Source organism: Tamandua tetradactyla, chromosome 4, assembly GCF_023851605.1.
Source record: "Tamandua tetradactyla isolate mTamTet1 chromosome 4, mTamTet1.pri, whole genome shotgun sequence".
In the NCBI taxonomy this organism is placed as follows: Eukaryota; Metazoa; Chordata; class Mammalia; order Pilosa; family Myrmecophagidae; genus Tamandua; species Tamandua tetradactyla.
Window position 1 is genome coordinate 48,658,923 of NC_135330.1, and position 72,089 is coordinate 48,731,011.

A 72,089-nucleotide genomic window follows, 5' to 3' on the forward strand; every position below is an offset into this window, starting at 1 on the left:
CAGAAAAGCTATGTTCTTTAACCCTGATTCATTATTGCTGGGTGGGATCTTTTGATTAAGTTGTTCCCAGGATGATGTGACCCACCCAATTGTGGGTGGAACTTTTTGATTAAGTGGTTTCTATGGAGCTCTGTCTCCACCCACTCAAGGTGGAGTTGCACACTGGTGTCCTTTAAGAGGGAACCATTTTGGAAAAAGCTTCAGAGGCCACACAGCCAGAGACCTTTGGAGATGAAAGAAAATGCCCTTGGGGAAGCCACAGAAGAAACCTGGAGAGAAAACTAGCAGATGGCACCATGTGCCTTCCCAGCTGACAGGGGTGTTTCAGACAGCATCAGCTTTTCTTGATGAAGGTAACCTCATATTGTTGTTTTACTTTGGACATTTTCTTGGCCTTAGAACTGTAAACTTATAATTACTTTTTATAAAAGCCAAACCATTTTTGGTATCTTGCATTCTGGCAACTTTAACAAACTAACCAATTGGCTTACCTAAGGGTTAAAAGAAAAAGAATCAAAGATGATTACAAGAATTTTGGCCTGAGCAACTGAAAAGATAGAGTTGCCACGCCTGGGGTGAGAAAACTGGGGAGAAGAGGCATTTGGCAGAAGAAGGAGAGGATAGAATCAAGAGTTTGGTTTTCACATGCTACATCTGAGATAACTATTTAGACACTTGAGTGGAAAAATAAAGTGAGAGGTCAAAACTGAAAATATAGTCTTGGGAATCATCAGCTTCTACATTATATTTAAAGACCTGGAGTTGGATAAGGTTACATGTGGACTGAGCATATTGGAAAAAAGATAAAAGATACTGAGTCCTGGAATGTTCTAAAATGTAAAGGTTGGGAACATGAAGAACACACAAAGGAGAATGAGGAAAAGTGGGTTCACCAAGCAGAAGAATAATCAAGAATGGTATCCTGGAACCCAAGTGGAGAAAGTGTTTCAAAAAGGGGGCAACAAGCAATACTGGATGAATCCAGTAAGTTGAGAAAAAAGAATTCAGCTTCAGATTTGACAATATATAAGTCAGGCTTCTTGATAAGGGAAGTTTCCATGGAATGTTGAGGAAATAAACCTGATTGGAATAAGTTAAGGAAAAATTGGAAGAGAAGAACCAGAGACAGTACAGACAACTTTTTCAAATAGTCTAATTGTAAATGAAAAAGAGAAATGGTATGGTCATTGGAAGGTAATTGGAGATGTGAGGTTCAAAGGAGGGGTTCCTCAAATACAAGTTGTTTCACCATATTTGGTTCTTGGTGGGTATCCCGCAAAAAGTTCAGGGAGAGGGGGAAGGTAAGAGGAAACAATTCCAGGAAACTTGTCTTTTATTACATGGAAGGGGATGGGATCCACTACACATATAAAGATGATAATTGCTTTAGATAAGATCTTGGTTGTAGTTCTTAAACATATTAATTAGATCAGATTAGCAGCATCTTTGTTTATGTGCCGATAACATTCATTGATTATTCACAGTGTACCAAGCACTGTTTCAATCACTTTACATATGCTTTGTCTCATCCTCACAATAACCCAATAAATTAAACTGAGCCTACATTTTATTCATATGTTTAATCCTGAACAAATATTTAATAGTAGTCTACTGTGTTCTAAACATTAAATTAGCTGTTGGGGAATGAAAAGTGAACAATTAAACTAACAAATAAGAGTTGTAGAATGTTCATGATATACTAATAGCTAATAGCGAATTGCTAATAGCTCTATAATCTCATTTACTTTTCTCACTAACTGTGCCAGTTTGAAAGTATTCCACACCCCAGAAAAGCCATGTTTTAGTTCTGATTCAATCTTGTCAGAGCAGCCAATTCTTTTAATCCTGATTTAATACTGTAGGTTGGAAAGCTTTGATTATATTATCTCCATGAGATGTGACTCACCCAATTGTGGGTGTGACCTTTTGATTAAATGGAGATGTGACTCTACCCATTCCAGGTGAGTCTTGATTAGTTTACTGGAATCCTTTAAAAGAGGGAACATTTTGGAGAGAAAGTCAGAAATGATAAAGCCAACAGTAACTTCAGAGCAGAGCTGACACAGAGGCTGACACTTGGAGAGCACAGACATGGATGTTTAGAGATGGCTGGAACCCAAAAGATATTGCCATGAGATATCAAGCAAGCCAGAACCTGGAGAGAGTTAAGGGAAGCTAAGAGATGAGGGTCAGCCCTAGAGAAGCAAAGTGAGGAACCCCCACAGAAATAGGGTCTGAAAGCAATGGAGCCCAAGAGCAAGGAACCAGCAGATGCCAGTCATATGACTACCCAGCTGACAGACGTGTTCCTGACCCATCAAACTTCCTTGAGTTATGGTATCTTTAACTGGATGATTTAGTTTAGACATTTTTATAGGCTTAAAACTGTAAACTTGTAACTTATTAAATTCTCCTTATAAAAGTCATTCCAATTCTAGTATATTGCATTCTGGCAGCTTGCATACTAAAATACCAACCATGGGTGAAAGCTTGTATTATTGTCCATAATTTATGTATTAAAAATACTGAAGCTTAGAGAAGATAAACACCTGGAAGAACACACCAGTGATTCAAATGCAGACTGACTCCACTATATTACAGGCATGTTCCTAGCCCTCTACACTAAATTAGATCAACCTGCACATCCTCATTGTGGAGATAGCAAATATATGTTGGCAGAAAGTAAATATGAAAAGAATTGCAAAATGTGCAAAGTACAAGAAAACAACTTGGCGCTAAACCAGAGAATGATGGGGAAATCTTTAAATAGCGTAGTCAGGGAAAGCTACTTACAAAGGCAGTGACATTTCTGCTCAGCCCTAAGGGATGAGAGGATCAGATTAGGATGGAGAGGTCTTCCAGGTCTAGGGGAGAGTAGAAAGTACAAAGACCCTGAAGCAAGAAAAAACTTTGTTTACTTAAGGAACCAAAACAGAACAAATTTGGCTGGATCACAATGGAAGAATGTAAGAGTTGTAGAAGTGATAAAGTAGAAGAAGCAAGTAGGGCCCTAATTATGCAGGACCTTGATTCTAGTTTCCTAAGCTGCTGAAAGCAGATACCAGGAAATGGGTTGACCTTTAACAATGGGAATTTATTAGCTTACAGTTTTGAGGCTGAGAAAAATGTCCAAATCAAGGTATCATCAAGGTGACACTTTCTTCCCAAAGACCAGTGATCCTTCAGTCCTCTGTCGCATGGCAAGATGCATGGCTGCCTGTGCTGGTCTCTCCCTATTCTTCTGAGTTTTGTTGCTTTCATCTTCTTGCTTCCATATTTTTGCCCCCCCCCTCTCTGTGTGTGTGTGTGTGTGTGTGTGTGTATTCATCCTAATTATAAAGGCCATCAGTAAGAGAAATAAGACCCATCCTGAATGAGGTGGATTACACCTTGACTGAAGTAGCCTCATCAAAAATCCTGCTTACAATGGATCCACACCCAAATGAAATGAATTAACTTTAGAACATGCCTTTCTAAGGTACATACGGTTTTAAATCACCACAAACTTGAAGGCCCAGAAGAAGATTATAAATTACATTCAAAGTTCAATGAGAAGTTGCTGAAAGTTTTTAAGCAGGAGAGGACCTATCGGATTTATATATAACGATAACTTTTTGGAGTGTGGCAGGTGAATTGGAGATATTGGTGAGGATAGTGCCATAGTGTAAGCAGGGAGACCAGTTAGGAGGCTGTTAAGTAGCCCAGAAGAGAGATAAAGGTGATGAGTGAACATGGAGAGATGTAGCAGGAAGGAAAGAAAGAGGCTCTAGAAAAGCCCTAAAGAAACTCAACCCTTGACACCTGCATAAGGAATGAGAAGCCTGCAGAGAAGACAGAGAAAATCATCCAGGATAGTCAAAGGAAGTCCAGGAAAACTTGGAGGAAACCAGTAGAGAAGAGTACGTCAGGCAAAACAGAACTGGTCAGCTATATCAAATGCTGATGAAAGTTGAGAAAAATGAGAACAGAGAAACTGTATATTGGATTTGACTACAGGGAAGTGATTAAAACTTGACAAGAGATTTTTTGGAGTGATAGTAGAATACAGATTAGAGGGAGTTGAAGAGTACCGGAGATGAAGGAAGAATATGAAATTACTTTTTTTCTAGAAGCTTGGTCGGGAAAGGGAGCTGAGAAATGGGGATGTATGTGTGTTCTAGTGAGGGCTCTTTAAACATAGGAGATATTAAAGCTTATGAGTATGTTGATAGGCTGATCCAGTATAGAGGGGTATCATCTATTGTAGATGATACTGAAAGGCAATCATTACATGTGTGAATACCTAGAGACAGTGAGAGAAAAGGGATCCATATCCCAAATGGAGCATATAGTCATTAGTGTAAGAAAGACATTTCCTCTTTATTATAGAAGTAGAAAACAGTTGTAAATGTAGATTGTTTCCTCCGTTTGATAATGGGAAGGAAGATTAAGGAATTTACTAATAAAAATAAAGCCAAAGCCTGAACCCAGGTCTGTCTATCACAAACCAGCATGGCCATTGATAAAACAAGCTCCTTAACATTGCTTTCAGAAGCTTGGCAAGGTATGTGCAGAATGTGGAGATTCACTATTTTCTAAGAGCAAAAGCAGAGTAGCCATAATTCTGCCTTAGCCAGGCCAGGCATATCTTGCATATACCTCCTTCCTTGGAGCTCTGGGGACCTCACTGTTTAGCAGCAGTCTCCTGACAGGGTCATTGCTCAGGTTTTTAGAAAAGAGCAGAACAAGGAGATGAATTCCATTATTCTGAGTGGGAGAAGGTGCTGTCCCATTAAGTTGTCTTTTGCTTAGTCATTTCATGTGAATAATTCAAATTCAAAATATTTGACAGTCATTCCGTGGTTCAGTACTGGGTTCAAGCTTCTTTTCAGTGATTGTTTTTCAGATCTTGTAAAACGATACATTTCAAACAACTATTTCTCTAAAATGATAGTTAATAGAATGCTTTTGCCCCCTCTCTAGCTCTTTTCCATCTCATCTACCCCTACCATCCCCATTTCTTGACTGGTCTTCATAGTCTACTATGACTAAGCTTTTACTTTATTAAGACTAAGCTATGTCTTCCACCTTTTCCAATTTCTTTCCTTCTCTTTGCCACCTGTATTTTGTAATCATGTTTGAATCACAAAGTAGCTTTCTTCCCATCAAACTTCTTACAACGTGCCTTTTTGATATATACTACAATTTGTTTTACAGAATGGCCCATATCACAGTCAAGAAAGTCTTAAATTTTAAAAAATCCAAGCCAGTCAACCTAATTTTGCTTGAAAAGTCATATAAATATGTTTTTTCCCCCTTAAAACAATTTCCAGAAAGGCATTTTTGTTATTCTAATTTACATCCAACCCTTACTATGAACAATTTTGGCTTATCCTTGGCCATTATCTTTCAGCTCTCAATTTGCTCAGTCAGTTCCACCCACGCCTCAGGCATCTCCTCAGTCATCCTGTCAAAAAATCAATTTGGCACTTCCTCCACTATTAAAGTGGCTTATACAGCAATTCTTTCCTTTTATGGAAGAGAAATGAGGGTGGAAATAAGTGCTCCTCTGTTGATCCCTAACATAGACATAACTGAATTTCTAAAGCAGGTACTGTACCATTTTAGATCATCTACAGGGACTGCTGTACTTTTGTCAACCCTCATTAAAAGGGAAATGTTCATTATAATTCAAGAGTACTCGCTGAGTTGTACATTAGTTTGTTCACCAGAAACATTTGCTTTCAGGCTATGTTTAGCCTAAATGTGTAACTCCTAGCATGACTATAACAAATGCTATTAAAGGAGAGGGTCTGCAAATGCCCAGGGCAGGACCAGAGGCAAAGAGACACAAAAATATACATGAAGATTTTGGAGGTGTAGGAAACTCAGGGCTTAGCTATTAAGGTAGTTTAATTAGAGATAGATTGCTATGAATTTAGTCCATCTGGAAGAGGAAGTTAGAAGGTAATGATATCATCAATATTTGGAAATTATACTTCAAAATTTGTAATTACGGATTGCCCTCTGAAAAAATGTAATTGTGAAATTAAGTTAGAAGTGAAAGTTCTTACTAAAGGTAGCAGTCACATCTTTACAGTTATTAATGTGTAAATAGGAGGCTGAAGATTTTCCATCAATCAAGGAAACAGGATATAGCTCTAGTGGGGATCTCTCAGTACTTAAAACTGTGACATTGATAAGTGTATTTATCTTCTAAAAAGGAGAACAAGAAGAAAAGGGAAGACATCGATACCAGGACATGTGCATCCTGCCACACTTGTGATTCCAGAGGTTCGCCCAAAGGACTTTAAGAGTTCTGGTTCCAGTTGCAAACTGTCTTTATAGACCATTGATTCAAACTAGTGATTTTTAAATATTTATTTATTTATGCATAATTCCAGCCTGAGAGAAAAGCTACAAGAATAGTACAAAGAATTCCTGTATACATTTCACCCAAATGTTTAGTATTTTACATTGCTTTTACATTGTTTTACCCACCCCCCCATATGTGAGTCATTTTTTTCTAAACTCTTAGGGAGTAAGTTACGGGTCTGATACCCCTTTATCCCTAAATACTTCAATGTGTATTTCTTATATAACCATGGTACAATTATCAAAATCTGGAAATGAACATTCATTCAATACTATCATCTCTTTTGCAAATCTAACTCAGATTTCACCAATTGTGCTAGTCATGTCCTTTATAACAAAAGAAAATACCAGATCATGCATTGATTGATTCAATTATGTCTCTTTAGCCCCTTTTACTCAGGAACTGTTCTCAGCCTTTCTTTGCCTTTCATGAAGTGACATTTGAATAATGCACATCAGTTATGTTATAGAATGACTCAATTTTAGTTTGTTAAATGTTTCTTAATGATTAGACAAAGTTTATGGATTTTGGGTAGGAATATCACAGAAGGTCCTCAGTGTAACATTTCAGGAGAAAATATGCCTAATTACTGGTGATTTTAACTTCAACCACTTGGTGAAGATTTCCCACCATAAAAGTTATTATTTTTCTAAATGTTGTGTTAGTTAATTTTTTTAATTAATAAAAAAAAGTTATTATTTTTCCCCTTGTAATTAACAGGATTTTGTTGGGTGCTATTTTGATGCTGTGTAAATATCCTGTTACTACTTAAATTTTCACCCACTAGTGTGAGCATCTACTCAGTAATTCTTGCCTGAATTAATTATGATTAAGGTTGCCAAATGGTGATTTTCACATTTCACCGTTCTTTCACCATCTATTGGTTGGCTTTCTACAGTAAGAAATACCGTTCTCTCCTCTCTATAATTTTGTTTATTTATATAACAATATCAATTCATGAATTCTTACCATACAATGGATGACCATTTTTTTCTGTTATTATTTTGATGCTTAAAGTGAAAAAGATTTGGCCATCCCCAGTGGTTTTGCCGAAATTCAGATTTCTGGCTTCTATTGAAAAATCAGTGCTCTAGCAAATTTGGACTAATAATCCACTGGATCTGAGTAGCCAAGTAACCTCTAGCTGACCTGCCTTCTCTTTTCAGAGCCCTCTTCTGGGTCCTCTTCTCAATCTTACCCATTTCTATTAGTTAACCTGGCATTTATGTTTGTGACTCTGTTTAGATCTTTCATAAACTGGCATAAATTATTTTTATTGTGATTTTATCCTCACCAAAGGAACTCTCTGATTATGATTTCCATGTTGATGTTGATTTGCTATAGGAAGAACATGATGAGCTGACCATACAGATTTTTAGTTTCTTCATTTCCATAATAGTGATTTCTTAGAGTAAATTATTAAACTGATATTCTGGCCTCTCTAAGTCTTGCTTAGATTTTAGTTATTGCTGCTCAGTCTCTCGAGACTGCACAGACCTGGGCACAGACTAGTGCATCTTTGGCCTTCACGGTAGAGGACACGTTTCACAGCAACCAGTCAAGGCACTGCCTGGTGAAGCCCTTCCCAGTCCAGGCAGACTTGCCTTAGACCACACTGGCATCACTCGTATCCCCAAATTTGAGCAGAAACTAAAGAGTGAATACAAGCCAAGGGTAGTTGCTTGAAGGGAAAGGATGTTTTTGGAGGACTAACTTCCATTTGTGAAATGATGACACAGATGGAAGCCAGTGACTTTTTACCCAAGCAAGAAGCCAGGGAAAGACTGGGGAGATAAAACAAGGATTAGAGAAGAGAATCATAGAAGAGAGATTAGAAGCAGTGAAGTGATGAGAAAGCTGTAAGGGGAAAGTGAAAAAAACTAAGAGGTTAAGATAAATGCCAAGCCAACCAAGCAAGTCAAACTGTCCAAGTTTCTTCTAGTGATATAAATTGTATCTCAGTGGCTTACAGTTCAATGTTTTCTTTTTTAACAGCTTGGTTTAGGATAAAGAGACCTTGAACTAGAATTTAATGGATGTGTCCAACTAGAAGTATCATGATATAAAATATTGTTTAAAAGTCTGGTGTCCACTTCATTGTTAATCTGTCCAGTTCAATTGTCTTTTTAAAAATATAAACTATTCAACAATTTAATATATATATAATCATGTCAAACATGATTTTACAAACTCATCAATAATGTTGGAGACATTTTGTACTTTATAATCAAATAGTTTTGCATTGCTAAAGAGAGGAAAGAGAGATCATAAATTTATGGACCTTTCTAACCAGGACATTAGAATTGATTCCTATACTTTGATTTTAAGATAATATTATTAATGTGGAATTTTTAACTTCATTGAAATACTACTAATTCATAGAGTTCCTTAAACATTTTAGAATTATGGTTGTTCCAGAAGTCAAAGTCATTATATGTGGGATGGAGTAGAGACAGCAAAAAAGAGAAAACAGAGAACCCAAGTGAAAGTCACAGAATAGAGTAATTTCATTTATTTATTTTTGGAAATGACAAGGATGTCAAAGATATGTATTCAATAACAGCCTAAACAAAATGGATTAAATTGACTGTAGGCAGAAGCAATAATGATCTTACAGGGAATAAGTTGTGAACAACGGATAAAGAGTAGAGGAAAAGCTAGAAGATGCTGTGAGAAAACACTTATTTAAGAATTGAGAGATCACAGTTCTCAGACTTGGCAGCACATTGGAATCACCTGGGGAGGAGGGGTAAAGAAAAGATCCATAGCCTGGGTCCCACCACCAAGGATTTAGTTCAATAAAATATCTGGGGTATGACCTCTTTCTTTAGTCTTTTAAAATCTATTTAAAAGTCACTTGAACTTACTCATAGGAGTCAAAAGGTGTGAGGGAATTTCAAATAAAACAAATGATCCTTAGGTTTGGCTAATTTATAAAGCAAAAAGCCTCGACAAGAAGATTAATAGGGAAACCCAATTTTATTAAATAGAAAAAATAGGTCTATTAAAACTTTAACTTTTGTGTTGAGACTAATACAAAAAAATGTTTATTTGGTACAAAATTTATATTTTGACTAGTGCATTTCCTAATATAACTTATATGGACAGGTTAATCGAATACTATAAGTACATGGAACCTTGAATAGGGCATGAGATTTTGTAGGTTTGTCCAGTGTGATGCCCCCGTAAAACCCAGAGTCATTTTAATAGTGAATAAAGAAGTATGTGCAAAATGTCCTTGGGGAAATGGTGAGAAAAGGGGAAAATTCAGAATTCCTGATATTCTCGCAAGCAGTGGGGACAACCAAATCAATAGGCTGAGCCCTCAATTTTGGGAGTTGTTCATATGAAACTTATCCCTACAAAGGATAGGCTAAGCCTACTTAAAATTAGGCCCAAGAATCACCCCCAGAGAACCTCTTTTGTTCCTCAGATGTGGCCTCTCTCAGCCAACACATAAAGCAAACTCACTGCCCTCCTCCTCTCTATGTGGGACATGACTCCTAGGGGTGTAAAACCTCCCTGGCAACATGGGACAGAAATCCTAGAATGAGCTGGGACTCAGCATCAAGGGATTGAGAAAATCTTATCAACCAAAAAAGGAGCAAGAAGAAATGAGACAAAATAAAGTGTCAGTGGCTGAGAGATTTCAAACAGAATCAAGAGGTTATCCTGGAGGTTATTCTTATGCATTATATAGCTATCCCCTTTTTAGTTTCAGGTGCATTAGAGAGACTAGAGGGAAGTGCCTGAAACTGTAGAGCTGTGTTCCAGTAGCCATGTTTCTTGAAGATGATTGTATAATGATATAGCTTTCGCAATGTGACTGTGTGATTGTGAAAACCTTGTGTCTGATGCTCCTTTTATCTATGGTATGGACAGATGAGTAAAACATATGGATTAAGAATAAATAAATAATAAAGGGAATAAATGTTAAAATAAATTGAGTAGATTGAAATGCTAGTGATCAATGAAAGGGAGTGATAAGGGGTATAGAAAAAAATAGAGGGAACAAAGGTTAGAATATTTTGGGTAGATGGAAATACTAGCAGCCAATGAGAGGGAAGGGTAAAGGGAATGGTATGTATGAGTTTTTTCATTTTTCTTTTTTTTTTTGTCTGGAGTGATGCAAATGTTCTAAGAAATGATCAGGATGATGACTATACGACTATGTGATGATATTGTGAGTCACAGATTATATACCAAAAACAGAATGTTCATATGTTAAGAATGTTCGTGTTTGTATGTTATGTTTTGTCAATAAAAATATTTTTTAAAAAAATTTTTAAATAGGTCTAAACACTGAGGAATTTCTCATTTTAAGTCGTAGCTTTTCCCCTGAACTATTTTCCATTTTCCTAGTGTAGGCCTTAGAAAAATGCACCATTAGCTATTATTTTCCAACATAGAAATTTTTTCTGAATAGTTGGTCAATAGAAAAAATGAACCAGATCACAATAATTTATCAACAGTTCAAGTGACCTTTATATATTTATAAGCCACTCAAACATGTCCAATATTACCATGAATATTGAGTGACAAAATTACAAAGGAATCCTTTTATGTTGAATTATGTAGCATTATATCATAATTCCCTGGAGCCTGATGCTAAACATATTTAAGCCTCTAAACAATGTAAATGAAAATGGGCAAATAATATGCATATAATACAATTTTACAAACAAACAAATGAATAAAACAAAAACTCTTATTAAGTTCAAATTTTCTTATGAATTTTAGGACAATGTTACAGGAGTCCATCAAACATAGGTTCAGTTCTGAGTAGCTAGAATAATTTCAAATAAATTACCCTAAATGGTACAAACTTTTTCTATTCAAATTACATAGAGTGGAGATATGATTAGATAAATATTATGAGCAAATTACCCCTTTAATTATTTTATATCAATGTTAGCTATATAATTTAAATTTTATTTTGTCACATGCTTTCAGCAGTTAAAACTGAAACACCCTTCTGATATTCTAATAGACTTTAAAACAAAGCATTACATGTTGAGTTATTAATGAGGTGCAGAAAGAGGAATCAAAAATTGATGCTAATCACCCATTAGGTGATTCAGATCCATGTCTCAAGAAGACATGCTGCTTGCTAGAAGCAAGGAATTGAAACTTGTTTTTGTAGGCATAGAGAAGAGTAGAGTCATTAGCACAATAAATTATGATTGAGGACACACTTTTCTTCTTTAGAATGTACTCCTAGTTCTACAATCAGCAAATGGTAGAACACTTGATTAATACCTCCTATCAGTTGTGTAAAGTAATGATTGTAACTACAATAAGCTGATGGAAATTATTTTTTCAACTTTACTTTTACTCATTATTCACAATTTTGAAGGTCTGCATGTATAAGGAGCAGTACTGGACAGAAGTTACCTTTCAAGCAGCCCCATGATCAATTTAGGTGAGGAAATTAGAAACAGAACCTTATGTTATTGGTACAGCTGGGCATTTAGGATTAAGTATGAGTGATTAGAGGGAAATTACATTCAAGAAATCACACCATATAGGCTAAACTAAAATTTAGCGAGAATGAGCTTATTTCATTATCAAATACATTGGAAAACGGGTAATGATTTTAAGTGCTTTGAAATTTTTCATCCAGTAATTCCTCCAAGAATTTCCTACTTTGCCCTATAGGTTCAAAAGTTTGGTGCTTGGATTCTCATTATCACAACTAAGCTACTTCCTGAAAGTGGGTTCAAAAGTCAAACTTCCTCATTCATAGAGCCCACAATTATAGCCTTTCTGGATTCTAGATTCTACCAAGCTTTCTGATAGTTTTGGTGTAATAATTCTAGAGCAGACAAAGGACATGGGTTTTCCCCTTCCTCCAACTGCCCTGAACCCCTCATCTCTCCCTTGCTCTTGCAGTCTGCAGAAATGGAGGGCAAGAGAGAAGGTGGATTCACCAGTTGCTCCCAGAAAACACTTAAGACCTCTCACCAGCTCTGCACCTCATCCTCTCCATGCTTCTCTTTCTCCTAGATAAGAAAAGTAGTATCATCCTTTCTCCCGGGGTGCTATGGGGATAACATAAGATTATATAGATACAGCACTTTAAAAAGTGTTCAATAAATGGTAGTGATGATGAATTATTTTAACTTTTTTTGTTTCTTTGTGTTTGGGATTTTTTTGGGTGCATGGTCCAAGGAATCGAACCCAGGTCTTCCACATGGAAGGCGAGCATTCTACCACTGAACCACCCGTGCACCCTATTTTAATCTATGTTAATTGGTATAAAGATATGGGGGGGGGGAGACCATCCAAAACCCAAAGAAGAGCCTGTTCCAAGAGTCCTGATTTTAATTCACACTCATTAAGTTAGGACAGGGTCCATGTCTGTTTTCTCCCTATATCCCCAGTGAATGTCCATCATATATCTGTAGCCTTCATCAATTGGAAAAGTATTTGTTTAAAGAAAAAAAATAGCTCAAGGAGAAACCATGAAATTAAGGCCCCAGTCCTAGATCTGACTCTGACATTTGGGTAATTAAATACTCCATTTTTTCTTAATGTATCCGCTAATTGGAATTAGTAAAGTTTGCCTCTGCTTATACAGGTGGACAGGCATAAGGACAAGCAAATTTGCATTAGTACAGATAGAAACTAAAACACTCAAACTATAATATATTTTCATTATTTTATGAAGATATTCTAAAGTAAAATAGGTATAGTAAGACCCACCTTTCCTAGGTTTGATTTGAAAATTAGAAATAACACACGTAGATGGTTGCGCAATATAATAGGAGACCATAATATATTATATATATATATATAATATCTATAATAGGAGACCATAAAATTATAGCTAGTATTAGTATTTCTCTGGGACTTTAAAGTAATTTCTACCTCGTGTAAAGGAATATGACAGAACAGCTGTGTAAACAGTGTGCAAGTTCTCTGGAAGTATTAGAAAACGTTGACATCTCAGCTTTCAGGAGTCCATTGTGTTCCTGTTTGCTGAACTAGAACACAGTGTGCGATGGGAATGAGTCAGTTCTGTCCAGCCTTCTTTAGGACATTATAAAATTTGACATAGTGTTAATTAGCAGAAGTCATTGCTCTACCAGGCTCACACTGTGCTTCATTAGAATTGCATTACAGAATAAACAAGACGTTTCTTTTTATCACCACACCTCCAGAGTCATTAGTAGTCTGGAATTCAGCCCACCACTAAGAAACTCCCAAAGGAAATAGCAGATTATCTTTTTACAGGTTTATCACTTTATCAGTCTCATCATACTAACACATGATCTTTTTGAAATTTCACTAGCCTTGTTATATATATATATGAAATATTTTACACATTTGGATCCTCATACTGTCCATGGGAGAGATATAAGTAGGTATTATGATCTCTGCTTTACAGACTGAAAAACCAAGATGCCATGAGGTAAAATGTCTTCCTCAAGGTCAGTGATTAAGACAGGGCTATAATCCAAGTTTCTGGGCCCAACTTCTTTCCACTGCAGTTTGCTATTTTCACCTAACTCCAAAACTCCAGGAAAATAAAGTGCCTCCAGATGATCCACCATTTTTAAAAAATGACCATAAACTTGACATCAAGTCAGATATAATATAGATTAATACTAGGGAGTTTATCTAATTTTAGCGTTAATAATATATAACATGAAAATAACAACATCTCAGAAGAGAAACTTCCATAACCTCTAAAGACATATCTATATCTCAGAGCACCAACCCCACCTAAGTGTAAGGGCATAAAGAAGAGTTTCCTCCCAGGTGGTGAGTCTGGAAACCTGTATTCCAGGTTAACTCTGTCTACCTGTCTTTGTGACTTTGTATACATTCCTTATCTCTCTGAGGTCCCAGTTTTGTCAAATATGTAATAAGGGAATTGGACTAAATAATGTAGCTGGCAGAATGTTGAAATTATCAAATCCATAAGTCAGCAGTTGACTCCGTGGAGGTATTTACCTTCTTAGCAATGTTTTACTACCATAAACATTGATAAGCATAAAGATTAGAGAACTAAAACTAATAAAGTTTACAATATTGTTCTATATAATACAATGCATAAACAACTCTTGTGACTAAACTGCAATAAAATATATGGTTGCACAACAAGCATCTCAAAGCCTAATAAAGTCAGACTTAAAGACTATGACATTTATTTATAAGGCTGATTGACATATCCTTGTCATAACAATTTTCTACTTTTAAAAATATTTTTTTTTTTACTGTGGTTCTTACGTTCTTCCAGTGCGGCCTAGGCAATGAAGAGAAGCCACCTCGCCATGATCTGCCCAGGTTACAAAAAAGACCTTAGTTATATAGAAAAGTCTAGCCAATCTGCCACCTACTTCAGGAAGAGCATCTCAAAGGTAGAGGCGGATCTGCCTCTCCTTCTTTCCATATGGTCCTCAAGATGTATTTTTTTTTTAATAATTACTCTTCCCCCTTCTGAAAATGCTTTTCTAAAACCTATTTAACTTGGTTTTACCTGACCAATATCCCTGTGCTGGTTTGAAAGGAAGTATGCCCCCTAAGAAAAGTCATGTTTTAATATAAATCCCATTTCTTAAAGGTAGAATAATCCCTATTCAATACTGTACATTTGAATCTGTAATGAGATCATTTCCCTGGTTGATGTGATTTAGTTAAGAATGGTTGTTAAACTGGATTAGGGATGACATGTCTCCACCCATTTGAGTGGATCTTGATTAGTTTCTGAAGTCCTATAAAAGAGGAAACATTTTGGAGATTCAGAGAGACTCAGAGAGAGAGCAGAGAATGCTGCAGCACCATGAAGCAGAGAGTCCACCAGCCAGCGACCTTTGGAGATGAAGAAGGAAAACACCTCCCAGGGAGCTTCATGAAACAGGAAGCCAGGAGACCAAGCTAGCAGATGACACCGTATTCGCCATGTGCCTGTCCAGCCGAGAGAGAAGCCCTGACTGTGTTAGCCATGTGCCATCTCACTTGAGAGAGAGACCCTGAACTTCATCGGCCTTCTTGAACCAAGGTATCTTTCCCTGGATGCCTTAAATTGGACATTTCTATAGACTTGTTTTAATTGGGACATTTTCTCGGCCTTAGAACTGTAAACTAGCAATTTATTAAATTCCTCTTTTTAAAAGCCATTCCGTTTCTGGTATATTGCATTCCAGCAGCTAGCAAACTAGAACAATCCCAGAAATGGTCTTATTATTATTACCACTTGAAGTCATCAAAAATTCCTTAAGAAAATTGTTAATGTTCAGCTTTTTTATAGCTTTATAAATATATAGCAGTTTATCTTGAATTTTGATGATGGGCCATTTCAATCCTTTACTCAGCTTAAGAGAGACTAATTCTACTTCAAAGAAGATCATTGAGAATTACCATTAAATGAATAGTTCCTTAATGCTGCTCTAGAGAAAGAAAGATGATTTCAGATGGCAAGAAAATATTTGTTCTTTAGTCTTTTGTTAAGTATTCAAAACATCCATTCATTTTACCACCACACACCATTTTGTATGCAACTTCTAAAGCTGCAGAACCAATAGGATTCAGATGCTACACTAAGGAGTATTCCAGAGGCAACTGTGGTATATTTCCCACAAAACTGTATGATGTAGAGGTTATTCCATAATGTACTAAGTACATGACTTAAGTTTTTTGCAAACAGCCTAATTTAAAAGTTGTCCCACTTTATAAGTAAGTAAACTTCTACTTGTCAGACCACCATTTAGACATTACGGTCATGGCATCCTCGGATAACATGGAAAACATTTTCTTTTCTTAGATATACTCTAACTTGCTGGCTCAGTAACATAAATAATTTATATTGAAATCATAGACTAACAATTCTTCATTTTATTTTGTTTGTTTTTGTAGGGCTTTTTGTTTTTATTTTTTGTTTTAACTTTTCATTGTATAATATAACATATATAATAAGCAAAGAAAGAAAAAAACAATAGTTTTTGAAGCTCTCTTCAACAAGTAGTTACAGGACAGATCCCAAAGTTTGTCATGGGTTACTGCACCATCATCTCAGATTTTTATTTCTAGCCGCTCCAGAACATTGGAGGCTAGAAGGAATAAATATTTCTTTTATCATCACAATCAACATTTTTTTTCTTTTTTTGTGAAAAATAACATAAATACAAAAAAGCAATAAATTTCAAAGCACAGCACAACAATGAGCTGCAGAACAGATGTCAGAGTTTGGAACGGGTTTCATCTTCATTTACTTCTAGCTGCTCCAAGATACTGGAGATTAATGGAGTATCGATATAATGATTCAGCAATCATACTCATTTGCTAAACCCTTACCTTCTCTGTATAACTCTCCCACCACCTTTACCCTTCCTACCACACTCTTTAGGGGTATTTGGGCTATGCCCATTCTAACTTATCCATGTTGGAAAGGACTATTAGTAATATGGGGTAGAGAAATTGAATCAGCTGATAATTCTTCATGATATTTTGAACTTTTCCAGTTATCTTAAAATCAAAAATGGTATTTTATTAATTCAGTTGTCTCCCTTGTGATATTGATATGCTAATCTCAAAGGACTTAAATATGAAGTGAAGGTATCTTTATGCTGCTTTTAAACATACTAGGTGATTTTATGCACTCCTCTCATCTCACCACCTTCTCTAAGCAGATGACTCTTGACCCTATCCTTCTGGTAGAACACTTTTATCTGTCTTCTAAACTCCAGACCTCCATATTTTCAATTGTCTGGTGGACCTGCCCAACTGATATTTCAAATTCAACAAAATCGTAGCTATCTTCCCCCAACCATCCAAGAGCTATTCTCTTTTGTACCCTTAATAGTTCTGTTGGCTACCAAATAAAAAAGAGCATTCAAAACTTCACTGGCTTTCAAACTAAATTGTCATCTCAGTATGTATAGTGCAGTGGTTGAGCACGTGGATTTTGGTGTCAGACTAAGCTCAGTTTGAACCACCACTCTGCCACTACTTGTGTGTTAATGGGAAAGTTAATCAGCCTCTCTAAATCTTAATTTTAGACATCTCTAAGACAATGAGCATAATAGAGTCTATCCTATATGACTGTATGTGGATAAAAAATAACAAATGCCAAGAAATTAGCACTGTCCCTGTATCCAGTTAAGATCATCAGGGGTGCGAAGGTAGTTCAGTGGTAGAATTCTCACCTGCCATGCAGGAGACCTGGGTTCGATTCCTGGTTCATGCACTCCCCCCAAAACAAACAAACAAACAAAATTCAACAAATGGTGCTGCAATAACAGGATGCTCACATGGAAAAATGAAATGTGACCCCACCATGTAGCATAAAAGAAAAAAAAAAGATCATCTTTCCTTTCTATACTATAATAATAGACTCCTTGAGGGTATCTCTGTTTACCATCTTCTTTTACTCGAACCTCCACAACCAACACTGCTCCAAGATGAAGTTCTAATTGCAGTATTCTCTTAAGTAAAAGCCTCCTGGTTGCCAAGGGAAAACCATTCCTTATATTGAAGTACTGAAGTTGCCATCCGTGCAATCCAAGGGCCAACCTTAGTAGCACTGGCTGACGTGCTGAACTGTGAAGTACCCAGCTTTAGATGTGTATTAGAGAATTAAAAGTTTTAGCTGGAATCCACTCAAGCCTATAGGTCTAATTTACACTCTCTAGAAAATACAGAGACAAAAATAATAAACTAAAGAACACTGACAAATCAGACAAATCCAGATAGTACATCATGGGTAACTGGCCTGGTCTATCTATTAACTCAGTGACATGAAAAAAAAAAAAAAGGGAGAAATGGAGGGACTGTTCTCCATTAAAAGAGGTTCAGGGGCTATAACAACAGATGCAGTGAAGATACTAGATTGGAGCCTGATTTTGAATACCAGCTCTGCAAACATTTGAGGGACAATAGGGAAATATTTAATATGGCCTGAATAATAGATAATCTAATAGAACTACTAATAATTTTTTTAATTTTGATAATGTCATTTGTTTACATAGGAAACAGTTCTTACTTTTTTAGAAATGTAAAAAAAATCATTTGGGGGTAAAATCCTGATGCTGACAATTTAAAGTACTTCAGCACTGAAAACAAAAAAGTTAGAAAACATCACAATCTTTAGAACATTACCATTGCCTATAAAACTGGGACATTAAAATAGTAATATAATGCGAGCCACATTTGCGATTAAAAAAATTTGCCACATTTCTGGGCGGGCCGCGGTGGCTCAGCGGGCAAAGTGCTTGCCTGCTATGCCGGAGGACCTCGGTTCGATTCCCGGCCCCAGCCCATGTAACAAAAAACGGAAAAACAAAATACAATAAAACAAGAAAATGTTTAAAAGATGTTTCCCTTTCTTCCTTCCTTCCTTCCTTCTATCCTTCCTTCCTTCTCTCTGTCTTTCCTTTAAAAAAAAAAAATTTAAAAAAAAAAAAAAAAAAAAAAAAAAATTTGCCACATTTAAAAAGTAAAAAGAGACAGTTGAAATTAATTTTAATAATGCATTTTATTTGGCTCAATATATCCAAGATATTATCATTTAAGCATGTAATCAATATTCAAAGTTTAGTGAGCTGGCTTATACACTTTCATATTAAATCCTCAAAGTCCGTTGCATTTTATACAAAGAGCACACCTGCTTGGAATAGATACACTTCAAGTGCTCAATAGCCACATGTGGCTAGGAACCATAGCATTAGACAGTGAAGACTATACAAGACAAATCAGCGAAAGGCAGATTCTTGAACCCTATTGCAGACCTATTAAATCAGAATCCCTATGGTGGAGTCTTTTTCTATTCTATCATGCCAGATGATTCTCACGAATGGGACTAATGACGTTCCAACCATAAGCAGAGATTCCTATAAGAATTTTATTAAGTGGTATAAAATAACTCCACACCTTTGTTTTCATAAATTGAGTGCTCAATGTTGACAAAAACAAATAAAAATAGTCCCTCATTTGTCCTTTGATTCAAGGGCTCATGGTGGATCTTTGACCTTGACCTTGTCATATTGCGTGTAGTACAGTTCACAAGAGTCATCGCTAAACAGAAGAGCAAAAAGCTCACAAGGTTGTGCTGTCATCAGCTACATCTTATACCAGAACTTTTCCATCAACTCAAATAAAAACTCTGCACAAGTTTGTAAACATAATTAACAGCAGTGAATTATATATGTCTAAATGTGGTTAAAGGGGAAACTTTAGGTTATGTCATTAGAATAAAATATTTTTAAAAACCATAAGACTACAATACAGTGAACCCTAATGTAAACCATTGACTATAGTGAATAATACAATTATTATAAAAATGTTCGTTCATCAATTGTAGCAAATGTACCACAGTAATGCAATATGTTAATAATATGGTGATATATAGGAACTCTATATACATGCATGATTTTTCTGTAAATATTCAACTTCTTTAATAAATATACATACACTTATTTAAAAAGCTAACAAAAGCACCAGCTATTGGATAAAATAGCTCTGGTTTCCATGTTTTGTGGATATTAGCTTTTTTTCAGCCCTGGAAAGGTTTGTTCCTAATGCTCTTATAAAAATTAGTCTTGATCAATGTAATGAAACCATCTTCCAAATTATTTCATTATGTTTTGTTACACTGAATTTAATTCCTGTGATGAAGAGCTACGCTGTGAGAGAAATGCCTGAAATTTATCCATGCTTTAATCATGTCCAACTTCTATGAAAAGACTACCAAATAGCTGCCCTAACAATAGAAATGTATTCAAATACCTCTAGGAATCTGAATACTTTAAATATTACACAAATAGCAAGAAAAGTCTTAGTTTTACTAAAAATATTCACTTAATGGTGTTTTAAGCCCTCTTACTATAAAAAAAATTGGTTCTAGAAAAAAACACCCTATTGTGGAACTGAACTGTACAGATAATTAAAAAATTAAATAGTCTTTTGTCTAAATCTGTTACTATAATACAACTAAAATACTTTTGTAAAATTTGGAAAATCATTATCAAAAGGTTACCATAACATTTATGTCCCCCCACCCACCCACCCAGCACAATTCCTCCTTCAAGATCCAGAGAAGGCATCTTTCTTATTTAATGCATCCTATTGTTTCCTTAATTAGAAACTTTGCAATGGTATTATTTTCTTTTAATTTAATGAAACTAAAGTCATTCACAAGATCCCTTAAAATGACCAAGAAAATCATACATTTAAGAGTTTGCAGTAAATGAGCCTGAGGGGATCAGGATAGGTGCTTTATTAAATTATGCAGTCATTTTTTTCCTAAGAAGCTTTTGGGGACTTTCTCAAATGCATCTATGACATGGGAGGAGAAAAGACAAAATTCCTTTTCTTAGATGGCTTGCATTCTTAGTAAAGTTCAGAGAGAATACAGACATAGGTAGCTTTTATAAACTAGGAACGAATACAAGGAAAAAGAAGTAATGACTCATGACAAAATACAGATTTAAGACAGAGAGAAATAAAGAATCAATGGCTGAAGTATAATCTCCAGTGGCAGAAAATGCTGGACTGATACAAATACAACTCTCCTAGCCCACCCTGATCTCCAGTGACAGCATCTTTGTTTAGCAATTCACCAAATTCAGAAGTTTCCTTTCTCTCATAAACACTCAAACAATCATTTGCTTTGTATTCCACTTCTTGTAAAACTGACATTTTAGTAATTACTTTAAATTAATTTGCTAAGCTTAAGGTACCATATGTTCCCAATAATATTTACATTTTAGTTCCACTTCTGTACATCATTATTAAATTTCATTATTGGAGGGCATGCTTATTTGGATTTCCTCAGAAATAAACCCAGAAACAAAGATCAAGTACACATCGTTATTTTGGAAAGATCCTAGGTAACAGTGGTAGAGGATTGGGGAAGTGAGGGGCAGAGAAGTGAGGGCAGTTAAAGAATGAGTTGTCAGACGATTACCACTCAAAGTAAATAATGTTTAATTTGACGGGGAAACTCTGGGGGTCAAGGACAACACACCACAAAGTGGAGCAGGATCTGGGGTATTTATACACCAAGCGCCACTTGAGGGCTGCTCCTGAACGGGTGTTAATTCTCTAACACCTTCAGTCTGCCACACGGTTGACAAACCTGACCCTCAGCAAAAGTTCAGAAAGAACAGAACAGAACAGAGTTGAGATTAAATCGTCTTGTATTTAGATCAAAACTGTTTCAAATTGCTTCTGTTTCAAAAAAGAAATAAACCTACATTAACCGAATTGCTCTAGCAGCTAGCATGTAATTTTTAAAACAATTTCAACTATTTATGTTTTCTATTTCTAAAGGATTTTACCTAATATTCTTAGGAATTGAATCACATAGTCTCCTTTCTACTCATCAAATCTTCAAATTAAAGAGATGCTTGACAAGAGAAAGGAAAATACCTCCTAAGCCCTTTAATTATAGTTTCTATGTAGTTCTAGAAAGCAGCTTGGAACAAATTATTTTTTTTATTATATAATAATTCAGAGACAAAAGTTGTACCAATATATCTAGAGGAATAAGAATTTGAAACAATGTTTCACAAAATCATAGAATAAGTCTCTCATGACATTCTATCTAAGTCAAATACTGAGCAAACATACTGTAGTTCCATAAAAACCCACTTTCTTTTCAGAATTCAAGACTCCATGCTTGATTTAGTTTATTAGTCATATTACAGATGTAAAGAAACAAAATTAAGTAAATAGTATTGATTCACACAATTCCTGGCTTTTACGGTCAGTAGTTTTGTTATTTTCCTGTTTTCAACTTTTTTTTTTTTTTTTTGATGAGTTGCATACTCGAAGTCATTATTGCTTCAGATGAAATTGCTTCAGAGGATTTCCTAAATTAAATTACGCAATGTCTCTTACTCCTTTGATTCTTTTTGGTCATCTCTCAAAGGACAGTCAAACAATCTAATATGGAAAATCTCTCCACATCAATTTACCAAGGCAAGGATCTATTTAGAAATAAAATTCATATTATCTTTTGGGTCAGTTGGTCCTCACTCAAGCAAAATTATGAGAGAGAAATGTTTACTTCTAGTCCTATTCCCGTTTTTTTTGTTGTTGTTGTTTTGTTTCTTAAATAAACTTCTTGAAACAGAGGATCTCCCTACTCATTTCAGAATACCAGAAACCATGCTATACATCTTGAACCCTCATCAAGATGTTAACAGCTGTTAATGGCTTGATATAATCAATTGTCATATTAGAAAGAGCACTGCATTTAGAATCAGAAGGTGCACTCACAATCTCACTTCACCACTTGCTGCCTTATCTTGACACGATATTTCAAAACTTTCTGAACCCGTTTCAACAGTGTAGTTAAACATTATTAAATACTTATTATGTACTATTACCCTTGGGACTAGGGATACAAAAATAATTCAAAAAGACATCGTCAATGCTCTCAGGTAGTTTTCCAATAGTGGTTGAAACATACAAGTAAAAAGAAAAGAGATCATTTCAATGCAATGTCATATATAGAGATATTTTCTTCAGTGAGGAAATGGAAATCTAATTGACCTTCAAGGATTTTTTCCCAAAAATTGTTGAGCTTTGACAAACTCTTACCTTGTCAGAAAAGGTAAGCTCCTTTTACTTTTATGTACTCTTTTTACTTGGCTCATTAACCTTATTTGTCCTACTTTAAGATATGTGAAGTAGTTATGAAAGGAAATGCACACTAAAACATCCTTAGAGATTTTCCTGCTACTTTAGGAAAAATTTACAAGCTCTCTATTAATGAAGTCATTCACTGCCAAATTGGGTATATGTTGGAAGTAACTGGATGAGAAGATCTTGTCCAAGCATTGAAAACAAACTGAAGGGACACCTGGTTCCTTGCTTAGTTACAGGTGAGGAAATGGAGATTGGCAAGGTCCAATGGCTTGTCCAGAGCTACACAGCTAGTGAGTGTAGCAATATTCAAAGCCAGATCTCCTGAATCTTAGTCACTATTTTGACAAAGTCTTGGAGAATATCTACTGCATGCAAATCATTGCACAAAGCATTGCAGAGGATTCCAGCTTGCATGAGACAGGGTCTCTGCTCCTCCTTCAACGTGCTGCCAAATGTCAGCTGCATTTTATGGTGGAGATGAAGAATTAGCTGGGAGACACTTTCTCCATCTGAAGAGAGGAAATGAAAAAAATAAAGAAGTCTGAATTAATATGAAATACACAAGGTGACATGAGTCCTTGGGGTTATGCAAGTCATGTACCGTCACACATTGGTCAAAGCAAATGAATAATCACACCCTGATCAGAGTAGTAGCCAGGTTGAGTCAGGATAAGTGACCTGAACAGCATCTTTGATCTTAATCTTAGAGATAAAGAAGAGAGAAAAGCAGCAGAGAAACAGCTTTCCAAGCAAAAAAATAAATAAACCTAGAAAAGCCATTGTATGCTTCTTTGTACTTTCCAAGGAATGTGTATTTCCATAAATTAAGATGCGTAATCCACATGTGCATGTTATGAATTTTGTCTGGTGCAGTAGATGCTAAGGACCACAAATCCTATGAGTAAAAACAAAGTGGTCTGAAGTCAAAGAATCCTTGACAGCATCACCCAGTCAGGATGGCCCATCATCATGCCCGTGGCATGCGGATGTCCACGCACTGGAGAAACTTGTTCCTCCCCAGGCTCCCAACAGGATAAAATCGTCCCATCAACAAATAATTAGGTTTCATCGTGTAGGCCTCTATTTCCATGCATTGCCTTTACAGAACCTAGCAAATGGAACTACATTTAAAAATAGTATCAAAATTAACTCTCCTATTGGAAAAAAAGATATGAAAAGAATATAATAATCTCTGTGAATGCTTTGTTAACATGCTTATTGAATTTTTCCTCGATAATTCACTGGGTTCAGCTATCAGATAGAGTTGTTGTGAGTGTCTAAGGAATAGCTACGCCTTACCAACCAGAAATCCAAACTGAAAGATGTGTTTACTGTTCCTGGTATTTCTGGTTATTAGAATCACTGTAAAAAACTTCCCCTCTAATTTCAGGAGACAAAGAAAAGACCTCTGCAGTCCTTTTTAGTATAGGGACATGTCCATACCAGACTGCTGATGTGCCATTGGTTTCTTCAGAAACTATTAGTTTTGGAGTTGCCATTTTGCTTCCTTTTCTCCCTACATCTTATTTTGGAAATGAGGATTGAGCACTTCACCAGCACAAATTGCCAAATTTCATTATGATAAAATGCAACAAAAATAGCAAAACACCGGTGCTGGTTTGAAAGGAAGTATGCCCCCTAAAAAATCCATGTTTTAATCAAAATCCCATTTCATAAAGGTAGAATAATCCCTATTCAATACTGTATATTTGAAACTAATGAGATCATCTCCCTGGTTGATGTGATTTAGTCAAGAATGGTTGTTAATCTGGATTAGGGGATGACATGTCTCCACCCATTTGAGTGGGTCTTGCTTAGTTTCTGAAGTCCTATAAAAGAGGAAACATTTTGGAGAATGAGAAATTCAGAGAGAGCGACACTATGAAGCAGAGTCCACCAGCCAGCAACCTTTGGAGATGGAGAAGGAAGACGCCTCCCGGGGAGCTTCATGAAACAGGAAGCCAGGAGAGAAAGCTAGCAGATGACGCCGTGCTTGCCATGTGCCCTTCCGGCCGAGAGAGAAACTGTGACTGTGTTCGCCATGTGCCCTTCCAGATGAGAGAGAAACCCTGAATTTCATCAGCCTTCTTGAACCAAGGTATCTTTCCCCGGATGCCTTTGATTGGACATTTCTATAGACTTGTTTTAATTGGGACATTTTCTCGGCCTTAGAACTGTAAGCTAGCAACTCATTAAATTCCCCTTGTTGAAAGCCATTCTGTTTCTGGTATTGCATTCCTGCAGCTAGCAAACCAGAACAACACCCTAGCCAGAGCCTTGATGAATGCCAGTAAATGTACATGGGTGCCTTAAAACATAGGGGAAGCTGAATACCATCTGAAGTGTGAGAAAATAGCCCAGCAGAGATGTTATGCTCACGTGTGTGCTATGTCTTATGTAAATTCCTCCTTTTGCAGTCACTGCCAGGCAGGGTATTAATATACCTGTCCGCTCCTCTAAGGAAACTTGTACTTGAAGGAGGAAAATAAGCATAATTTGGCTTTGTAGAAATACTCAGAGTGAATCCTTCCATTACACAAATGGAAAGATTGTAATAATATTAATTTGTTTTTTTAAAACCCTCTGATTAATGCCTTCATTGTCCCTTTGAGCAACAAAAGGTGAAAGGGAGGCTATTTTAGGCCTCTTTGTGGAGGGAAAAATCATGTACCTGCAGTAAGGTAACGCCAGGCTTCTAAGCTGCAGCCAAAGTCAGCTCCAATTGTAGAGGTCTTTCTAGGTAACTAATGCCCAGGAAAAGGGTTGTAGAAATGGGGTTACAGTTAAGGCTACAAAAGTTCAGTGCAGTTCTATGAGGCTCATCAAATTCAGTGAATATATTTGGGCTGTAAATTCTATACCAACAGGTTGTAGCAACATTTCCATCTATTCATGCAAATCTCTGATGAAATCAAAGAACAAGTGCACATTCTTTGTTCATTTTTTGGATTTGGAAGACTTTTATGACTTTAATTTTTTGTTCAAGCTGGAGCTTTAGGGGAACTTCCTATAAGTTCAGCTGTTGGTCAAGCTCCAGCTGAAACAAGCTGAACTGGGCTCTCTTTCCTAATACGTTTAGTTCCTCAGATTAGATACATTATGTGCATGCAGAAACTGTGAGAAAAGGGTACGAGTGGTTAACCACAAAGCAGATTGGGTAAATTACCATAATGGAAGGTTACTAAGCAGCATTCAGAGGTGCCTGAACCCTACCATCCCCTATATCTGGCTCTTCTCTCTACTTTGTGACAAGGATACTGCAAAGAACTCAGGCTACAACAGGAGCAACCAGCCAGGTCTGAATGCCTTCTTTAATGTTCTAGGCAAATCCAGCGTGTGGAGGAGACAGGAGCTTTTCTGATCACCCAGTGCTACTCTTGCCTCAACAACTTATAGTGCTCATGTAAAACCCCCCTAATATTAATTACAGTTTTTATTCAACCTGAAATGTGGGGATAGCATAATGCAAAGGAGCCAGACAGACTAGATTTGAATTCTGAATATTACCATTTTCTTTCTAGCTGTGCAGCTTCAAGAAAGATACTTAAACTTTCAGAGTTTCCATTTTCTCACTTGCAATTCAATTCAGTTCAGCAAAATTCCGTAAGTTTTTATGAAATAACACACATTGTGACAGACAAAGGGGAATATAAACCACAGAATCATCTGGTCTAGGCTTGGCAAGTTGGAAGGAGGCACAGAAGTGGCATAGGTGACTGCAGAACTCTCATAGCATATTCAGAGAGTTTGGTGGCGAGTTCCCTGGGTACCTTGACTTTCTAAGGCCAGGACAGTTTTGCTGCTGAAAACCCACAAAGGGCCATGAGGCAACAATTCATGTGTCATTTTTCCCAGCCCTGGGGAGACTTAGTCCTCCAGCTGCCTCTGTCCCTGAGCAGCTCACGGAGCTAACCCACACACCCAAGAGGAAGTTTGCCAGAAGCTCCTCCTAAGTTTGGAAAAACTCAGACCTGTTTCCCTCCTCTCTTTTCAGTCGATGAAAGGAGAGAAGGAACCTGAGGGAGAGGGAACTTGGCACGTGTTTTGGTTTCTTGGTCTGCTCAGGCAAATAACATGTAATGAGTCAGGTTAAACAATGGGAATTTAATTGCTTTCTGTTTTAACTCTAAAACAAAGTCCAAATCAAAGCATCATCAAGGCAATGCTTTATCCCCAAAGACTGTGACCTTCTAGGGCTGGGTGCTGGCAATCCTTGATCCTTAGCTTGTCACATGGCAAGGCACATGTGGCCTCTTCTGTCCTCTCCCTTCTCTTCCAGGTTCTGATGATCTCAGCTTCTTACTTCCTGTGGTTTTCTCTTTGTCTGAATTTCACTTCATTTATAAAGGATTCCAGTAATACGATTAAGACCCACCCTGACTGAGATAGGCCACATCTTCTTAACTGAAGTAACCTCATCAAAAGCTCCTACTTACCATGGATTCAGACGTGCAGGAATGGATTAGATTTAAGAGCATGTTTTTCTAGGGTACAAGCACCACAGCAAGTAAACACTGGGGAGCCATAGAACAATCTTCCTTTTAGTAAGCTAAGCAGGGAAGCCCAGCGAAATTTCCCAGAAAGAGAAAGACGAGTGGGAAGAAGAGCATATTATACAGGCAGGTAAGGGCCCCCTGTTTGATGCTTCTGCCAATAGCCCACTGTGGGACACTGAGGCACCATCTTCTTATTTGCCGAAACAAATTGTTGAACCAGATTATTGCTCCCCAAACAATGTCACTTCCTTGCCTGCCACCACCTCCCAACAAACAATCACTCTAACATGTGTTCCTTCCAAACGGAGCACTGAGAAGTCTGTATGTAGAGGCCCTGCGGTTTTGCCTGTTGGAGAGGAGACCATTGACAGCGAAATCATTACCAGCCCTGCCAGAAACACAGACAGCTATACTCTGGCATGAGAAAAAAAAATTTTCTCCTGCTCTTTCTTCCTGCTAAAATGGAACAAGAAATTCCATGGCCCAAAACTTTGACAAGAAAAAAACCATATTCCTTTGGAATTAGGCCCCTCTCCCTTCGCCCGGCCTGTCACAGGGACCTTGTCACATGCTCAGTTCTATGGGGATGGACCAGAAGACCCCCTGGAGAGTCTGGGGGCCACATACACAATGGAGTTGGGGCAGTTATGATGGCCTCATCCAGGACTCTGCTGATAGAAAGTCATTTCTGAGATAGTAAATTACCTCGAAGCAGGCAATACAGATATTCTGTGGAGTGACTGGGATCCTGGCAATGTTTTCATTGTCCTCTTGGGTGTTATGTGATCGCAGGACTTTTTAAGTAAAGAAGCCAAGGCCTGAATGGAGGGAGGGTTGTTCCACCCACACCTGAGAGCCCTGGACCGGAAAACATCATGAGAATCAGAGGCAAGGAGCAAACAGGTAGTGGCCAGGCACTCACCTGGGTCCAAACCCTGGTTTGGCCTCTGTAGGCTTTTGGACAAATTATTTTGACCCTTTGTGCCTTGATTTCCCCATCTAGAATTCCTACCTCCCAGGATTGTTGGGAGGGCAACAACTGTTAAGGCTCTTCACAAATATCCTGGTATTTTTCTCCTTCTCTACACGTAAGGATAGTACGCCCCACCCATCTTCCTAAAAAGGAAGTGTGGCCACGTGACTTGGTTTGCTTATAAAATGTAAGCAAAAGCAGCAGAATGTGTCACTTCTGCGCAGAAGATTTAGAATTTTTTTTTTTTTTTTTTTTTTTTTTTTTTTGCAACTTTCTGGTCTCTCTTTCTCTCATGTAGAAATCGGGAAGTTTTCAGATAGTGACTGCTCTGTCAGCCTGAGACCTGACTCCCAGCTGACTTGGTTATGTAACATGAAATTTATTATTTTTGTCCACAGACATTTTGGGGATATTATACAGCAGCATAACCTAGTCCAAGCATTCTTAACAGAGGCAATATTGTCCCTCCTTGGGGAGGGTGTGTATGAAACAATATGCATTGTTCTGTGATCTTCTAAACACCACATAATATACACAGGAACACAGACACCCGATATGTTTGTGGTATTAAAATTTCATGGGAGGAGGTATCAGCAGGGGGCAGGGACACACAACCTGAACTACGGGTGCTCTTTCAGCCTGCAGTGTCTTATATTCATTCTTAAGGAACCGAGAACTTAATATTTCAAAATGTCAAAAAGACCACCTTATGCCCCACTGCCACACCAGCTCCTGCAACACAAATGCCCAGCACACCAGGGTTTGTGAGATATGATCCATACAATTATCTTACCCACAACCACTACAGGCTGGGGACAGCCCTGGACCCCCACAGCCGGTCACAGACAGCATCCTCTGGTGTTATGATTCCAGAACCCCCAAAGCCTCCATATAAGTGGCTGACGCCCTACATGAGGTACAGTAGAAGATTTGGTACCAAGTAAAGGCTTCTAACCCTGACCTAAACTTGTGGGATAATGGCAAGATTATTGTTGGCATGTGGAGAGATGGAGAGAAACAATATTTAAATGAATGCAAAGCAGAAAAGATAGAGTACAATGAATTTATGAAGGCCTATCATAATTCCCTCACATACCTTGCTTACATAAATACAAAAAGTCATGCCAAAGCTGCTTAAGAGGAGGAAAGTCGACAGAGAAAGTCTCTCACATAGGAAGAAGAACCTTGCATGAGCATTCAGCCTGCTGAAGATCCAGATGAATATCATGGTGGCTTTTCAGTGAAGCATACAGCCAGTGCCCATTTCCAGAGAAACCACCGTCTCATTAGTGAGATCCTTAGTGAGAGCGTGGTGCCAGATGTTCGGGCATTTGTCACACCAGTTAGGATGTAGGTCCTTCAACGACTGGTCCAGTCCTTCATGGTTAACCAGTGAAAACAGAAGCTGAACTTCAAATAGAAGAGTGACACCAGGAAAAGGCAAGAAAATTCCTGGAAAACAGATTCATTTAACAATGAACTTTAAAATGTTGTGTGGTTTGAAGGTCAAAAGTGGATATGGAGAAAATTGCAGCTGAAATTGCACAGGCAAATTCACAAAAGGCAGGAAAGGGAGAAAGAGGCAGTAGAACGAGCTGAACACAGTCAGACAGTGCTGTTCCTGAAGAAGAGCAGACCTAACTAATAAATTCAAAGGAAAGAAGGAAAATGAGAGAAATGCAGCGGAGACAGGGGAGCCACACCTTGAAGAAACAACAGAAAGCTGGCAGAATGGTGAAGAAGGCACATCTACTGAGGATAAGCAACGTGCAGGAAGGGGTCGACAATATGGCAGAAGAAGGAACCAGTGCAACAAGCAACAGTGCAACGGGGGGCAAGGGAGCCACCAACCGAGCCCATGCCTGAAGAGGAGAAGAGGAGAATAAGTGTTGCCTTGTTTTATGTGTTCTAAACACTTTTTTAAATGAAATAATGTTTTTGGAGTTTTAATGGTATTACGTGGTTTGTATATTAATTTTTTTTTTGTTCCTATCACACCACCAAAGGCTTTTGGGTCATGTAACCTCACGGGCTTAGCAGCGCAGTCACCTTCCCTAAGCAGTTGGGAAGACTGCTCTTCTCTTTGAATCCTCTTTCTAGTCGCCAACTGCTGAAATGCTCAGAATTTAGATTAGCTGAGAAAATGTCCACATTTTTTAGAGAATTATCTCTTGATGTTGCAGAACTCTTCCCATTGCCTTCCGACAGCTCAATCCGGGTCTTACCAAAGCCTGGCTTTAAACCTTTCCAACCCCCATCGACAGCATCCTAGAAGTCCCCTGTGTTCAGCAGTTTGCAAGCTGCTGAAATGCGATATACCAGACCTGGAGTAACTTTTACAAAAGGGGAATGTAATAAGTTACAAGTTTACAATTCTAAGGAAGTGAAAGTGTCCAAGTTAAGGCGCCAACAAGAGGTTACCCTCACTCAAGAAAGTGGCATCTGCTGGTCCCTTGCTCCTGGGATCTGTTGCTTTCAGTCTGTTCCGGTGGAGGTTTCTCACTTCACCTCTCCAGGGCTGGCTTTCATCTCTTGGCGTCCCTTGGCTCTCTCAAGGTTCTGGTTTGCTTACCATCTCATAGCAACATCTGCTGGGCTTCAAGCATCTCCAAACATCCGTGTCTCCGTTCTCCACGTATCCGTACCTCTATCATCTCTGCTATGACATTCCTGTCGGCTCTGAGGCTTCTGTCATTTCCCTAGGCTCTGTCCTTTCTGTTATTTCTCTTGTTTCTGTCACCTCTGTCACTTCTGATGCTTCTCGGAAATGTTTCCTCTTTTAAAGTCTCTCGTAATCTAATCAAGAACCACCTGGAATGGGTGGAGCACATCTCCATCTAATCAAAACTAGATGGGTTAAAAAAAAAAAAAAAAGGAAAGAAATTTTTTAAAAGTAGATGGGTATGTCACATCTCCATGGAGACAATCTAATCAAAACTTTCCACCCTACAATGTTGAATTAGGATTAGAAGAAATGGCTGCCTCCGCAGGACTGAATCAGGATTTTAAAAATGGAATACGTTCAAGCCAGCACATCCCCGTTCCTGTTAAATTCTGCAAAGAGTAGCTACTTGAAAAAGTAATCATGTGTAAGTATTTGTTCATTCCCCTTTTTCTATTTTTAATAGAAATGTAAGGTGCCAAGAGTTGTGTTAAGAAATTGAGTGTAGCCCTCAACTATATTTGGATTGGACTCATCCTGAAATGGTTGCTTTCACCATAGTTACACTTATTACTAGTTTATACGCAGTTTAAAGTAAGCACAGTACATATATTTTATCTATACTGTTTTTCGTTATAATTAACATAGGGTACATACTGGTAAATTCCTCTTTATTTTACAAAAAATATATACTTTTTTTCACCAAGTTTTCCAAAGACAGAATAGATCACAAAACTTAAGGATTTGAATAGTTTTGTAATGGAATAAATAGTTTAGAAATGATTAGTCCATTACAGAAGAAAAACAACTGAGAATTAAGTTCATCCACTTAAAATTTTTTTATAATAATCAAAACACTCAAAACCTCAAGGCTCAGGGTCACACAGTCAAAGCCTAAATTTTTGGTAAACTCTTAGTAAAGTCTTGGAGACTAAAAGCAAGACAGTTTTTGACATGTATTCTTCCAAAAACTAGGATATATTTTTACTGAAAAGTGGTATATCTAATGGTATATGTTTTTAAAAGTCCAAATGTAATAAAAATGAAAAATATATATCATGGAGGGAGTGACATTATCAACATAACAATGTAAGACTTCCCCTCAGAATCAACTAATAAAAGGACAAATCCCACTTGCTTGGAAATCAGGAGGACAAGAGAGACTGGAGACAGATTCCACAAATGTTGAATCAAAACAATAGCAAAACAATTTCCAAAAGCAGGCAGGAGATTTTTATCCGAGACCTGCCTGTCTGGACTCTTCCTTCTCATTCCATCCTGTGCAATTTAGGAATCACACAGAGGCAGCGTGGCCTGGGTCCTCCTGCCAAAGATGCAGACCACAGAGCCACTCATGGTAGCAAATTGTAACCCCAGGCATATCCAGGCACAAGGACTTAAGTCCACAGAGACCCAAAGCTGAATACAAATAGCTGTGGAGTGAGACATACAAAAGTGCCTCCAGGGAAAGAAAACAGAAAGAGAGAGAGAGAGAAAGAACATGTCAGAAATGTCAGAAAATGCACAAATTTAATCTAGTTTTCTGGACCACCTAAATGCAAAATGGATCTTTCTGAGTTGATCCCATCTGGCTCCCAGGATGGGATATCCAATCAGAGTAGAAACTGGAGACAGAAAAGCCTGTCTCTTTCTCTCTCTGTCTCTCTCTGTCTCTTCCTCTCTCTCTCTGTCTCTCTCTCTGTCTCTCTGTCTCTCTGTCTCTCTCTGTCTCTCTCTGTCTCTCTCTCTCTCTCTCTCTCTCTCTCTCTCTCTCTCTCTCTCTCTGTCTCACTCTCTCTCTCTCTCTCTCACACACACACACAAAGCAGAAAACTGAACTGCTGTAAGACAGAACAGGACCCAGAACTGAAAAGTGTAACAAAGAGGGAACACTGAGTATGCAAAAGAATTTAAACAAATTATAAGTGCTAGTAAGAAAATACTGTGCAAAAAACAAACAGAACAGATCAAAATTCCTGGAGAAGAAACAGAGGAAGAGAAGTTTTCTCCTCTAGGTAAAGCAATTGCACATGAAAGGGCAACATTAAAAATTATACCATATCCAAAGCAAGAATCAGGTGCAAAAGAAATAAGAAAGTATGAACGATTAAATATGGGCTGCTCAAAAGGTCCAGAACAAGTTGAACCAAGTATCAAAAAAGAGCTTAATATGAAACCAGTCAACAATAAACCCCTAGGCAAGAGGGAGATACTGACCTTCAGAGTTGACACATCAAAATAATCAAATGCCCAGTCATCAGCAAAAAATGACAAGCCATACCAAGAAAGGAAGAAATGCCTCAGTCAAGACGACATATTAAAATTTCAGGGCAGATAACAGAATTTTTTTTTTCTGTTCTACATATACAACCAGTAATTCACAATATCATCACATAGTTGCATATACATCATCATGATCATTTCTTAGAACATTTGCATCAATTCAGAAAAAGAAATAAAAAGACAACAGAGAAAAATTCATGCATACCATACTCCTTACCCCTCCCCTTCACCGATCACCAGCATTTCAATCTACTAAATTTATTTTAACATTTGTTCTCCCTATTATTTATTTATTTTTAACCCATATGTTTTACTTATCCATCAATAAGGTAGACAAAAAGGAGTATCAGACACAAGTCTCTCACAACCACACAGTCACACTGTGACAGCCATATCATCATACAATTATCTTCAAGAAACATGGCCACCAGAGCACAGCTCCAAATTTTCAGGCAGTTCCCTCCAGCTTCTCCATTACAACTTGACTAACAAGGTGACATCTATTTAATGCATAAGAATAACCTCCACAATAACCTTTCGACTCTGTTTGGAATCTCTTAGCCACTGCCATTTTATTTTGTCTCATTTTGCTCTTCCCCCTTTTGGTCAAGAAGATTTTCTCAATCCCTTGATGCTGAGTTCCAGCTCATTTTAGGATTTCTGTACCACATTGCCAGGAAGGTCCACACCCCTGGGAGTCATGTCCCATGTAGAGAGGGGGAGGGCAGTGAGTTTGCTTGCTCTGTTGGCCGAGAGAGAGGCCACAGCAGATATGGAATTTGGAACAACTAATCAGGGTTCAAACAAATCTACTAAATCAATTGGAGATGAAGGAAAATATGGATAGAAATAAATTAATGGTGGATGTAGAGCTATAGGATATTAGGAAAACAATGCATGGCATAAACAATTCAAAAGTTTAGAAAGAAACAAAACAGAAATTATGGGGATGGAAGGCATAGTTAAAATATTCTAGAGGCATAGAACTGCAGAGATTAAAAATATGCTAAAGGCATATAACAGCAGATTTGAACAGGCAGAAGGAAGAATCAGTGAATTAGAAGATAGGACAATCTAAACCATAGAGTCAGAAAACAGAGAAAAGAAGAGAAAAAATTAAGCAGTGCCTCAGGGACTTAGGTGACAGCAGGAAGCATACAAACATATGCATTGTGGGTGTCCCAGGAGGAGATAAGAAAGGAAAAAGGAGAAGAAAGATTCTTTGAGGAAATAATGGCTGAAAACTAATCAACTCTTACTAAAGACATAAATATGTATGTCCAAGAAGCCCAACATCATACAAAAAGAATAAACCCTAATAGATGTACACCAAGAGATATACTAATCACAATGTCAAGTGCCAGTGATAAGGAGATAATTCTGAAAGCAACAGGAGAAAATCAATTTATCCCATACAAGGGATCCTCAATAAGACTAAGTGCCGATTTCTCATCAGAAGCACGGAGGTCAGAAGGCAGTGGTGTGAATACTTAAGGTCCTGAAAGAGAAAAACTGTTAGCCAAAAATTCTCTATCTGGCAAAATCATCCTTCAAAAATGAAGAAGAGTTTAAAATATTTACAGTATCAAAAATTGAGAGAGTTCATCAACAAGAGACTTGCCCTACAAGAATTGCTACATGGGGGTCAGTGAAATGGTGGCTCAGTGGCAAAATTCTCACCTGCCATGATGGAGACCTGGGTTTGATTTCCGGTGCCTGCCTATTACCCCCCCCCCCCATAAAGGTAAGAATTGCTAAAGGGAGTTCTTCAGGTTGAAAGGAAAATACAAGAGAGTGGCTTGAATTAGTGTAAAGTAGTGAAGATCTTTAGTAAAGGTAACTAAAAGGGAAAACATAAAATACAGTATTACTGTATCCTCAATATATAACTTTACTTATTATTCCTGTAAGAATACAATTGAAGAAGAAACAGCTTTATTTCCTGATAATGACCTTGAAAATATGAAGAGGTAATGTGGAACAAAAACAATATAAAGAGGGGAAATAAAGGGATATGGGATAAGAGAACGTGTATGCTATTGACCATAAATTGGTATCTTTACAAATGAGTAGGTTATAGGTGTGGGTTGTATATACAAACCCCAGGGTAATCACAAAGTAAGTGTTTTAAAAATATGCAGTAACAGAAATAAGAAAGGGATAAGTCAGATACATCACAAAGATCACTATACAGAAAAGGAGACTGCAATAAAGAAAAAGAAAGATAAAAGATATCACTTATAAAAACCAAAGGACAAAATGGTCACAATGAGTACTGCCTCCACAGTAATAATGCTGAATGTTAATGAGTTAAATTCCCCAATCAAAAAGTACAGATAGGCAAAACAGATAAAAATGCAAAATCCAGCCATATGTTCTTTACAAGAGACCCATCTTAGACCCAAAGACACAAATAGGTTGAATGAAAGGATGGAAAAAGATAATGCATGTAAACAGTTACCATAAAAGAGGTGGGGTAGCTATACTAATATCAGACAAGATAGACTTTAATTCAAAAGCTGTTACAAAGTAAGATACCATATACTAATAAAAGTGTCAATCCACCAAGAAGAAATAAGAATCATAAATATTTGTGCATTTATACATGGTACCCCAAAATACGAGGTAAAACCTGGCAAAATTAAGAGGAGAAATAGACACCTCTACAATAATAGTTGGGTAATTCAATAGATCATTCTCATCAATTGATAGAACATCAATTGATGTGATACACAGGCCATCAATAGGAAAACAGAATTCCTGGATAATATGATAAGTGAACCAGAATTAACAGATATATACAGAGCATTGCACCACAGTACAGCAGGCTAGACATTCTTCCCAAGTAGCTATGGATCATTCTCCAAGGTAGACCACAAGTTGGGTCAGAAAACAGCTTTCAGTAATTTTTAAAAGTTTGGAAATGGGCAGGCCACGGTGGCTCAGTAGGCAGAGTTTACGCCTGCCATGCTGAAGACCCAGGTTCAATTCCCGGTGCCTGCCTATGCAAAGGAAATGTTTGGAGTTATATGAAGCACCTTCTCTGATCATAATGGAATGTAGCTAGAAATTAACAACAAGCAGAAAATCAGAAAATTCACAAATAGATGGAGGTTAAACAACACACTCTTAAACAATCAGTAGGTCAAAGAAAAAATTACAAGAAAAATCAGTAAACATCTTCAGGCTAATGAAAACAATAACATAACATATCAAAACTTATGGGATGTAATGAAGGCAGTGCTGAGAGGAAAATTTATATAATAAATACCCTAAAAAAGAAGGAAAAACTAAAATCAAATATCATACCTGAAGGAACTAGAAAAAGAACAACAAGCTAAACCCAAAGCAAGAGAAGGAAAGAAATAGCAAAGATTAAAACAGAAATGAATGAAATTGAGAAATTAAAAAAAAAATAGAGAACATTAACAAAACCAAAAGTTGGTTCTTTGAAAAGATCAATAAAATTGTCAAACCTTTAGCTATACTGACAAAGAAAAAAAAGAAGACACAAATAAATAAAATCAGAAATAAGTCAGAAGATATTACTACTGACCCCTCAGAAATAAAAAGGATCATAAGAAGATACTATAAACAACTGTATGTCAACAAAGTAGACAACCTAAATGAAATAGACAAATTCCTAGAAACCCACAAACAACCAGCATTGACTCTAGAAGAAATAGAAGAAGAAACCCTACTTAACTCATTCTATGAAGTCAACATTACCCTAATACCAAAGCGAAATAAAGAAACAAGAAGAAAATAAAATTACGGAATAGTGTCTCTTAAGAAAATAGATCCAAAAATCCTCAGCAGAACATTAACAAACGGAATCCAACAGCACATTAAAAGAATTGTACACCATGATCAAATGGGTTCTATCCCAAATATGCAAGGGTGGTGCAGTATAATAAAATCAATAAATTTAATACACACATTAACAAAACAAAAGGAAAAATACATAGTCATTTCAAACAATGCAGAAAAGACGTTTGGACAAAATACAGCAACATTTCTTGATAAAAACACTTAGAAAAATAGGAACAGAAGGAAACTTCCTTAACATGACAAAGGGCATATATGAAAAACACAACACTAACATCATACTCAATGGTGACTGAATGCTTTCCCTCTGAGATCTAGAACATGACAAGGATACCCACTCTCACCTCTGTTATTCAGTATTGTACTGGAAGTTCATGCCAGAGCAATCAGGCAAGAAAAGGAATAAAAGCCTTCAAAATTGGAAAGGAATAAATGAAACTTTCATTATTTTCAGGAGATATGGGAAAAGTCTACAACAATGCTTCTACAGCTAATAAACGAATTCAGCAAGTGGAAGGGTACAAGATCAATGCCCCAAAATCAGTGTGTTTCTGTACACTGTGTGTGTGTGTCTCTATACACTAGTAATGCACAATCTGAGGAGGAAATCAAGAAAAATATTCCCTTTGCAATAGCAAATAAAAAAAGGTCAAATATCTACGAATAAATTTGACCAATGATGTTGTGGTGGATTGAAGCTGTTTGTACCTCAGAAAAACATGTTCTTAAACATAATCCATTCCTTTGGGTGTAACTCATTGTAAATAGCATGTTTGGTGAGGTTACTTCAGTTAAGGTATGACCCACCTCCCTAGAATGGGAGTTAGTCCTATTTCTGTAATCCTTTCTAAACATAATGAGTATAGAGAAAGAGAGAGAGCCATGGAAGCAAGAAGCTGAAAGCAATGGAACCCAGAGGAGAAGGAAGAGACCAAAAAATGCTGCCATTTGTTTTGTCATGTGGCAGAGGGGCCAAGGATCATTGGCAGCTGATCTTTGAGAAGAATGCATTGCCCTGATGATGCCTTGTTTGGACAATTTCTCAACCACAAGCTGTAAACTAATAAATTCCCATTGTTTAAGACAAACCATTTCATGGTATCTGCTTTAAGCAACCTAGGAAACCAAAATACATGTAAAGGATATATACACAAAAGCTACAAAATTTTGATAAAATAAGCCAAAGAACAGCTAAATAAATAGAAAGACATTCCATGCTTATGTATGGGAAGATTAAACATTGTTAAGATGTCAACCCTGCCCAAATGATTTACAGAATCAATGCAATCTTAATCAAAATTCAAACAGCCTACTTCTCAGAAAAATCAAACATCAAATTTATTTGGAAGGATAATGGGCTCCAAATAGCCAAAGCTATCTTGAAAAAAAAAAAGAACAGAGTTGAAGGACCCACATTTCCTGACTTCAAAGCACATTACAAAGCTACAGTGGTCAAAACAGCCTGGTGCTGGCACAAAGGTAGATATATAGATGAATAGAATTGAATTGAAAATTCAAAAATAGACCCTACATCTATGGCCATTTGATTTTTGACAAGGTTGGCAAGTCCACTCAGTTAGGAAAGAATAGTTTCTTCAACAAACGGTCCTGGGAGAACTACATATCCTTAATACAAAATAATGAAGAAGAAGAAAAGGAAGAGACTGTGGTGTCAGTAGCTCAGATTTGGGCTCTGGGAAGCCCCTGGATACAGTGGCAGTGGCCTTCATGCCAGGAGATTGGCATCAGCCTGCCTCAGCTTGCAGCAAGTTGCCTATCTTCTCCCAGCACCTTGGAGAGGAGTCAGGCTGCCTGGTGAAGCTCTGTCCTTCTGTTTCGTAGGCGAGCAGATGGGAGTAGGCAATTCAAGTTACTATGAATCTGCTAAATCATGAAAACAGCTGTGGATCCAGCCAGACAGAAAGTGACTGTTGTGCTGCCATAGCCAGCATCTCTAGCCCTAAGGCCAAAGATAATTGTGCGAGTGGAACTGCCAGAGCAGGGAACTCTCCAGCTCCTTAATAGAAGAGATCCAGGGATATGATGTGGAGTTTGACCCACCCAAGGAAAGTACGCATGTCCCATCTGCTTGATGGCATTACAAGAAGCAGTGCAGGGCGGGCCGCGGTGGCTCAGCGGGCAAAGTGCTTGCCTGCCATGCCGGAGGACCTCGGTTCGATTCCCGGCCCCAGCCCATGTAAAAAACAAACAAACAAACAAAATACAATAAAACAAGAAAATGTTTAAAGATGTTTCATTTCCTTCCTTCTATCCTTCCTTCCTTCTCTCTGTCTTTCCTTCCCTTCCTCCCTCTCTCTTTAAAAAAAAAAAAGAAGCAGTGCAAATACCATGTGGCCATAGGTTCTGCAAAGCTTACATCATCAAATTAATAATGATGCAGGTCACAAATGCCTGGTTGACAATGTACTACTGCTGTAAAATCGACTTTTTCCTTCCAATTTTGCAAAACAAGAGATTCTTTCTCTGACTGTGAAGTGCCCAAGTGAAGGCTGTTTACACAAAATGAAACTGAGGCATCTAGAACACAAAGCCTAAATGAAGACTGTTTGCACATAATGAAATTGAGGCATTCTAGAAGAACACAAAGCACGTAGGAGCAAATTCCATGCACATTCAGTACTTTTGGTTGCTATGAAAACATGCAGAAGAATCACTTGGTACATCACTTACAGGAGGATGCCCAGTCACACATGAGAATATTGTCCCAGGATCTTCAAAAAATAAACCTGGCTTTAACCCCTATACCTCAACGTGAGATGCTTTCATATTTTGCCTCTCTGTCTGGAGTTCCCTTTGGGTAGGACCCAGAGCTCTAGAATTTCCAAGTAACCATCCAGCAGTTATAGGGTCAACTTGTAAGCAAGACTAGCAAATCTGGGAACTAATTGCTAAAAATACTCAGAGCGTGTATGTAGGTGAGGTCAAAAAACTGTTAGAACCTTTGAGGGAAAAGTTGCTGAAACAGAAGCCCAGCAGTGCAATGGGATTTACACCTGGAAGATTGGCAACTTTGGGACGCACCTGAAATTTCAAGAGAAACCTGTTGTCATTCATACCCCTGGATTCCACACTGTCAAACCCAGCTACAAGCTGTGCATGCACCTGCATCTTCAGTTACCAGCTGCTCAACACTGTGCAAACTATATAACCCTCTTTGTCCACACAACGCAAGGTGGTTATGATAGCCATCTCTCTTGGCCCCTCCAGGACACAACATGTCTTACAATTCTTGATCGCTCTGAAGAAACTAGAAGGCAAAACCATGAAGAGATAGTGATGTCAAACCAGGGCTTCTTGCCTTCCAGCAACCCACAATCCCACGGAACCCTAAATGTTTCAGCCATGTGAGTTTTATGCGTCTGGAAGTCCTAAGACAAAGAACCTTCATTAAGGATGATTCTTTACTAGTACACTGTGAGGTCTCTACCCACTTTGCTGTGGTAGCCATCGGAGAGAGAGCTTTCAGCCACAAAGTGCCATTGAAGGGGTATAGCATCCCCTGACTTCTCCATAAAACTGTATGTAGCAAGCAGTACCTTTTTTTGCCCTGTTCTCATTAATAATGTACAAACAAACAAACAAACAAAAAACAGTGGGAAAGACATAATTTTCACCAGTGAATGCTTTTAAAGAGGTCACTCATCACTTCTTCCTATAATGAGTATCCCAGGAATATCAGAAATAGCTTTTTCTGTGGAACCTACATGCTTCATTCTTTCTCAGAAATACATCAGGAGTGCCTTTGTCATGTTGAAGCTATTTTGTCAATTAGTATACTCTTTGTTGTACTTTCATGGCTTTTGGCTCAGTGTGTTTTAGTGTGCAATACAATGAGGCCTATTGTAAACAATGAACCATAGTTAATAGTACAACTATAAAATGTTCTTTCATGAATTATAGCAAATGTACCACACTAATGCAAAGTGTTAATAAAAGGGTAGTATGTGGGAGCTTTGTATTTTATGTGTATTAAGCATGATATTTCTGTAAACCTACAATTTCTCTAACAAAAAATATATTATCAATAAAAAATTTCATTGGGGAGGAGGACTTGTGAGGGCTCAGGGAAAAAAAATATCTGAAAAGGTTCCTTAAGGGTGCAATATGAAAAAAAAGATTATTAAGAAACACTGATGCCCATTTTGATTGCTAGATTAGTATATGGATAAGAATCTGGCATAGAGTACGTTGCTTATTTTTTCCTAAAAGAGATTTAGAGAAGTTCAATATATAATATACCATATACTTCACTTACTTATCCTGTTTCTTGTTGCTTCTCCACTCCATGAAGACACAAAGTATTTATTGCTTGGTTAGTTGCTGAATCTAAATTACCTACGATATCATATGGCACATAGTTGGTACCCACTAAATACTGGTTAAATGAATGAATGAATGAATGACAAAGACAGAAATTATCCAAGTCTTCACAGAGCTTCCAAGTCTACAGGAGAGGCAGTCAGTCCCAAGAGTGTGTTGATGAGGATGGACCAGGCCACAGCTGGAGCACATACAAAAGGAAATTACCCCAGATGTGAGATGGCAAGGAAGGCCCCTGGGAGGAAAAATTATGTGAACTATGACATGGAAAATGAGAAGTTAGCCATATACACAAAAAGCAAAATGCAAAAATTAGAGTTGAAGTGAAATAAGAAGAGAAAATAGTTCCAACCAAAAGAATAATACAAAGATTACAAAACTAGCAGCCAATGAACTGGATTTCACCAGCAAAGGTGTTTTGTTTGGTCATACTGTTGACTCACATTTAAAAATCAGAATTTACAATTAAACTTGTATTTCTAGCTTCTCTTTAAAAACTCAAAAGATTAAAGAAAATTGACTACCTTTCAATAACGCTTGCTCTCAATTAGCTATTGCCTCCATCATGTACCCTGAAACTGATTATCAAATGCTATCTATAATGGTACCTATTCTGCTATTTATCTTTTTTATTTCCACCTTTTCTTTTTTCTGGGAGGCAGTGCATGGCCCAGGGGTAGAACCCAGGTCTCCTGCATGGAATATGAGCATTCCGTCACTGAAGCACCTGTCCACCCCTCTGCTCTTTACCTTTAAAAGGAAATAGGGAAAGAGATTGTTCAACTCAACAACAAAAAGATAGCCAACCCAGTTACAAAATGGGCAAAAGACTTGAACAGACACTTCTCAGAAGAGGAATTACAAATGGCCAAAAGGCACATGAAGAGATGCTCAACTTCCCTGGCTATTAGAGAAATGCAAATCAAAACCACAATGAGATATCATCTCACATCCAACAGAATGGCCATTATCAACAAAACAGAAAATGACAAATGCTGGAGAGGATGTGGAGAAAGAGGCACACTTATCCACTGTTGGTGGGAATGTCAAATGGTACAACCACTGTGGAAGGCAGTTTGGTGGTTCCTCAAAAAGCTAAATACAGAATTGCCATATGACCTGATAATACCATTGCTAGGTATCTACTCAGAAGACATGAGGGCAAGGACACAAACACACATTTGCACAACAATGTTTACACCAGCATTATTTACAATTGTGAAGAGATGGAAACAGCCAAAATGTCCATCAACAGATGAGTGACTAAACAAACTGTGGTATATACATATGATGGAATATTATGCAGCCGTAAGACAGAATAAATTTATGAAGTATGTAGCAAAATGGATGGACCTTAAAGACATTATGCTGAGTGAGATTAGCCAGAAACAAAAGGACAAATACTATATGTTCTCACTGATATGAACTGACATTAGTGAATATACTTGAAGAATTTCATTGGTAACAGAGACTATCAGGAGGTAGAAATAGGGTAAGATATTGGGTAATTGGAGCTGAAGGGATACAGATTGTGCAACAAGACTGAATGTAAAAACTCAGAAATGGACAGCACAATGCTACCTAACTGTAATACAATTATGTTAAAACACTGAATGAAGCTGAATGTGAGAATGATAGAGGGAGGAGGGCTGGGGGCACAAATGAAATCAGAAAGAAAGATAGACGATAAAGACTGAGATGGTATAATCTAGGAATGCCTGAGTGCATAATGATAGTGACTAAATGTACAAATTTAAAAAATGTTTTTGCATGAGGAAGAACAAAGGAATGTCATTATTGTAGGGTGCTGAAAATAGGTAGTAATTAATATTTTAAAATTTTACCTTATGTGTGAGACTACAGCAAAAAAATGTTTATTTGGTACAAGATTTATATATATTTTTTTCTTTTGCTTCGTATTTATTGCAGACCAAATGAAACCATACAAGAATTAAACAAGTTCATTTTAAACTCATTATAGTACTTTTAACCAAACTATCATAATTATTTTTCTCTGTATATTAAAGTTTTTATATTAATTACAAAATGTCAGAATATATAGATATATATATAAAATAAAATAGAAAGTCTTCTATAGTCCCATGTAAAGAAAATTGCTCCTATTTGCGGGTATTTTTCCAGACGATTTATAATGCACAGCTATATTTCTTAAAACTAACGGATCATAATGCCCGCATTGCTACATTTCTTCTTTCATTGAAAGGTACATGCTGAACATATGCCATGATGATGCATTTTGATTCAAATCATCTTGTTCATGGTTGCATAATATTACATTTATAAATATTTCACTCATTTTCCGTGTTTGCTTAATACATATAATTTTTCAATGAACATCTTTTCAAATACATCTGCACATAACAGGAATACAAATTCTATTAATAGTGGCACTAAAAATAAGTTCACTTTGTGGACATTAATTTATGTGTATTCCGTTAATCCTTATGAAAACAGGCAAAGAAACTAAGTCTTGGTGAAATTGCATATCATGCCTAATGTTTCATTGTTTGGAAATATTTGAACACTGGTATGTCTGATTCCAGAGCACAGACACTTAACTTCTAACTTAACTTCTATACCAGTTAATCTGATGAGATATAATAAGTACAACCAAAAAAACCCAGATTTTCTGTTTTTACTATTAACAAAATTTCTCTTAAACCCAAATATAAAGATCAAATTTATGTCTCTTGAGCACTGGCATCATGGTCATTAAAATGTAAATGCTTGACAAGTACCCAAAGAACCTCTTTTAACGTTTATAAAACTGTAAAGTCCCTCAATGCCATGTAGAAAGATGTGATGGCACACTTTTGCACAGTGCCCTGTCCTTGCAATGAAATGGTTTTTTTTCAGAATAAAAAGCATAATGAGTAGAAATTTTCACATATACATAAGAAACACTTGCTGTAGGAATTTAAGCAACTGAAGTCTTTTATTCAGTATAACTTCACTTAACAAAGCTGTGTGCTTATATTTACTATTTTGTGCACTTTAATCGGTGAAACACATATATCTGTTTACACTTTTAAACAAAAAGTTTGGACAGAAGCAATTGCTATGTATGTTCTTGGATTCCCTCACCTCTTAATATTCTTTTTGCATTCTTACATCTCACATTTGGTTTATTAACGTGTCTGAACGCATAAGAAAAGAACTTTTCGCATCATGAATCCACCTAACTACCTTATTCCTGTGTGTGTTTATATCCTTTTTCTATTCAAACTGTGAGATTTGTCATTAAGTCACAACAAACGTGTGAAATCTGTCATTCCCTCTGTGTAATTCACAGGGTAAGATGCCATGATCAATTAGGGCAGTATTTAAACATATAATCAACAGGGTGACTGGCCACAGTGCAAATTAAGGATCTTAAAAATGACTTGATTCTGATCCCTAGAAGTGAGTTATATATTTTCTGAGATTTAACTCTCAGGCTAACAATAAAAATTTGTTGCCAACACAGCTACATTTTTTCCCCATTTTATACATATTGGTCTTCAATAAATGTGCCTCATAAACAACTTTTATGTTACTAAGTTAAATCACATCATAAATGGCTTTCAGTTAACATAGGTGATATTTTATTTTTTTAAAAATGTATAAAACTTGGCACCATGGCATTTAAATCTTCGAGCTCTTCACTCATTGTGCATAAAAAACATACTTAAGTAATTTATTTCTTTTGCAGTTCTGCAGTTTGATAACTACTAATGTATGTAACAAAGATTTACACTGTTAAAGTAGCACTCTTTAATGTTCTAATATTAAAGTTAGTATGATAGCAAATTGTTTCTAAAGTGACATGTGAATAGGCTGTGTAATCCTTATTTTGCAAGTAAATGGGATTTGAAATCCAGGAATTATAGCAAATTTGTCAATTTTTGCATTCCATGGAAATCCATAGAAAAAACACAGCCCAATGCTAAGTATGGCTATCAGTTTTATTAGGGCTCATCCAATATTAGCTGCTTTGTCATCAAAAGTTACAATTATTAGCATTCCCTGACACGAAACGAAAGAGATGTTTCTATAAAATACACAAAATAACAACAAATAATTTTAAATCAATTTTTGTCTTCAGATCCTATCAATATACCCTGCTGTAAGGTCCTGAAACATAACATGTGAATCAACCTTTGTCTTTTTCTAGGCTTAATAATATTTTCTACGGATGTGCAGCTCCTGAAGTATGACCCCATTCCATCCACCTTCCCCTCTGTTACGACTGCTCTTGAGTGACTAGGATTGAGACCTACTTCTTCTCCCCGGACAAGCTAATTTTGGTCCTGCGTAGCTTCAAACTTAGTCACTGTTCTGCACTCTGAAACTCTGTCTCCAATCCTGTCAGACATACAATCTGCATTTCAGACATACAGTTACTTTGTCCAAATGGAATTACTAACTGCTCCCCAATTTAATTCCTGTGTTCCTGCTTCAGGACTCCAATTTGCTTGTGTTCCAGTGGCATCACACTTCTCTCCATGTTCTGAGGACAGTGGCTAATTCACCATATACTTCATCCCATCATATTTTTTGTGTTCCTGAATCCCCCCCCCGCCCTGGGAAATTTGTACTTAAAAGTCTAGCACAGGAATGGCCACATGTATATAAATCCATGCCTGATGCTTTCTAAAACGCCTCACCTCAGACTGAATTAATTGCCAACTGGGTGCATGCCGGATGCCTAATATCTCTGAGACTACAGGAATTTAAGGAGAGAGGATGTATTATGACACATATGCTAGGGAACCATCCTGTTTACTGTGGAGCATCAAGGGCAATTCTTGTATACAGTAAGCCAAGTATGGGCCTTTTCATACAAGCTGGTACACACTGGCATTCTTCTAGAGTAAAGATGGTAGTTAGTGGTTAAGGAAGAGCCATTTGTAACAGCGTGGGGGAAATTAGGAAATGCGGTACCACTGAAAAGACAAAACTCAGTTGAAAGTTAAAAAAAGGACAAATATTTTTATCATAATCTAGATAGCTTAGAGAACATGGAGTTGATTTAACTTGAAATGTATTTATTTCCAAACGTAGGCAAACTGAGAACAATTCAAGCAAACCAAGAAAGCTTTAAACAGACAGAAGCTTTTACTGATTTTTCCCCCTTTCATTTGGGGCTTTTTTTTGTTTTCTAGAGTATTACTTATCCTAAAGTAACTTCAAATTAAATTTGACTACTAGCAACACAACAGGACGAGAAATCTGAGCAATAAGATAGAGCTTCAAGTATCTTAGAGAGTATTCTGCAGTGTATAATTAGTTTGCTCAGCATAAAATAAGCCTTGGAGTCCTTAAATAATAACTACAGTTGAATTACCTTGACATTTTAAGCTGACATAGCTGGGGTGTTTGGGATTCTTTATCTCATGTATTTTACAATGCCATTCATTTGTGCCTGCTCTGAATTAACAAAATGTATTCAGCAATTCTAACTGACTTATCACCACTGAAATTTTAAAGACCAAGTAATATTATTCTTAGAATGCCCAAAAAAATTTAAATAAATAAAATGCAAACAAAATTATGTTTCTTTTTCGGAATCTGGCTGTTCCATATAATATTATTGAGATCACAAATTCAGAGCTGACTGAGAGTAATAATTTTATACTAAACCTATCAAAGTAACCTATTGATGACTAGATGGCTCCACTTAGGAGAATATCCCTTCAAATCTGAGATATTAGTGAACAATATAGTACCAATGCAACATAGGAGTTTATATTAAAAAAAAATCTAATTTTTAAAATAAGGACTTATCAGATAGTAGGCACCGAGGAGAGACTGTAAACCTAAATTAATAAGTGTAACATATGAATAGACTCATTACATGCCCAATCAGTTTGAAAATAGAATAGAACATTGAAATATTATGTAGTTGCAAGCAACTAAGATTTATATTTTGACTAGTGATTTTCCTAATATAACTTATGTAAACAGCTTAATTGAATGTCATAAGTACACGGAACCTTGAGTAGGGCATGAGATTTTGTTGGTTTGTCCAGAGTGATGCCCAGATAAATCCCTGAGTGATTTGAACTCAGGGATTTATTTGAAATAAAAAAGTATTTGCCAAGTCCCCTTCAGGGAATGATGAGAAAGGGGAAAAATTCAACTTCCCCAAGTTGAATTCTTGATATTCTCACAAGCAGTGTGGACAATCAAAGCTATAGGCTGAGCCCTCAATCTTGGGGTTTCTTCATATGAAACTTAACCTCACAAAGGATAGGTCGAGCCTACTTAAAACAAGGCCTAAGAATCACCCCCAAGAGAACCTCTTTTGTTGCTCAGATATGGCCTCTCTCTCCAGCCAACACAATAAGCAAACTCACCACCCTCCCCCTCTCTATAGGACATGACTCCCGGAGGTGTGGAACTTCCTGGCAACGTGGGACAGAAATCTTGGAATGAGCTGAGACTCAGCATCAAGGGATTGAGAAAACCTTCTCAACCAAAAGAGGAAAGAGTGAAATGAGACAAAATAAAGTGTCAATGGCTGAGAGATTCCAAACAGAGTTGGGAAGTTATCCTGGAGGTTATTCTTATGCATTAAGTAGATATCACCTTGTTGTTCAAGATGTAGTGGAGAGGCTGGAGGGAACTGCCTGAAAACATGGAGCTGTGTTCCAGTAGCCATGTTTCTTGAAGCTGATTGTGTAATGATATAGCTTTCACAATGTGACTGTGAAAACCTTGTGTCTGATGCTCCCTTTATCCACCTTATCAACAGACAAGTAAGACATATGGAATAAAGATGAATAATAGGGGGAACAAATGTTAAAATAAATTAGAGTGAAATGCTGGTGATCGGTAAGGGGAAGATGTGGAGGGTATGGTATGTATGAATTTTTTTCTGTTTTCTTTTTATTTCTTTTTCTGAATAGATGCAAATGTTCCAAGAAATGATCATGATGATAAATATGCAACTATGCTATGATATTGTGAATTACTGATTATATATGTAGAACAGAATGATCAAAAGAAAAAAAGGAGACAGGGAGGAAATGAATTATATAATAGGCATAATGAGAAAATGAAAGATTAATAGGACAACAGGCTTCGCAAGAAATGGAAACATGGGTTTATGTTTAGAAGCAAAGAACACACCTATAATTTAGTAAGTAAACAAGCTGTTTCACCAACTCCCTGAAGACGTTTAAGGTTGACATCCTCTGAGAAGTCTATATAAGCACTGGGAGGGAAGAGAGACTGGAGTACGTGTAAGGAGTTAAAAATGCAGTGGCGGCCAAAACATAATGTGTAGCATGGGAAACCAAAGATCTAATAAGATCCAAATCTTGCAAGTCTTTGCCATTTCAAGGGGTTTGAAATTTATCCAGAGAGTGATGAGGAGCTACTGAAGTGCTTTAGGGTCCTTTTCAACTTCCTTAAAACAGTTATACCCATCCTGGACTATCTTCCTGCATATTGCTTGTCAGGTAAGAAAAATAAATCCTTTATTTGTCATTATTTTAGTTTACTAGCTGCTGGAATGCAATACACCAGAAATGGAATGGCTTTTAAAAGGGAGAATTTAATGAGTTGTAAGTTTACAGATCTAAGGCCGAGAAAATGTCCCAATTAAAACAAGTCTATAGAAATGTCCAATCAAAGGCATCCAGGGAAAGATACCTTGGTTCAAGAAGGCCGATGAAGTTCAGGGTTCCTCTCTCATCTGGAAAGGCACATGGTGAACACAGTCACGGTTTCTCTCTTGGCTGGAAGGGCACATGGCAGACACGGCGTCATCTGCTAGCTTACTCTCCTGACTTCTGGTTTCATGAAGCTCCCCGGGAGGCGTTTCCCTTCTCAATCTCCAAAGGTTGCTGGCTCATGGACTCTCTGCTTTGTGGTGCTATAGCATTCTCTGCTCTCTCTGAGTCTCCCTGAATCTCCAAAATGTGTCCTCTTTTATAGGACTTCAGAAACTAATCAAGACCCACTCAAATGGGTGGAGACATGTCATCCCCCAATCCAGTTTAACGACCATTCTTAACTAAATCACATCAACCAGGGAGATGATCTCATTACAGTTTCAAACATACAGTATTGAATAGAGATTATTCTACCTTTATGAAATGGGATTTATATTAAAACATGGCTTTTCTTAGGGGGCATATTTCCTTCCAAACCAGCACAGTCATCATATGCATTCTGTACACTGCATGTATCAGGAGACAGAATTGACAGAAATTAAGAGTTCTATGAGGGATACCTACTTTGTGAGGTTATATTGAGTTCCTAACAGTATCCAAAAGAGAGGCAGGCAAAATGATTAATTCCCTCCCCTTTCTCTCTTCCTGTCCCTGGTTAGAAGTAAATATTCTGAGGTCACACACCAAAAATTCTGTTCTTCCTTTCACCTTATTTACTTCACATGGCCTTCCTTTAACATTTATTTACTAATTATCATGTGAATGGCATGGAATCTTAAGCAATGCCCACACCAAGCATTTGATACTTTGTTATGAATGATTCATTAGCAAATTTCATCAATGTTTCAGCATTACCTAAGTATGTGAGGGAAAGGTAATGTTTGTAGCAAAAGTTTGAAAACACAAAACAATTTACTAATGCATTATTCAGGCTGTTGTACCTATTACATTTGCACTAGGAGAATCTTATCCCAGAATATATAGTCCATCTAGCAATTTGCTAAGTTTCGACTCAAAGTTATGCTGAAAGCAGAAATGCACTTTATTCTGCTGGGAAAAAAAAAATTAAATTAAACCACAAATGCAGTGAAAAGTAGTTAAGAATATGATAAAAAAAAATATGTTTTTCTGATGGGAATTAAACAACTGATATATCTATGTAAATATTAAGGAAAGCAAGACAAAGAGAAGATTGGAGGAAATGTACCAGAATGTGAGCGGAAAGTATCACAGAATGGTATAGTTACATGAGTTTTGCTATATTTCTATATTTCCTGTGTTGGGTATGTATTGCTTTTATAATAAGAAAAAAGTTATTTATCAGAAAGGTTTTTGTTTGCTTTTCATTTATAGCATTCCTTTGACTTGAGTTGACTTTGAGTTGTTTATTGCTCTTTAACTGTTGTTGGCAAGTCTGGAGTGGGTTGACATATATCCCTTCTTCACAAGAAGAATACATAGGAGGGGAGAAAATAGTGTATCTTCTATACAAAATGTGGATGAGAAAACACAGCCAAAGGAACAATAGCTAAACTATGGACAGAAGGCACCCAGCAATGTTAAATTTACAAATTTATGAACACTTTGGACTTCAACTAGTACAATTACTTTGCTAGTCCAAATCTATTACATACAATAAAACAGAGTTATGGCGTGAACAAACAGATGATGAGCAGAATTGGTGTTTTATATTGTCACTCTAAATGGCATATGAATCCTTTCACTAACCAGGAAAATCTAGTTTGTAAGGAGTTGTGTGGTTCCCTGAAAGCAGAGTTCATTCCTCACACTTGGGCAAAACAATTCTGTTCAGTGAAATCCAACCCCTTGCTTTTAGCTACTCATATTTTCCACAGCAAAGCACATTAACTGCAAAATTTATCAACCTCTAAAAAGAAATGAGATCTCCCAAAAGTTCTAATGAGATATAACTTATTCATGTACTTTTTTTTTGTCTTTGGGTACAAAGATTTGACAATTTATTATTTCTAAAGAAGAGAATTATTCATCCAGTGGGAAGAAACTGAATAAATATTAATTGATGAGTAATATATCAAGTTAAAAGAAAAAGCAAAATGACTTTTATTTCCTTGCATAATAGAATAGGAATAACAAAAAAAGAGGGGGGACATTGTGTTAAGAACCCGTGGGTGGGGGGGGAGATTGAAGATTGGTTGGTTTGATATTTCTCAAAAATTTGCTTTTGACCTCTCTTTAAAAAAACAACAACAACAACAAAACATGCTAGGAAAGTGATCTAAGAAAGAACATTGTTATATAGAGAGTAATGGTGTGATATTCTTACAGTGGTGAAAGTCAGAGCATTTGAAGGTCAGAACAGAGCAGAGTAGCTGTAAAAGCAGAATTGAAACAAAAAGCAGGATGATAGAATGAGAGAGGAATTAGAAACTGCCAGAAAGAAAACACACAACCACCAAAGAGGCAGTATAAAGTCAGATACCATCAAGTTTTACCACAAGAAAAGGGCAATTTAGATGACAAATGATAAACATTATTGTCAAACAGAGAGGGGGACCAGAAAAAATGCCTGTCCTCGTATGAATAACTAGATGATTCCCAGACACAGCTAGTTTGAGAAGATCTGCATCATCTTTCCTCTCTGCTTGGCAATGATGAGGAAGGGCTTATTTCCATGTTTAATCTGATCTCCCTTTCTCAAACAACATGGAGGTTGTTTACATGCCGAGACAGGGGGCCTAAGATGAAAAGAAAGCAGGTTATCAGTATTGCAAAAACAGAAATGTAATTATAAGTATTAAACGATCTTTACTGCTAACAGAATAATTCCCTAAACATAATGAAGGACAAAACCCATAAAAATGATTCTTTAAACACTGGAAATTTAGCAAATCCTCTTTGTTAATGAGGACTTTTTTTTGGAAGGAAAACTGATGTCATTTTGTTTTAGGTCTTAACTAGGATTTCCCACTGAAAGTGACTGTGCTAATAGAAATGGAGCCTTTCCTGTCGCTAAAATGGTTTTCATTCTATGACATTAAACCAAGGACTGCAAAATGACACAAAAGTAGCAGGTATTTGTAGGACAAGTAAGAAATTCTGTGTTCATTATTTACAGTGCACAGCTGAAGTGTGAGATTGACAAGCCTAGTATAGGTTCACACAAAAGTATATGTGTGACTCAGATATATGAAGATCTATACCTCTAGGGTACAGAAAGCCTTGACTGTACCCCCAAGAAGTGTTGGCTTGGGCAAAAGATAGAGGTGAAATTGTTTTTATTTTGATACAATTACTTTCTATATTAATGCTCTCCCAATCCCCTAAATTTCAGTCTTGCTTTTTAGCTCTGTTAGCTATTCCCCCAAGGCGTTAAATTCAATAAATATTTATTAAGCACCTATGATGTACAAAGCGCTGTCATCACTAAGTCCCTGTCTTCACAAACCTGTCATTCTAGAGGAGGTGAGAATAATATTAAACAGTAATTGGCCTGATAAACATAGAAATAAGAGACATTGGAGTGTTCAAAGCATAAGCTTTTATTGAGAGAAATCATGGGGTAGGTGAGAGGAGGCAATACTTTAAAAGATCTTGAAGAATGAAGATTTCAGTAGAGGATGGAAAGGCAAGAACTTTCCTCGATGAGTGAATAGATGCAAAGACCCACAAGCTTGAAAACATGTTTGGTGAACCCATGTTACTGCAACAAAATGCCTATGGCTGGGTATATTAGAAAATGAGGCTGGAAAGATCGTTAAGGCCACATCATGGTGGGGGTGGGGGTGGGGGAGGTTTAAATTATGTGCCAAGGAGTTGAAAATTGTTCTGAAGAGTCATTGGAGGTTTTTGAAGAAGGGTGGTTTGTTGTGACTCTGCTTCCTCTTCTGAAATCCCTTTAGGAATTTAGAGACAAAAATGGAACATATAAAGATGCTACTGCAATAGGCCAGCCAACGGTTGCGAAAAACCATAGTACTGGAACTACAGAAGGAGAATCCCAGGAAAGAGAACCCACAGAATTAAGTGATGGATTGTCAGAGCAGAACAGGAAGAGTTGAAGATGATTTCCATCTGTCTAATCGGCCTGATTGGTAATATGGTGTCATTGAGAAAACAAGGAACCCAGGGGGAGGAGAAAGTTTGGAACGGAAAAAAAAGAGGGGCTTAGGTTTGGACATGTTAGAATTAAGATGTCTTCTGATTACTCAGGTGACAATACCTAGTTGATAGTTGCAGATATAGGGTAAATAATTTAAAAAGGAAATTAGGGTTCAAGTGTTGTGCTTTCCTGGATGCATACATTTTGATGGCCAGTTCTTAGGCCCGGAAACCTCATGACTCAAAGGACTAAATATCTAATGGAAGTGGCTACTCAGGCTACCCATGAAGTGTTATGTGAAAGAGAGGAGTAGAACCTTACCTATCACAAGATTACATGTGAGGGTCCTGGAGCCAAATTGGGTTCAAATTCTCACTCTGCCTTCTTACTAGCTGTGTGACCTTGCACAAGGTGTTTAAATTCTAAATGCCTGAATTTATTCATGAGTAAGAGGAAATAATAATAGTACCTTTCTCGTACAGTTGTTGGGAGGATATAAAAGGATTGATACATGTAAAGGGCATAGGCAAAGTAACTGGAGCATAGTAATTGCTCATAAACATTAGCTATGGCTAGTAATCAAAATTACGCTCTCCAGCAGCCTTCCAAGATATGAAATTCCACTATTAGATATGTTTTCCTTTGGTTCTGTAAAGATTTTCCATCTTTAAGTATTTCCTACTTAATTCTATAAACCAATCTCTGATTTTAAGGATTTAAATCTTCGTAAATTGACTACAATAAAAATTTAGAATTTAGGGGGAAGAATTTTAATTCATTTTGTAAAATCCTTACTACCTTTATCTCAGCAGTTGTATAAACAAATTTCCTCCCTAAACAGTAAAGAAATATTTATCAGGGGACCTAATAGTGGCAATATTGAACATAGATATTTTGTTGCAGGTCTTCCTGCAGATGAAATTCATTGCCAAGTGCAGATGTTTTGTATTATATTGTTAGGCCCAACTTTAACAGTCATTTGTCATTTGGTTAGATGGTATGATGTCTATGGTAACAGCTATCATTTCTTAAACAAATATGATGGTTCAGGTACTTTATATATATATTGTCTATTTTAATCCTCTCATCAGCCCAAAGCAATGATTATTATTATCTTCATTTTACCAGATGAGGAAACCAAGGTTCAAAGAACTCAACTTGTCCCAAGTCACATTGTTGATTAGTAGTGGAACCAAGAAATAAGCTCTCCTTATATCTTGATTTTAACCACAAAACCATCCTGTCTTCTTTTAGCAAAGCACCAACAGACACTAAATTCATGAATAAAAACAGCACTCAACTATTCAAAAAAATAAATGAGAGAGAAAATTATGGAATTTGGGATCCGAGAAGGAGCTCAGAGATGATCTATCTCAGAAGACTCTTTCATAATCACAGGAATCAGAGAAGTTTTAGTGGAAGGTAGTTTAGAGAGTACTTCATAGAATGTTATCATTAGATAGACGAGGAAACTGGCCTTGTGATTTGCCGTAGTCACTTTGCTAGTCTGTAGCAGAGTTGTGTAATCCGGTTCAGTGTTACTCTGTTTGATACTACTATTCCCCTGACTCATGAATATTCCCATCTCTCATCTCTGCCAAACCAAGTCAGGCTCTAGGACCAGGCTCTAGGACCAGGCTGGCTTGGCATTCCAGAGGCAGTTCCCATTAGCACTCATGCTACATATTCTGTAACCAAGGAGGGGAGCAGAAACAAAATTAAAATCCAGGTAATCAACCAGGACCCACACTGACTCTGGTCAACAGGTAACCAATTAATCTTAAAAAAATAAGCTCAGGGCGGGCCGCGGTGGCTCAGCGGGCAAAGTGCTTGCCTGCTATGCCGGAGGACCTCGGTTCGATTCCCGGCCCCAGCCCATGTAACGAAAACGGAGAAACAAAATACAATAAAACAAGAAAATGCTTAAAAGATGTTTCCCTTTCTTCCTCTCTTCCTTCCTTCTATCCTTCCTTCCTTCTCTCTGTCTTTAAAAAAAAAAAAAAAAAAAAAATAAGCTCAAAAAATAAAACTCAAAAATAGGCTGAATCTCACAAGGTGCCTACAAAATGGTGATTTAAATATCAAGATACCTTGGACAGATTTAAAACAGGAAGGATGTGGATAAAACATCTTCTAACACAGTGCACCTCAGTTTGCTTTGAAATTTCATTGCAGAGTTTGATTTTCTGGACATAAATTATACAGGATCCAGATTTTTTTCTTAATCTGGAAAAAAAATATTATCCCAAGAAAAATATTGATGGTTCAGTAACTAAGAATAGCACCATTTACCATAATTCCAAAAATTGGCATTGCAAACATACCAAACATCCTCAGCATGATCCCCAGGCATCCTTGGCCTGACCCAGCCTCCCTTGCCAGCACTCTCCATTCATTCTTGTCACTCCAATAATAGTGAGATAAATATAATTCCTTGGACATGCCACAATATTTCAAGGTTCCCTGTTGTCGCTCATGCTGTCCCCTACCTGGAGTGCACTTTACACAGTCACATCTTTACTCTCTTAATGCTATTCATTTTTCAAGATTCAGTTCAGGCATTGCCTTTTTGGTAAAAGTTTGTTGGAACATAGCCCCCAGGCTGGATTTGTATGCCATCATAGGATATACTATAACATAAAGCTGTCATTGATTCACTTGTCTGTCTTTTCCATGAGACTGCCAGGGCTAGGAGGCAGAGACTCTGCTTTAGACCCCCAGCACCCAATCACATGTGATGAATGACTGCTCATTAAAAATATATATATATGCCCAGTTAATTAATTAACTGCTTCACAATACTCAAATAAACATTTACAGGTGATTAATGTGTTAAAAAGTACGCTCCTCTTTCACATGTGTTGGACACTTGTTATTTAAAGATCTATTTAAAGGGGCATGTCTAGGCTGGCTAAAGAAAGCAAAAATAAAGAATTCTAAATGTAATGTCTCTTAAGAAAGAGGATCTATTTTAAAAGCAATTTCATGGACCAGTCTCAGAAGAGCATAGTAGAAAAGAACATCTTTCATGAATCACCTCACTGAGTTGGTGATCACTGAAGAACAGGGAAGAAGGTTTATTTAAATGAAGACACTGGGAAATGAGAGACAATGAAATTATATAGATACGGATAAGCAAGCAATAGGTGCTGATAATAAACTAGATAATTCAAGTTTGACACTAAAAAACATAGACGATGTTTCTGAAAGCAAAAAAATATATATGATTAAAAAGAGAAAGAAAAATCTAGAGAACATTAAATTGGACATTTTATTTGCTCAGTCTGTACTGTATCTTCTTTGAGAATGCAAGTTCCTAACCCCATAACTGTGTTTACTGAACACCCACAGTGAGAGAGGCTTAGTTCAGCTGTGTCTAAATAAACACCAATACAAATTATTCAGCAAGCATGGCCAAAGGACCACTACACCAACAATTAATTAGGTCTTGCTTTCTTTCTCTTTTCCAGGGGTTAAGAAGTTGCACATATTATATCTAATAAATTGAAATTTGCCATCCACCTCCTATGCTAAATACAAAATCATTTGGCTACTTGCGTTAATTTGTAAAGCATTTTCAAAATTAACCAATCTTAAAATAGTTTTGTAAGACAAATCATTACCAATTTTGAAAAGAACACAAAGTTACCTACTCTAAAATCTTGAGCAGAAATAAAAACCCATAATTGCATAAACTTTAATTTAGCAAAATCTCACCATGGTATCCTGTTCAACATGCTCTAAATAAAAGATACTGAATACCTATAATAACAGCAGGATGAACAGCTTCCAAAAGAGCCGATATATCAACAACCATGTAAAAATCTACATAAGGAAAGATTTGGTGGAGCTAATATGAAAATATTGATAATGAATTCTTGAATTATAACTATGAAAGTGAGTCCTAAGATTAAAAGAATTATATGATTTCTGACTTGTTTTGGGATATGTGTTTACAGTGAATACCAGAGGCTATGATTTGTACTTGACTATAAGGGGAGAAATATAATATAAATATAGGATTATATCAAATATAGCATAAATATAAGATAAAATATAAATATAAGATTCAAACTAACTTTTAAGAGATTTATGGCTCTAGACTTATAGAGAGGAATAAGAAAGAAAGACAAGAAATAAAAGTTAAAAGGTAATAATAAGAGGGAAGGAAAGAGTAGGAAGGAAACAAATATTATTGTGGGACATACTAAAGAGCCAAAAATATTCTATCACTGAGATTCAGACCACACCAAAATTTCGTACTAGAAAAATCTGCGTGATATCATCACTAATCACCAAAGATTTAGCCAATACTTTTATGTCAAAAAGTAAAGAAATTCATACAAGTTGCACCTTATTATTTGTAAAAGGAAATCATTTTCTTCACTTATGTGTGTGGTTTGAGATGCATGCTTGTTTAATCTATGTGTTTCCCTGAGATTATCCTCAACTGCCTCCTCAAATCAGCTACTACCCTTAACCTCTATTGCTCATTATTATCATTCAGTTTAGCAGATGCACATGTACAAGATGGCAGCCAGGAGACGTGCAGTCTCTGGATCTTCATGGAAGCTGAGAAGATATTTGCATTCTCAGATAACGTTGGAATGGCCCTTAGTCTTGGAATTTTGGTGTAATTTGTTGCAGTATAACCACTCCCAGATCAGCACAATTTTAGCATTCGATGATATTTAATTTAATGACATTTCTTGAGTATTTCATAAGGAACATTTCTTTTGTCTGTGAAAGTGTGATGTGACAGGTAGGCACAAAAATTGGGGAGCAATTTCATTCAACAGCAGTCCTCTCCTAATCTCTTCATGGGCTGTCTTTACAATTTGGGTCCTCACTGCTGCTGAGGGTAACCAGCTCATCTTTTAAGCAAAGTTTGCCTGTTTTTCTTTGTTCTTTTCTTTAACTGTGTTTGAGAGTGAATCAGCCTTTCCCTTATTCATATAAATCACTATCATACTAAAATATGACTCTTTCCTCTGGATATATTTTCAGCTTATTCTATAAACTCTGTAAAAAAATGATACAAATTCATTAAGTTATTTCAAATCTGTGCATTATCCTTAGCAAAATTATAGATTTGGAGTGAGGTCTCTGAATGGATTCATCCAGCAGAGGCACTTCCCCAAAGCAGTGATACTTTATAGAATAGAAAAGGGCAAATATTGGTATTCCCTTGATTTTTCCTGTTCTCAAAATGAGATAGATTATTCTAAAGACATGTCTAGGCTAAAACGTTTATGAAACACAAATCATTTCAATTAAGTTATCCCAGTGATAAGAGTCACTTTTTTGAAGCCATTCTCTTTCTGGTATATCATATTCTGGCAGCTTGCAAACTAGAACTTTAACCAACAGCAGAGTATAAACATTAAGTATATTCCATGACCTGGTGACAATGCCTTTGAACTTATTTAAGTTTAAGGTATCACAAAACATTGGGTTTGGACCAAGATGGGCTTACCTTTCTACAACTTCCTAAGACAGCAGTTTGATTTAAAAGCCTAATTGAATTAATTCATTATTTCCAAATCAGTCGAACTTAAAAAAAAAAAAAAACTACAATCTAATCTTATCTAAAAGATGTGACGACTATGACTCAGAGTGGTAAAGCGGATTGCCTGTGATCACAAGGAAAGTTGAAAAAAAGGCTAACCTCAAACTCCTAACAAATCTCCAGGCAACCCTTTTTGACTTTGAACCTTTAGAACGTACTTGATATGATTAGAATTTATAGGATGGGACCCTAGATTATAGTTTATCACCTATCATCTAGATGATATCATTTATCATCTCTATACTTAAGAGTTTCTTACCCACCTTATTATAAGTATATAGTTATTTGAATGGATACCTCATTATTCTGCATCAAGATCACTCATTTAATATCAGGCATAACCCAAACAGGATCTTTTTCTATGGCAATCACTGAAGGTTTTAGGGCAGAGGTGAAAATTGACAGCATCTGGCTGAATTCAGCCCTAGATATATTTATTTGGCCAATAGTAATTTAAAAATTTTGCATTAATATTTTTCACTTGAGAAATTTCAACCATCAGAATGTTTACCATTTTTAAAAAACCATAATTGTTTCACCACTGGTACCATATTCCCACTTGGCAACAATCAGCTGAAGTTGAATAGCTGCTCTGCATTTAGACATCTGCTGTCTGCTTTACAAGGGACCTCACTTCTTACTGCCTCTAATTCCAGCTGGCTTCCACTAATTTCTGTTACCTGCCTGATCCCTAAAATATCTGATTTTCTTATATATGTTTTATTTATTTATTTTTTACATGGGTGGGCAGTGGGAGCCGAACCCAGGTCTCCAGCATGGCTGGCAAGCACTCTGCCACTCTGCCACCACTGCCCTCTACATATGTTTTAGAGTTCTACATTTTACAGGATAGAACATAAAAGATAAGATTCAAAGACATTTAAAAGATGAAAATGTTTGAGGGAAAGTAAATCATTAATGGTACACTAGAAATGATAACTCATTCTGGGCTGCTATAAGGTGATAAAATGAAACTGCTTCTACTACATTTGTAAGACCTAGGGCAAAAATAAAAATGGAAGGACCCTGGCCACAGTCTGCCTCCTTTCTCTTCCTACCCCTGGCTTCAGCCTGCACTGCAAAGGGCCTCTTGTACATTCATGTGGGCAACCCAGCCTTATGGCCAAACTGTCAACAACTCTTCTCTAGGCCATACCTCAGTCTTATAAATGGATGGATCCTGGCAAGAGGCCCATGTACTCTGTGGAAGTGGGCTAAAAGCACATTGATGAAGGTGATTCCAGGATCACAGGTCCCTGGAACACGACCTAGAACATGGCAGAGGCTCTAGTAGGCACAACCCCTGGCCCAGTGGACTCCTCACCCCGTGGGAAAGAACACCACTGAAGGAGGGCCAACACATTGATAATCAACTTTTGAATCTTTGCCAAATTGATAGGTGAACATTTTAATCTAAGAATGGTTTGATTAGGTTAATCTCAGGATGGTTTAATTAGTTTAATTGACTTCTCTGAAGTTGGGTATATTTGACTCTATTTTAAAATAAATCATTCACAAACCCAGAACTACTCTTAGTAATATATTATAGTCAGCTCTAGATTGTGGGATTATGGTTAATAGAGGGAGGTGATCATATATTATGGACATGAATATGACTCATATTTTAAATTTTGAATATGGTTTAGAATGATTCATTGTTAACTTATTTCATTAAACAATTGCAATTCCTTTTTATCCAAAAATGTAAAAAGTATGCAAAAAACTATTTATTGGCACTGAGCACCATATAAAATGCTTAACCTAAAAAAAAAGGCCAAAAGTTTCTGCTTTTTAAAATATTAAAACAGGGCGGGCCACAGTGGCTCAGCAGGCAAGAATGCTTGCCTGCCATGCCAGAGGACCCAGGTTCGATTCCCGGTGCCTGCCCATGTAAAAAAAAAAAGAAAAATAAATTTAAAATATATGTATATTAAAACAATGCCCGAGTTAAGCAAAGATGCAATTCAGAGTAAATTTTCTTAACTTCCTCATGGAATTCTTCTTTCTCATAGACCTGACTCCATGATAATGTATAGCTATACCCTCTGACACTGGGACTGGAATACAGGTGTGCATGATTCCAGAGCCCATCTTGCTAATTAATATACTATCTGTTTATAAAGTTTGAATGTACTTTGCTAAAGTTAGAGATCTCAGCATACAAACTTCACACTCAGATACTTTAGAGAAAAACAGATGTTTATTATAAATAAGAGTAACAATGAAGCACAAAACAATATTTTGTGTGTTCAATAACTCAAAAGAGAATAATGGGAGAAGATGGAAGACAAAGTAAAAGCTAAGTTACTTATGCACCAATGTGTAAGAGTAAGAATAATGAACAAATTGAAATTCAAATTTTATCTCCAAAAAGTAATTGTCATCTTTTTGGTATTGATAAAGTTTGAGGATGTGGGACTTTGAGGATATGGAGTGGGAATTAAAAAAATCTGATGGGAGTGAATAACTAATTCTATATATCAAAGAAATTAAGAATTAAAGTTAAAAACATGTAGTTAGATTAACATGACGTCTTAGAACCAAAGAAGACCTAAATAAATGGAGATACCTCTGTCCATGAATTGAAAGCTTAGTATTTTTAAGATATCAGATTTATCTCAACTGATCTATAGATTTAACACAACCCCAATCAAAATGCCATTGAGATATTTTTGTAGAAAGCAGATTATAAAATTTATAGGGAAAGGCAAAGGATCTAGAATAGCCAAAATAATTTTTGTGTTAGATATTTTAAAAGAAATTGGTTTATTAAGGGCAAGAGGATGCAAACAGAATAAAAATTAAAAGCTTTTCTGGCATTTAGTTGACTTTTCTTCCATTACTTGTCAAATGGGAGTTGGATTTTATTTGTACATTTTCTAAGGACCTGATCTGTTTTGAAATCCTTATGCGGAGGGAAGCTGTGGGGCAGATTCTTTAAGCAACTCTTGGGATAATTCTTATGGGGGGAGGGGATTAATTCCTCAATTCTTCCTACTTCTTTCACTTCTGCTTCATCTGTACTACAAAATAGTCATTGTACATGATGCTGAGCCCAGCAATCAATGAAAAGGAGCTCTGGAAGCTCACTTTGCCATCTCGACACTGGTTCAGACCCTTCATTATTTTGTCCACAGCCAGAGGGTCTTTTTGATTTTAAAAAAAACTGGGAAATTCCTTTTTCATAAGTACTCTCAGGTCCTCCTTTGTTAAGTAGCCTTTATCCCTGGCAAATGTGTGAAATGTAAACATCATCGTGTCCATGGCATGCTCCATTTGAGATAGCATTTTGGTGAGATCTGTTGAAACCTTGGCCAGGAGATGGGAGGCAGTCACTTTTAGCAAGCTGGGACATGGAGCCAGTGACCAAAATAATGCTAAAAGAGGCCAAATTTAAATGACCTACTACCTTATTTCAAGACTTACCATGAAGCTGCAATAATCAAGACAGTACAACATTGGTGAAAGGATAGGGACATAGATTATTGGAACAGAAACAGATTTAGGTATATGTGGTCAATAGATTTTCAGCAAGGGGCAACAATAACTCACTGGAAAATTAGACTTTTCCACAAATAATGTTGCTACAAATTGGACAACCATAGACATTAAAAAAAAAAAAACATCAATCTGTACTTTGGTTCTATACAAAAATTAACTCATAATGAATCATTGTCCTAAACCCAAAAGCTATAAAATTTTGTGATGGTTAATTTCATATGTCAACTTGGCTAAGATATGGTATGTCCAATTGTTTAGTCAAACACTAGCCTACTTGTTACTATGAAGGTATTCTACAGATGGAATTTGCATATATGATCAGCTGGTTGCATCTACAATCAACAAAGGAGATTGCCTTCAGAAGTGTGGATAATCTCATCCAAAGGGCTGGAGATCTTAAAAGCTATAATTGAGAGTTTCAGAGGTCAGAAGAATTTTGTCTCAACTTCAAAATTGGCTCTTGCCAGCCGTCTTTCTCTGGATAATCCAGACTTCAACATCACTTTTATTGGAGTTTTCAGCCCATACCTTATGGAGTTTGGAATTAACAAGCCCCATGGTAAAGTGTGCCAATTCTTTATAATAAATCTTTTAATACATATATTATATAAATATGTACATATATTATGCATATATATACCATATACATACATACATATATACTGCTTGTTCTGTTCCTCTGAAGAACCCTGACTAATACAAATTTCTAGAAGAAATACAGGAAAACATGTTTGTGGCTTTAGAATGGGCAAATATTTCTTAGATGTAACACCAAAAAACACAATCTATAAAAGAAAAATTGATAAATTGGAGTTAATCAAAATAAAAAACTTATACTGTTCTAAATATACTATCAAGCGATGTAAACGTGAGTCACAGATTAGAAGAAAATATTTGCCATATATATTTGATAAACAACTTGTATTCAAGAATATATGAAGTCTCAAATTTTAATAACAAGAAGACCAAAAAAATGAGTTTTAAAAATAATCAAAAGATTTGAATAGACACTTCACCAAGGAATGTAAATAGAAAATAAGCACATGAAAAGATGCATCATTGGTCATTAGAGAAGTACTAATGAAAACCACAATGAGGTACCACATCACACATACTAAAATGGCTAAAACTAGATATATGGTAATGATAGATAAAGATAGAGAGAAAGAGGATAAATATATCAATAGATAAATGATATGTGTGGTTATTTGGAACTGCATGCACCTCAGAAATTCATGTTTGTAAAGCTAACCCATTCTTATGGATATGGACCCGTTGTAAGGCAGACCTTTTGATGAGGTTACTTCGGTGAAGACATGACCCAGGGTAGGTCTTCATCATCTTACTGGAGTCCTTTATAAAATAATGAAATTCAGACAAAGAAAGAGAAATCCAGGGACACAAGAAGCTGAAAGCAACGAAACCCAGACGAGAAGGGAGAGACCAGCAGACACTGTTATATGCCTTGTCATGTGAGGAGTCCAGGATCGCAGGCAGCCAGTCTGCAGGAAGAAAGCATCACCCTGATGAGGCCTTGATTCAGACATTTTCTCAGCCTCTAAACTGTAAGCTTCTAAGCTAATAAATTCCCATTGTCAAAAACCAACCCATTTTACGGTATCTGCTTTTGGCAGCCTAAAATGTTTAGGCTAACTAAAACAATACAGAGTTTTGCTCTAAGTCACAATGAGTACACTCTGGAGCTGCAACTCAAACTACGTCGATACCATTTAGAATAAAATCCAAATTCTTTGCCTTGGCCTATAAAACCCTCGGTGATCTGGCACTTACCTGCTTCAGGGCCTTCATTTCATACCAGTCTCATCACTCCTTATTCTCCAGCTGCCACACCCATTTCAGGTCCCCAACCACACATACCTCTGGCCTTTGCACTAGCAGTTTCTTTTGTCAATGATATTCACCATGCCCTGCCCCTCCCCCATTCACACACACATTTTTACATGGCTCTATATTTCTGGCCTTTAGAAGGGCATCCCCTTAGAAAGGCCTTCCCTGACCATCCAATATAAAATAGCCAGCCAATTACTTCCTATTATTGATAGCCCTGTTTTAATTTTTCAGCATAGCACGTACCACCCTTGTTAATTTACTGATATACTTTCTTTTTCACTAGGACACGTTCTCCAAGAAAGCAAAGACATCGCCTGTCTTGTTCACAACTATGTCTCCAGGATATCGTGGGAACTCAGTTTATTCACACTAAGTAAATGAGAAATGTTTCACTTCATGCTGTTTCCTTAAGGCCAGGTTTATAGATTCATATTTGAGAAGTAAATTGTGCTACAACCTTGTCCAACTGGTCCATTCTTCTAAATTTCCCTGTAGTGTTCTAGCAATTCCCTGTACTCTGTGACCACTTTTATCCATGTGGCATTCTGCCTCCCTAATCTGGTAGCACTCTTCCAGAAGCTAAAGCAAGTGGTGGAAATTAGCAGCCGCACCATTGATTCCAAGGCCATGCCAGGCGTATTCCCCAACAGGTGACAAGTTTAAATATAGGATACAAGGAAAAGCTCCCTCACAGGTGTGAACTGCCCTCCCAGATGACTGGGGTACAACGGGAACCACTGGGCCAACTTTCCCCTTAGTGACACCTATCTTTCTCAAATCATAACTTCCATTTTTTTTTAATAGCGGGAGGTAAAGAAGTGCAACCTATTACAGCAGAATAAACCCTAATAGACCTAGAGGCACACACTAAACAGAATGTCAAATGCCAATAAGAACGATAATTCTGAAAGCAGCAAGAGAAAATCAATTCATCACCTACAAGGGATCCTTAATAAGATTAGGTGATGATTTCTCATCAGAAACCATGAAGGCAAGAAGGCAGTGATGTGATATATTTAAGATACTGAAAGAGAAAAACTGCCAGCTAAGAATTCCTCATCCAACAAAACTGAACTTCAAAAACAAGGGACAGTTTGAGACATTGACAGATAAACAGGAACTGAGAGAGTTCATTAACAAGAGACCTGCCCTACAAGAAATCTAAAGGGATTTCTGCAAGCCAAGAGGAAGAGACAGAAGAGACATGAAATAGAGTGTAGAAATGAAGATTATCAGTAAGGGTAACTAAAGAAGTAAAAAGAGAAACAAAAATAAAATATGACATATGAAAGCCAAAGGATAAAATAGCTGAAGTAAGTACTGCCTTCACAGTAATAACAATGACTGTTAATGGATTAAACTCTCTTATCAAGAGACACAGATTGGCAGAATGGATAAAAAAATATGAAATATCTAAATCCTGTCTACACGAGAATCACCTTAGTAAACAGTAACCAAAATACCATTCAAGCAGTAACCAGAAAATAGCTGGGTTGCTATACTAATGTTGGACGAAGTAGACTTTAAACACAAAGCTGTTAAGAGACAAAAAAGAACATTATATATATTAATAAAAGGAGCAGTCCACCGAGGAGAAATAATGATCAAAACTAGATCAGGAACAAGACAAGAATGTCTACTCTCACTTCTGTAATTAACATTGTACTACAAGTTCTAGCTAGAATCATTAGGTAAGAAAAAACAAAAACGGCTTTCAAACTGTAAAGAAAGAAGTAAAACTTTTACTATTAGCAGATGACATGATCCTATATTTTTAAAGTCCTGAAAAACCTTCAATAAAACTACTAGAGCTAATAAATGAGGTCACCAAAGTAGCATACAAGATCAACATGCAAAAACCAACAGCAAAAGTGAATCAGAATATGGGGCAAAGGGCGATATTGTCTGTATTCTAGAATTTCATCTTCTGTGTGAGACCAAAGGAAGAGATGTTTATTTTGTCTGAAGCTTAAATTTTCTGTAGCACCCAATCTAATTTAACCTAACTGGCCTGTTCATTTAAACAATCTAAACACACGGAGCTAGAATAGTGAATGAGATACTGTTATTCTGTATAGCTTAATGTAATACCCTGATACATTCCATAGTATATTGGGCAGATAAATAAAAAAGTGTTGGCAAAGTCTCTTGAGGGATGGGAGAAAAATAATGAACTATTAAACTTCCCCACCTGGGAAATTCCTGATGCTCTCTCAAGCCTTAGGGACTACCAAGTTAATAGGCCAAGCCCTAGATCTTGAGGTTTGCTCTTATGAAGCTTATTTGTCTAATGGGAAGCTAAATCTAACTGTAATTATGCCTAAGAGTCACTTCCAGAGAACCTCTTTTGTGCTCAGATATGTCCTTTATCTCTCTAAGACCAACTCTGCAAGTGAGCTCATTATCCTCCCCACTACATGGGACATGACTTCCAGGGTGTGAGTCTCCCTGGCAAAGTGAGACATGATTCCCAGGGATGAGCCTGGTCCTGGTATTGTAGAATTGACAATGCCTTCCTGACTAAAAGGGGGAAAATAAATGCAAGAAAATAAGATATCAGTGGCTAAGAATTTCAAACAGACTCAAGAGGCTGTTCTAGAGGTTACTCTTCTACAAGCTTCAACTAGAAAATGCAAATTATCACAGTATGCCAAGCCCCAACCATCAGTATTCCTGAAAAACCCTAATGAATACTCAGGGCTGTGTCTGGGGCTCTATAAAAGTTTCATTCACTGAGCTTAGTTTTCAGAAACTTAAAACCTCTAGATTGTTCTTATGCCAGACAAGCCCTGAAACCTAGAGGCACGAGTCTCTCTCAGAACATCAACTACCCCATAATGTTCACACCCCATTTCAACATGAAGTTAAAATGGTCATTGCCCAAATATCTCTGAAGATTGGGAGGAGGATCAAATGAGAGGGAAGAGTTGTAACAAAGAAGATAGGATCCAACAAATGATGTGACTAGTGAATAAGTATATTGATATTTCTTGTTAACCTTTAATGTACTAGAACAGCTAGACAGAAATACCAGAAATTGTGGAACTATGACCCATACCATACCTTGAAATTTGTTCTATAAATACTTTGTTATAGATTTTTTCTTTATCACTTTTCTGCATGTATTTCACAATAAAAATGTTTTTTAAAAATCAGTAGTGTTTCTATACACCAGTAATAAGCCATCTGAGGAAGAAATCAAGAAACAATCCCATTGTGATAGCAACTAAAAGAATCAAACATCTAGGAATAAATTTAACCAAAGACATAAAGGACTTGTATAATGAAAACCACAAAACATTGCTGAAAGAAATCTAAGAAGACCTAAATAAATGGAAGGACATTCTGTATTCATGGATTGGAAGATTAAATATCAAAATATCAATTCTACCCAAATTGATTTACAAATTCAATGCAATCCCAATCAAAACTTCAATAGCCTATATTGCAGAAAAATCAATTATCAAATTTATATGGAAGGATAAGGGGCCCCAAATAGCAAAAAAAAAAAAAAAAAAAAAATCTTGAAAAAGAAGAGCAAAGTTAGAAGACTCTCACTTTCTGACTTTAAAGCATATTACAAAGCTAGAATGATCAAAACAAAATACTATTGGCACAAGAATAGATATTTGACATATGGAATCAAACTGAGATTCAAAAATAGACACTCACCGTGGTCCACTGATTTTTGACAAGGTTGCCAATCCACCGAACAGGGACAGAACAATCTCTTCAACCGATGGTGCTGGAAGAACAGGATATACATTTCCTAAAGAATGAAAGCAGACTCCTATCTCACATCATATCAAAAAATTAATTCAAAATGGATCAAAGACCTAAATATAAGAGCCAGAACCATGAAACTCATAGAATAAAATGTAAGGAAACCTCTTCAGGATCTTGTGGTATGAAGTGGTTTCTTAAAACCTTACCTCCAAAGCATAAGCAATGAAAGAAAAAAATAGGTAAATGGGACCTACTCAAAACTGAGTATTTTGTGCCTCAAAGGACTTTGTCAAGAAGGTGAAAAGACAGCCTATTCAATGAGGGAAAATATTTGGAAACCGCATATCTGATAAGCGTTTAATATTCAAAATATTTAAAGAAATGCTACAACTCAACAATAAAAAAGAAAAACAACTCAAAGCCAAGTAGATTTAAAAAAATGCAGTATGTACACAGCAGTAAGATGAAGTGACGTCCTGAAGCACTTGACAGCATGAATGAACCATAAGGACATAATGCTGAGTGAAATAAGCCAGAAACAAAAGAATAGATATTGTGTAATTTTGCTTTCATGGCCTTGGTAAACTCAGAAGCTTATAATATAGAATATAGGGGACGTAGAGATAGAAGCTAGAGATGGATAAACACTTAGCTAATGAGGTTGAACTTAAATGTAAGGGAGTGGATAGAAGTGAAGGCAGTTCATTAATGGGTTTATAAGTAATATTGCCATATTGAAGGTGAACATGATTGAAAGGGTTATATAAAGCCTTTTAATTGGTATCCCAACAATTAGCACTACAAATATAAGTAAGTTCTTTCATGAACTACTTCAAAGGTATGAATCTTCTACAAAGAGTCAGTAACAGAAAGGTTTAGGGGGAAAACTACTATTGCATGCTATAGTCTATATCTAGCTAGAAGATATAAAATAGTACCATAGCAATCCCAGGGGCAAAAAGAACAAATATTGTATGGTCTCATTTCATTTAGAAAATACTTATAAGAAAATTAGGGCCTAGATTGTAAGCTCTTAGAGCAGTCACATTCAGTCCGCAGCTGTAAACGTTATTTCTAGATTTTGAAATGCTGTGTTATATGACCTGGTATCTCCCTGGAACTTTGGCTATCTGTGTGACACCTGAGACTCAGAGGTGGGGTTCTGCAGCTCTGAAAGTCACCATTGCTACATACAACAACTGTTAAAGAAACCAAAAAAAGAGATTAGGCTTCCATTAGAGACAAGACAAAGCTTATCTGGTCTGGCCTAAAGTAAATCAGAATGCAGGGGTAAGGATGACATTGTATTTTAGAACTTCATCTACTGTACGAGATCAAAGACAGAGAGGCTTATTTATCCAAAAACTAAATTTTCTTTAGCACATAATCTAACTCAACCTGACTGCATAGCTCATTTAAACAACCCAAACACATGGAGCCCAGAATGGGAATGAGGGCCTGTAATTCTGTATAGCTTGATGTAATACTTGGATACATCCCAGAGGATGTTAGGTAGATAATTTAATAGTATTGGCAAAGTCCCCTGAGGGATGGAGAAAAGATATGGTTTCAGGACTTCTCTGGCCTAGGAACCGTCTGTATCAGGAAACCCCTGATACTGCGTCAAACATTAGGGACTTCCAAGTCTATAGGTCAAACCCTTGATCTTGAGGCTTGATCCTACAAAGTTTATTTCTGTGTAGAGAAGCTAAGCCTACCTATAGTTGTGCCTGAGTAACCTATAGTTACTCAGATGTGGCCTCTCTCTTGTAGTCCAACTCTGCAAGGAAAACCATTACCCTCCCCACTACATAGGTCTTGACTCTCAGGGATAAGCCTGGTCCTGGCACCAACACCACCTTCCTGACCAAAGGGTGGAAAAGAAATGTTAGAAAATAAGGTATCAGTGGCTGAGAGATTTCAAATAGAGTCAAGCAGCTACTCTGGAGGCTACGCGTATGCAACTTCAGCTAGATATTGCTAATTAACACAATTTGCCAAACTCCAACCAAAACCATTCCTATTAATCCTAAAAAAACACCTAAGGCTCTACCTGAGATTCTACAAAAGTTTCATGCACTAAGATTACTTTCCAGAAACCTACAGCCTCCAGATGATTCCTAGGCCACAGAAGTCCTAAAATCCTGAAGGTCCAGCCTCTCTAATAACATCAACTATTTCTATCTCCCTATCCCATACTATCAATACCTCTTTCCAATGTGAAAAAGTTAGAATGGCATTGCCCAAATATCCCTAAATATGCATATTAATTTATAATATATAATTTAATTTATATGCTATAAATTAAATACATGATTTAATGTATATATTATAAATTAAATATAATATAAGAAATATTTCTAATATAAATATTCTCAAAGGAGAAGGAGGATTTAACAAATGAGTATGACTGCTGAGTCATTATATTGATATTTCTTTCAGTCTCCAATGTCTTAGAGCAGCTAGAAGGAAAAACCTAAAATTGTGAAATTATAAGCCATACCAAACTCTGAAATCTGTCCTATAACTACTTGTTATAATGTACTTTTTAATTTATTGCTTTTTTGTATATATATTATATTTCACCATAAAAATTTTCTTAAATGGGCAAAAAGGCTTGAATAGATACTTCTCCAAAGAGGAAGTATAAAATGACTAAATAGCACATGAAAAAATGCTCAACATCACTAGACACTAGGGAAAGGTAAATCAAAAATCATGAAATTAAAAAAAATCATGAGATATCATTTCACACCTACTAGGATGGACAGTATGAGAAAAAAAACAGAAAACTACAAGTGTTGGAGAGGATGTGGAGAAACAAAAAACTTTATTCACTGCTGGTTGGAGTGTAGAATGGTACAACTACTGTGGAGGACAGTTTTGCAGTTCCTCAGGAAGCTATGCCTAGAATTGCCATGTGATCCAGCAATACCACTACTATATATATACTCAGCATAACTGAAAGCAGGAATATAAATAGACATTCAAACACTGTGTTCATAGTGGCATTGTTCACAATTGCCAAAAGATGGAAACAACCCAAGTATCCATCAACTGAAGAATAGATAAACAAAATGTGGTGTGTACATATGATGAACTATTATTCAACTAAGAAGAAATGAAATGCTGATGCACGTGCCAACATGTATGAATCCTGAATGAAATAAGCACACTCAAAAGGACAAATATTGTATAACCTCACTCATTTTGAATTATAATGAGCAAATTCATTGAATGAATATCTAGAATATAGGTTACCAGGATATAGGTTGAGGGTAGAGAATGGATAGCTAATGCTTAATTTGTGAAGAATTTTTAATAAGGTGGATTGTAAATGTTTGGACACGGATGGAGGTAATGGAAGCACATTATCATGAGAATAATTAACAGCATTGATTTTGCATGTGAATTTAGTTGAAGGGGAATTTTAGGGTCATGTATGTCACTAGAAGGAAAGTGAGAGTGTGGAACGTGGGGCTGTATAACATTGAACCCTGTTGTGAACGATGAGCACAGTTAAAGCACAAACATAAGAATCGTCTTTCACAATCTGCAGCAAATGTACCTCACTATTACAAGGGATTAGTAACAAGGCAGTATATGGGAACAAATACACCTAATACAAACTATGGACTGCAGTTAATGGTAATATTTCAATATTCTTTCATCAATTGTAACAAAGGTACCACACCAAGACTAAATGTGGGTAACAGAGGAACGAGTATAAGGGGTCTGGAGTTTTACTCTGGGGAGCAATGAAAATGTTCTAAAATTGATTATGGTGATGAATGCACAACTCTGTGATCATAACAAGAACCACTGATTGTGCACTTTGGATGGATTGTATGGTGTGTAAATAAAACTTCTTTTAAAAAAATTCTTCAGTAAGATAGTGATCTCCCAAATGTCTGAGTACAGGTTACATTTACCAACATTTAAACGAATGTTCCTGTTAACCCCACATTGACATGTCTGAGGAAGGAAGTGAGGTTATAAATTGGGAAGTTGAAGAAAGGGAAGAGGTGATAGAGAATATATGTTTTATTCATGGTTTTGACAAACTGTAACTGGGTCAGTGGTGAGTACCCATCTCAGACTTTTTGAGAAGACCAGCTGTAAGAGGCAAACGCTGTTGTAGGGAT

General features: G+C 36.8%; 1 long non-coding RNA gene and 3 pseudogenes across 1 annotated transcript; 3 read left to right on the forward strand and 1 right to left on the reverse strand.

Moving 5' to 3' along the window:
* Positions 1-24,832: 24,832 nt before the first annotated feature.
* Positions 24,833-48,056, forward strand: LOC143678939 (uncharacterized). The gene is made up of 3 exons (XR_013173491.1): positions 24,833-25,049; positions 31,384-31,509; positions 47,914-48,056. It is a non-coding gene; the product is annotated as an uncharacterized LOC143678939 (long non-coding RNA).
* LOC143679083 (SWI/SNF-related matrix-associated actin-dependent regulator of chromatin subfamily E member 1 pseudogene) lies at positions 28,970-30,332 on the forward strand (annotated as a pseudogene).
* LOC143679085 (TNF receptor-associated factor 6 pseudogene) lies at positions 37,653-40,707 on the forward strand (annotated as a pseudogene).
* Positions 48,057-61,860: 13,804 nt separating the features above from the next.
* LOC143678940 (protein S100-A10 pseudogene) lies at positions 61,861-62,154 on the reverse strand (annotated as a pseudogene).
* Positions 62,155-72,089: the final 9,935 nt, after the last annotated feature.